Source organism: Drosophila sechellia, chromosome 3R (genome assembly GCF_004382195.2).
Source record: "Drosophila sechellia strain sech25 chromosome 3R, ASM438219v1, whole genome shotgun sequence".
NCBI lineage: Eukaryota > Metazoa > Arthropoda > Insecta > Diptera > Drosophilidae > Drosophila > Drosophila sechellia.
The window spans coordinates 26,514,343-26,586,431 of record NC_045952.1 but is presented as its reverse complement, the minus strand read 5'-3'; the positions used below and the strand labels follow the sequence as shown (position 1 = coordinate 26,586,431).

Sequence of the window (72,089 nt, the reverse complement as noted above, 5' to 3'; positions counted from 1 at the left end):
GACGCAGGGCCAAAATCCATTTCGGAATGCAAACACTGTTCAAAGTGTGCGCCAAAACACGAATACCAAGGCAAATTGCAATTAACACTGCTTCTTCTCCCCCATTTTTTTTCGCACTGACCCAACTCCAAAAGTGTCCACTCATCGTCAAAGGACTTTGAGTCCTCGCGCTCGAGCGCCCATCAACGCTGAAAGCGATAAGGCAATTAGAAAATACATCGCATCGTCCGCTGACGCAGCGCCGGTGCACCGAAAAAAACAGAACTACCCCCTCTGCCGATCTAACCCCTTGATGCCAGCCCCTATCCCGCTGATGCCATCAGATCAGACAGCGCTGTTGGTGTCAATTATTTCGAATTTCCTTTTTTCGCAATGCGCCGCAGACCTTTTGAAACGCCGAGGCGGCCGCTTAATGGGCCACTTTCATTGACTGGAGATAGCTGGCTGCCACGCCCCACAGACAAACCGTCCCAGCGCCCACGCACCAAACACTCAAAAAAAGGTAATTTCTTTGCCCTTAACAATTCCTGTAAAATTAAAAATTCTAAGAAATGTCTACAACGACAGCATTAAAAAGGCTTATTCATAAATTACTTATTTGGTCATTTTGACCAAAAATTATTTCGCTTTTTGGCTATAAAGCTTGATTAAAGCTTCTCAACTCGCACCTTAATTTAAAATCTTTTTTCATTTCATTAAAGAAAATTTAATTAATACAGAATTTTTGCTAAGTGTAAAAAAATTCATTTAAGCAAGTTATGGGCAAATACTGATATAAAAATTTAATTTTTGCCTATAAAATAATCAGTATTTTGGCTATAGCTAGCGAAAAAATTATGCAAATGTAAAAAGTGATACCTTTTTATGCTGCTTTCTTTATTTCTTATCAATTGGCATCACTGGAATTCCATTGAAGAAAATTTAATTTTTGGTCAATTTTGGAAAATTTAATGATGGTACCCCTTACAAAAAGTGGAAAAATTCAAAAAATAAAAATTTTTTTAAAACTTCGTAAAAGTGATATGGATTGTTAGCTTAGGTTTTTAGCTGTACAGAACTGTCTATTTCTTAGTTTTCACATCTAATTTGACCAAGTTACAGGTAAAACAGGTCTGCAAGAGAAATGTATGAACAAATTGATTTTAGATCTCCCAAATAATTATTTTAGGTGGCATAAGTAAGCTCTATTATCCCAGAATACTGTGAACAGCAATTACAAGTGTGATGTGTGTCCAGAATCGAAAAAGTACGAAACGGACTGGCATGAACTGCAGCTGCTGCCCAAAATCAACTGCTGCTGTACAAGTCCTTCGAAATCTACGAAATATACGAACATTTTCCAAACAAATTAATATTTTCTACGATCGTGAAATAAAAGATTGTTATCCGATGGTTCTGAGACTAACTTTGAGGCTTCCTTAGACAAAAATTATTTAGCCATAATGCGACTGATAACGATATGACAGCATGTTTTTTTTCTGTGCATCGCTCTGGTCATGGCCATGTTGGCCATTAAACTTTGCTCCTTCCTGCTGCTGCGGCTGCCGCTTTCTTCTTTCAAATGTTTATTTTATTTTTTATGCCATTTGTAGTTTGCCGTTTGTCTTTCCCGGCTGGAAGTTGGTGTTTTGTTTTTGAGATGAATATGCAAATATTTTTCGGTGAAAGAAAAACAAAGGGGATGGCCATTTTGTGGCCAGGATGTGATGCCGCAGGATGCGCATCATTTCCGCTTAAAATGCAGCACAATTTGCCGTAAAAAGGTTTTTTCCATGACACTCGCCGAGCGGGCAAAAATAAGAAAACGGAAAACCCCTCACATAATGACACGGAGTGGATAGAATGGAGTTGCAGTTGGCAAGCCAGAAAGCCAGGAAGCTGGGAAGCTGCTTTTCGTAATGCCCTGCACTTGCTGCTGCATTGACCATTTAAAATGCAGTGCATCATTAAGCGAAAAATCAATAGGATTGCAAAATATTTCAATTCCAATTGACGTCTTCAAGTACTCGGCCCCACTCACGACCTGCGACTGTAGCGCTTTTATGACCCCTACGGAATTGAAGTGCTGACCAAGCGGCACCTTCTGCCCAGCTGCCCAACTTTTTGGGAGCTTCTGTTGTTCTTGTTGCTATTGCTGTTGGCGGGCGAATTAAATGGACGCTTTGAATTTTTTACGATGCGCACTAAAAATCCAATTTAATGAACATTTAAGAGACACACTCGCTTTCTCGCAAGACATCGTCCTGGTTCTTCTGCAGCGGCGGCACGTAAGCTGGCATTGCGATTACGTATACGTAATGTGAGCAGCCAGCCAGCCAGCCAGCCAGCGAGCGAGCCAGCAGAAAAAAGGGCTGCCACAAGCATATCCTTTTTAATGTAATTGCTTTTTTAAGAAGTGCGGCGGCTCCTGCTGCTGCTGCTCCTGATGATGATGCTGCCATCTAAGACATTCGCAGATACCCACAATCCTGCCACACACAAGGTCGTGTAAATCACACCCACATGGCAGGGGAAGACAGAAAACAAATTAGGGGATTCCATCTGGAGAATCGACTGCAAAGTACCTGTCAAGGATCTTATTAAAGACTTTTAAGAGGTCCCCGTGACTTGGCCACAATAATGTAGGGCAACCATGTTCGTGCATTATCTAATTTATAATATTCAAAAATGTATCCGTTCATTTATTTAAACCATAGTTTTCCTCAGTAGAACTTAAGCTGCTAAGTGAATTACCACATCTTGCTCATATCTTGAATAAAACTTCAAACTCAAACAAATGCTTATTTTCGAGCAAATAGCAAATACCCGAATCGACGCAAGAGAGGTACAAAATCCCATCACATGCAGCGGAGAAAAACGGAAAAGTTTTGATAATGATAATGGAAATGAATTGCCGACGGGGTCACGGGGTGGAAATAGCGATGCAATTGCCAGCAGTTAGCAGCTGTTGCCAGTGGAAATTCTTGGGAGCTCTTGGTAGCCCGAGAGGCCATCAAATGCCAACGCTCGAGAATTTGGGGCAGTGCTCTTGATGTGGCGCCCAATAATTATGAGCGGCAATCGGGCTCAATTATCAGCGCTTGCCACTAGCAATTAGTTGACAGTGTGTGTGTGGCAGCTTGAGTTGCACTTGCACCAGCTGCACGTGTGCGTCATTTGGAATTTAAAAATAGTTGTGCACTTTAAGTGTGGTCAAATTATGTAGGCCTGTGCAAACTGCTAGCCGCAAATGGTATTTACCCACTGGCAGGTGACAAGGGTCGAGTGAGGGGTGGCAGCTTTCAACCTTCGAAAGTCAAAGGTCTCGACATAGGCCAGTCAATTAGCAGTTTCCTGGCTGATATTTGCTGTCACTGGCGTAACTAGAAGTCAGCTTTCCAAATGAGATAAAATAAAACCCGAAATTGCAATTTTCTCCGAGAATTGCAGTGCCGAATGTGTGTGCATGTGCATCCCCAAATGTGAGGGCTTCACGTATTTACATGCAAATATGCAAAGCCTGCACTTGGAACAATACAAGCATTCAATCGAATTTCAGTTGCCACAAACTTAAGGTATTTCACATTAGGATCATGTTTCGTGTGATTATAAATTAAACATACCCAATGAATCCAAGAACATGGATATGTTACATTAAACTTATTTTGCAGCTTCCACTAGAAATTGTTTCAGTGTAAGGACATCTGGCAAGTGTGTACCATTTACGGTTGTCAATGTGCTTGCTTAGCTGAAATTAATGCTTAAGCCGGTGCCCAGCTGACCCAGTAAGGATTCGGCAGAGTGAAAAGGTCGATCCCTTTGTGGTCCTGTGTTTTCGGACCCCGAGCTGATAACATCCCGTAATGACAGAGCTACAACGAACGAGTATCGAAATGGAATTTCATTGGATACTTTTGCTAATATTGATTGACAACCCAATCAGTTCCGGAGGCGTCTCTTTAATGGAAAACCTCTTGCGTTCTCTATGCCCAGATAGGCAACTTTTTTAAAGTGAAATTACAATTCCACTCCACTTAACCATTAGGCATTACAACAGACTCGCACACCACTTTATGATTTGCACAAAAGCCACACACACGCGAACGCAAATCGATGGCGATGAATATCCTGCTCCTCCTCTGTCTTTCACTTTTGCCACCCTTTTACCACCCTGCAACAATGGCGAAATTAGCATGAGTTACTTTGTATATCCTTTGCGCAAATTTTGACACGTGCAGCCACCAATCCCGGCGTTGCCATTGATACAAGACCCCACAGGACTCACTCCCCCATCGTCGCTAAGCCACCCATTTCATTCCATTACCAAACCCGTTTGTATGTACACTGCTGCACTGAGACAATTCTGTGCTAAAAAGCGGAAAATGGTGAAAGTAATTGTCTTCTTATTTTGTAATATTTCAATTCCTTAAAATTTTCTTTTCTTAAAAGCTTGTTTTTTTAAATAGTTCAATTCTTGATGAACATTATGTCGAGAAATATTTGAGTGTACTGAGTGAAAAGGCGGCGAAGGAGCCTGAGCCCGAATCTCAGAGTCCACCGCATATCCTTGCGGTTCTGCCGCCATTTCCACTTTTCACCTCGCATCCACCCTCCTTATCCTTTCTCTCTCTGTACTTTCCATGTTTGTATGTAATTTAAAACTTCGTAATGTACACTTTTACCCAAGGCATTTTACTTACAATACACATGTAAACATCGCACTCGCACGCACACACACACACAAACCTATTTGGTGGCAGGTGGATAGGCTCTGCTACTTGCTCCACCCACTCACACCCTAGCCCACTGTATGCAAAGTGTCAGCTAACCGTTAAGCTTTGCTCACCGAAAAATGAGAGACAGCCTCGGCCAAAAGTAAACTGTACAGATTTCACCTCTTTATCAGGCAGTACTTGTCCGCCAGCTCACTGAGAGAAATGATTTGAGAAAGTATATGGAATTAAATATAAAAGGTTAGTGAATTTTATTGGTAACCTAACTTAACACATTAAATGATGGCATAAATTCTCGTTGGTGTTTTTATATATATAATATACATAATATATTTGTAAAATGTTTTTAGTTAATATATTTCTTATATTTTTCTCTGTACATAGGCTGGCAGCTTCTTCGCCACTTGCATGCTGGAAAAGTGTCAGTTTCATCGACTGCGCCTTCGTGGCGCTTAGTCAAACACTGGCAACGACATCGACACCGAGCAACACGACCCAAGGCAGACTCACACCATGACACAGATACTCACGCGGATGCACACGGACACACACAGAGACACACGTCCACTCCCACGCCCACGCCAACACGCCACTCACACTGCTGCAAACACTGGCCCCCAACTGAAAGCTAAGTGACGGCAAATATTCAAATATGTTTTTGATGTGATTTGTTGCCTTTCCCACTCAATTTGCAGCGACACTTTTAGGCTGCTTTGTCCTCTCGCTTTCCAGTTGTTGTTCCCATTGTTGTTGTCAGCGGCAACACTCCAAGCGCCCCACGGCCGCACCACCGCACCACTCAGCTCCAAGCTGCTCCATGCCGCAGCACACCGCACCACCATTAGTGGCTGCAGCCACCACAGTGCGAGCAGCACTTTGAAATCGAAGACATTTCGCTAGGCCTGCGGCCATGCACTGGAAACAAATATTGAAACGCACTTTCCTAAGAACTTTTTTAAAGAATTTAATGTGCCAAAAAATAAAGGTTATGAGAAACATACACACATCATATGCTTAGATTTCTGATAGAATATCCAGAATAGATAACTTGTATATATGAACTATCAATTTTGCTCAGTGCTGGCGCTGGTTTTGCCAATCGTAAATTGCCAACAGGATATTTCGCGGCTTGCCCGTTTTTTATTATTATACGTACTCCTATTTTTATTCGTCTTTCATCGATGGGTCTGGATCTGGTTACAGCTGCCTGCCGCCTGCTCCCCTTTTCCATTTGCGTTGCCCCTGTTTCTGTTGCTGTTTATTTGCCACCCCCCACCACCCTGATCAAACACTTTTCCCCTTTGCCAACCCCCGCTTGGCTGTCATTGGCTTGGCAGCCTTTTTATTTTGTGGTTTTCCCCCGATTTTTCCAGGGTTTTGTTTTTCTGTTCTGTTTCGGTTTCAAAGTGTTTGTTTTCCTCAACTTTTTCGCAGAACAAGCTTTTGCCTGCTGGCTTTTAATTTGCACGCCACAATTGCCATGGCCACCCAGAAATGCAGCGGCCGCAATTAATTACAGCGCTGATATCATGGCACTGCCTTCGCCACTGCCGCAGCTGCGATAAAACTTTAGCAAATGTAATTTTAACAAAACCGCATCGCCGCCTGCTCAAGACAAGACAAGGAGCGAAAGGATCACAAGGAGCACAGGAAAGGCTGCGACGGACGGCCAACGGATCCGGCAAAACCGCCGACCTCAGTGGAACATCTTGGCTAAATCAACGCTAGATAGTTTTAATTATAGCAATCGGGCTCATGCAATTTCCGGGCAAATGCAATTCGATGTGCGAGTCGATTCAAATGGGAATGGGATTGCGATTGGGATTGGGATTGGCCATGCGGTTTTAGTGGCGGCTCAAGCGATAAATGATTGGACGCGAGGACGCGTAGGAGGGACTGATGGGTGGATGGATGGATGCATGGCAGAATGGCTCACTATGGATGTGTTATCCTCAGGCTCGCTCTTCACGGACATCCAATGAATAGCTATTCGGCGGGATAAGCTGCTGCCCAAATCAAATCGGCTTAAAATGGCCAAGCTTATCGAGGGCATGCAATCTTGGTGGCCTATATGAGGAACATTCACTGCATTCACTTTCACTTGCTTGAATAACAAACAGAAAATACGTTGAATATTCATCTAATGGAAATGGTTGACCAGCCCCTTCAATTAATACATTTGACAGTCATTTGGCACCTGAAGAGCCGAATTTCCGGTGTGTGCGGTCAAATCACGCAAATGATTTGGCTTAAAGCACTACCAGCACTGGCTAATGCACCTTTACAATACTTTACGAGCGACTAAGGGATCTCGCAGGATATCTTGTTGTTCGGCACTTGCAGTTTATGTATTTATTACTGGCATTTCGTAGCTCGGCCAGCAAATCCTGGACAGAAAGGGGCAAGGATCATGTTTCCAGTAGGAAATGAAAGGGGATGAGGGAGGGGAAAGAGCAGGGAAATCCGTAATAATCGTAATACAGAAAGCACTTTCAGCTTTTAACTTATTATTAGCTTTATTTTACAGTTGTCAGCCGGAGCAACGCCCCTGGCATTTGCAAGGACTTGTTGTGTGTCCTAGTTAACCCCCATCTAATACCTGGCGTGGAAAGTGTGTTTTGTTCGGGGTCACGCCCACTTTTTACTGCATTTAATTCTCCAGTGAAGTATTTAATTTTATGACACGAGGTCCTTTGAGCAGGTCGCAGACGGGGACACAGAGTGTGCGGCCCTTGGAGGACAACAAATATGAAATGACTGTCATTTCTTGCATTTAGGGGCACTTTGGGGAGTACTTGGCAGCGTGTAACACCCAATACTTACACCCACACGCACACCTGGTCCACACACCCACACAACCGTACATCCATCGTTGTTGCCTGTTAGCTGCTTTGCTGTTGCCCTGTTTTGCTGGGGCATCATTAGCGTTAATGCCGTGTAGCGTTATGTTATGTTTTGCCATATTCGGAGGGAGACGGAAGATTGGAACAGATCCTTGCCACCCACTCGGAGCGGGGTTATCGCATAATTATGCAGCATATTAATGTGCTCTTCCCCGAAGTCACCCCTTTTTATTATCATTCATATGCAAAGTTTCCCAACAATGTGGTGGCAACCGCCTTGTCCTCCACCTCCAACTCCTTTCCTTTCCAGTCCCTCATTAGCCGAACTCTCGCTCTGAGGTCGGGGATTGTTCCCATTTCCTTGCCATAATTCGTTTCGGGCTCGTAAATTTATTTCAATAATTGCCGGCTGCTCGCGAGTTTCATTTCATGGAGGTGCAAATAATGTTACTCACAGCCAGACACTCGCTTTCCCTTTTGCCATTTAGCTGCGAACAAAAATGTGTGAAAATATTAAAATAATAGTTGTAATTTATAACCAAATTGCCGGGAACATTACAATTTTCAGCTACTGCTACTGCTGGTGCCATTAAAAATGTTTGCTAATTAAGTTTTCGCGTTTTCAGCAGTCGGGGCACTAATGTGAACACGCTCTTAAATAGTTTAACTTCTATATACATTCGTATATATCCCAGATATTCAGAGTTGGCAGTTTCTTGAGTCTGCAGAAAAAATGGTACACCCCTCTAATTTGCACTTAATTAAAACTTGAAAGAGCAGCAAAAGAAATATCCACTCTTCGAGGGCACAAATAGAATTTCATTGCACTTGGCCGCCATCCAATATCCTGGCAAGAATGCCACGCCCCCTGGCTCGTCATAAAAAAATATATGCGAAGGTCCTGCCAACTGCAGCAAAAGGCAGGACAATCTGATCGGATCGCATGGTGCAAAAAAGGCAGGAAACGTAAATGAAACTAGAATCAATTTGGTGGCTGATGATAGCCATCACTTGGATGGAGATTAAGGAGACGTTCCCGACAGCGTCCAAAAACAATGAAATTTCAAAGCCCAAATACTTGCCAAGAAATATAGGTGGAAAAAACAAAAAAAAAAAAAAACTGAGCACTCATTTCGAAGTCCACCGAAATCTATCTTTATTTGGCGGCGTGAAAATGAATGCCGGCAAAAAGCAAAACAACAAACCTGCCATATTTACCCCCCATCTGTCAAGATAATGCATAAAATTATGTAAATATTCCGAAATTATCATTTAATTTCTAAAATTGTTTATGTTTATGCACGGTAATAAGCAACCTACAAAAACCGGCAGCTCTTTGGTCCACCCCAAAAATACCAACCCACCCACGCACTTTTGGCGCACTTCAACTTAATTAAAAATTACTTTACAGACGCCAAATACTTTTAATTATTTTGGGTTCAGCGGTCGAATGGAAAGCGAGCCAAAACCGCCCAGCTACCCAACTACCCAGCCCGCTCCGGGGAAATGTTTTTCCATCCATTTTCCCGCACCATCCACCTTACTCGCTTTTATGGCACCGCCATTGTTGATTTTGCATAAAGTACCCGGAGCTGATGCGATGATGCCCCATGCAGCCCAATTAAAAGCGTTCGGAAAACGTTTCGAAATAAAAATAATAATACGAGGGCTGCATTTCGGGCATCCTGTATCCTGTATCCTTTCGGCCCGCCGGCAAAACGGAACGGAACGGAGCGGAGCGGAGCGGAATTTATGCAAACCGCGGGTGACGCGGCCCAAAAAAACCACCCGGAACGCAATTGATGGCTGGCTTCATTGATTTTCCATTTGATTTTACTCATTCGTTTTTATGATTTGCCTGCGAATCGAAATGTTCTCGTGCCCAACTGGAATCGCGTTCGGTAATGGTTGATTGTGCGATAGGATCCCTGCCCTTTGCACTCATTGTACTCCGAAAACCCTCCCAAAAAACACACTCAGTGTTTTTTGCGCTTTGGGTCACAGTGAGCCACGTGATTCGCATTATTTGCAATTTTGGGTTTTTACGCGGCCCTCATAAAGAGCGTTTACGCGGATAGAATGGGTTGCTGCCTGCCTGCCATTCGATATTGTTTTTATTTAAACCACAGAATCGAAGGGTGGGCCTCTAATATCCTTCGGTTTTTTTAGAACTCAAAAATCAAGTCTTATTGCAATTTCAGTATGCGATCTTTGGCTTTGTCATTTATGTAATCAGAAAAGTATGAAATGCCACAGGAGCGTTGATAAAGTCTGCGCAAAGCCATCTTGCCATTTAATTACACTCAGGGAAAACCTTTGCAGAACTATCTAATGTCATAATGTCTAAATATAATGTATTTATTCATTAATAACATTGGAAAATTGTCGTCCTGTAAAAGTGAAATCTTAAATGTTGTGCAAAAAGGCTAAGGTTGTCAGTCTCAATTCAAAAATGATAATTTCGCTCAATTTTTTTTGTGTAAAAATGCAAAAAATGTTGTCTTGTTGTTAAGACCTTTTACCCTATTTCAAGGTTTTGGACGCTTCTAAGGCTCCTGGAAAAGGCAACATATGAAGTAATTTTGTTCATTTCATAAATGAGATAGCGCACACACACGCCACATCCTCGAGCTGTTTTATCCGCTAAACTCCTGATTTATCTGCTATCCACTTGATGCGCGCTCCTCTTGTAATTGCGTTGGACGACCAGGACGAGTCCAAGGACTTTGTTCTATTTCTTTGCCAGTGCTTGACCATTTTCCTTGATTGCAATTGAATTGCATGCAATTTCCGCTGGTGCTCTCAGATTTAATACAATTGATAAATACGTTGTCCCAGTGTTGAGAGTTGAGGGCTTCTTTGTGACTTGGCAGCTGTCTAACAATGAGTGCTGCTGCTGGCTCGGCTTAACCCCTTGATGCCAAATGTCCAATGCCCAATGCTCGATGTCCGGTGTCTAGCGTCCAGTGTCCACTGGCCGTCGTCCCAAATGGAAAACACTTCACACCTAGCTGCCAAAATAAGAGTGAGAGAGGAAAAGCCTTTTCACCGAGCGTCAGGGACTGAAAGCCTGGCACTCAACCGGCTGGCTGGCCAAAAATGTTGTGCGCTTTTAATTAAAAGTAATGTCATACAATTCCATTACACTCGGCCCGAAATGTGTGCGCTACACATTTACATATCCCGGCTAGCAAGGAGCCTTCGTCCGGTGGCTTTCGTCTCTCTTTCACACTTTGGGCCACCTTTTCCGAGTGTCCTGCTGCTCCATCTTTCAGCCAGGACTCTGTCTCGGCTTTGTCATTTGTATTTGTTTTATTTCCATGCCGGCAGCGCACTTCGAATGTGGCCCACTGGCAAAGTGACAACAAAAGTAAATTAATGTGCGTACATCTTTGCCCCGAACCCCACCACATCCTATATCCTTTTACTCCCCTGTACAAATGTGTGTGTGCGGTTTTTGCCTCTGCCTCTACAGGTAATTTATTGCATTCAAACATAATGGAAAATATTTTTGCTACCCTTCCATTAGACGGGGACTCGACGATGACGAGGACAAGACATTAGCATTAAGTTTATATCCACACATCAACTGTCCTGATGATAGAGCCTGATCACCTGCCCACCTGCCATATATTGGGTGTATTAGTGATGACCCCCCAAATATAGACAAATTGCTTGGCCCATACGTTCTCATTTCGTTGGATGCGTTCCGTTGTTAGCCATCTGAAGGGGAGGGACTTCGACCTGCTATCGATATCTTACTTAAAAACGAATTGACATTAATTGAAGGCATGCCAACGGCAAACAAAACTAAATAAATAACAACGACTGGCCAAGGAATGTGCGGCCAGGCATGTGGAATGCTGCATGTCCTGGCTGGAGTTCCTGCTTCGCTGCTCGTCCAGGCTCTGGAAAAATATATATAAATATATTATTATTTAAAAGGTATACAATTTATTAGAAAATATAGAGGAATTATTGTATTTTAGCTACAAACTTACTTTACCATTTACAAGTGCTTGTTTAAAGACGTTCAAACATCGAACTATCACCTCTTTCACTTAGTTCTGATAAGCAAGCTACCTTTTCTTGCAGTGTACATGCACTGTGAGAGCGGGGACCTTGTTGGCTTCGAGTCGATATTGTGGCGTCGGCCGACCAAGTTTTCAACATGGCAAATTCAATTGTCGTTTGATGCGGCGACAGCCCAGTCGCAGCAAACCGAAGTCAGCCACATCAAGGGGCACCAGGGGCATAGTGGCCGGGCCTTGAGGAGGGGACTGCCAGCGGAGCAGCATATTTGCGACATGCCTCGGCATTCACCTGATGAATTTATCACAGCTGGGAATGAGTACTCTGTCGGGGCGCAGGAGCACGAGGAGAAGGAGGAGGAGCGGTGGCAGCCAACACAACCACAACAGTTGTCGTTGTCTGCTAAATTGGTTTTCTTTTTGTCAATTGGGGATTTCGATGGTTGCAAGAGGCCAAAGCGACGACATTGCCGGAGAATCTAGAATCCGGGAATGGAAAAAAGCTGCCAGGATAAGTAGTAAGTAAAATAAAGTAGGAGGAGATACGACGGCGCTCGGAAAGATTCCGCCACGACAGAGGCCCGCTGAGACAAACTGCCGGCAAGAAGTTAAGCGCACAAACATCAATGGGGTCAGCTAATGCTCCATCCCCATCTCAATCGAGTATTGATAAAGTCGAGGAAGGCCAGAGCTCGTTTTCCCCCGGTTTATCCCCGGTCTTCCCCGGTCTTCCCCGGTCTTCCCCGGTCTTCCCCCTTGTGGCACTCTTGAGGCCCCCGCGGGCAATGAGTAAACAATGACATAATGACAAGTGGCGGAGAGTTTAAGTGATAAATAATTAATTGATTTTTGTTGCAACAAAAGCAAAGATGGTCAGGATGGCTGGACGTTCTCGAGTCCCGAGGAAAGAAAAGAAGTTCCAGACCAGGCAACGAGATAAGTTAAAAGGTAGATTAAGATAAATGGCGACTCGTTCTTCGGCTGTCGCAGCTGCCACGCCCACTGCCGCCAACCGCCCCATTCTATCCCCCAGTTCCTGTGTAGTTGTTATTTTTTAAACAGGAATTTGCCGGCATTCCTCTTGTTTGTTCCTTCGCTTGTTTCGCATAATAAAACAACAGTGGGTTGGCCAAGAAGCGGGAGTAATCGGGCCATCCAGCCTCCTGGGGGCGTTTGGCCAGTTGTGTCCTTTTTATTGGCCCATCAGCGGCACTCGGCCCGGAAGTTGTGCTGTCTATTTCCGCCAGCGTTTGATTTCGGAATTGTTATTTTTATGAGCCGGCCCACTGTAACTCTACCTTTTCATGGGAAACTCGAACGGATTTAAGTGCTGTGCTGGTGGCAATAGCTTAACCATCGAAAACTCTAGTGGGTTGCCAAAAACTCCATATGTATATCCCGAAATCGATTTTAACTGCGCTCCTCGAATTGCTTTCAATTTACAGTTATCCTAATGTTATTTATATGTGGAATTGTCCATTAACCTACTTGTGCACTTTCCGTGTATGAAATATTACAAAGAGAGTAAGCTGCCTTACATTCGTGGAAAAGGAAAAGCCTCGTAAGTTAATTGATATTTAATGTTCAATTAATTTAAAGATTGAAAGGGCCTTTCCTTCCATCGAAAATATTATGATAGGCCGCCCTTTTATCTGTCAACTCTTTCGATTCATGTTTGCTTGGCCCCGAGTATATTTATATTTTCATACCAGTCGATATATTGATTGTGGCGTAATCAGCGGATCTGGCCGGGTATTGCCCAGTTACGCACTCAACGAGGTCCTTTCATATGCCACATTCTCAATGGCCACACTGCGTATGCATAATGCCGGCCCTAATGCCACTAAAAAGTCGCTGATTGTTATCACAATGTCACCGGGACCCAAAACAAAAAGCCAAATCGAATATACAAAAAGCAAGCACAAATATGCAACGTCAGCGGTGTCGCTGTTGGCTTTTCATTAATTTTCGGCACGCAGGGTCGCTGGTGGGCAGGTGGGCAGGTGTTCTGACCGGAAGGGGGCGGGAGGCGTGAGTACATACTGGTAGAGCGGCTGGAAAGGCCTCCCAAGCCAATGGTCGTCTCATGTAATCCTGGCCAAAACCCACGCGTCTCATGTGCGTGTGTGTGTGTGTTTGCCAAAGTCGGCTGGAGTGTGCTCCCAAGTGAATAATTTGTTATCAGCGCATAATCAACGAGACAGCCGCAATACATACTCACACCCCCAACGATGGGCGGGTGGCGGTTGGTGAAGGTCGGGGGGCAGTGGGTCACCGAAGGAAAGGTGAGGTCCTGACCATTTTACTTAACGCTGCCACACATTCAGGCCACTATGCAAGCACAGTTGTGGTAAGATAACTAGGATTTTTCACTCAATGTTAATATTATACTCATATACGATAGTGCATATCTATAATTTTAAGCCATTAAGATCTCATGCCTATCTCAAACATAAAATATAAAAATTGATTTAATTCTTAAATAGATTGTTTGTTGTACCCTTAATTGTGCACGAATGTTTGTGGGTAAAAAAGGTTGCCGCCATCAAAATAATTACGATACATGGCTGGACATGCATGTTGTTGCCGCACTGAGTGCGTTTGTGTGTAGCAATGCGTGTGCAAAACAACAAAAAGTCATTTAGTTAAAAACCTGACTTTTTATTTGCGCCGCGGGTTGTCCGCCTCGGAGCCCCTTAACCTCTGCCGGTGCCCCCTTAGCCCACTGCCGCCCATTCTGTGTCCCGTGGAGCCAGCCAGGCGTTGAACACTTCATCAACTCATCAGAGCGCGCCCTTTTTGCATGTCCTTAACCGTTTAACGGCACCCGGCTCACCCACACCAACGCATCATTTATTGCTGCGGTTGCTCCTCGTACGTATTTTTGTTGGTTTGTCTTGGCCCGACTCTCAGGCTTACACTTATCCACACACAGACGCACACGCACACATCAAACGTAAAACACACAAAATTACTCTTATGAAAATTAATAAGTTAACTTTTTCTACGCCCGTCTCATCCCCGGTACATTTTTTATTGCGCTCATGTGTAAAAGTACGAAAGTGTATATGTACCTATAATATTCCGGGGAATATTTATATTTTCACTTCTTTCATATTTTGTTGCTTTCGCTGCCTGTTTTGCTTCATTTGAACGCATTTGGCTCGCGTAATGAAAGTAATTGAAATTAAAAGTAAAGAAACGTGTTGCACGTAATACATGTAAATATCTGCGCGAGTTTGAGTGCCCGTGTGTGCCGCTGTGCGCATGTATGTGTGTGCACTTTGCTGGCTGTTCCAAATTAATCCCTAAAGTAATTAGAAAAAAAATTCCAAATGAGTTCGAGTAGCACGAATGTCTGAGCGAGTTGGGATCGCAGAAAGGTTCGTGCCGAGTGCATATTTTGCAGGCAAATTCCGAACTTTGGCACCACGACAACCGCGAGATAATGTGGCAAATGGAGGAGTGGCCCACAAAAGTGTGATTCCTAAAATGTGTGCCAGCCCCAACGACTGAAATATCAAAGCAAGAAGTTAATACTCCTTGAAGCTGTCAAGGAAAAAACGTCAATTAAATGTAATTAAATACATTTCCTTTGATTGAGGGCAAAGGTTTGAAAAAAGGATGATTCGCTGTGATCCGAAAGGGTTAATAAATCGTTATCCAGGTTTTCAGTTCAAAAATGAAAAGGTGATGTTTTAAGAGCACCCAAAACTTTCTTTTCTTCAAATTAAATTAAGCAATTAAAATATATGCTTTTTGGGATTAGTTTCAAGGTGCTAATAAATCAAACGACTTTGAGTTAGATACAAACTAATTTGAGTTCTGGTGTGCAATAAATTCGTTATATATTGTTTGCAGTTATTTCTTTTTATCATTTTCGATAGTAAAGCTCTTGCGGAGTGAAACTGCGGTGTGGCCGCATGTTTCCGGCTTGTTTGTCCTGGCTGCAGGATGTTGGTTGCTGGCTGAACTGCCAGCGAAAGTTGAATTACGCCAGTCGCGAAATTTCTGTTTTGGCCAGTCTCCGAAATGTCAACGCTTCTGGGCGAGCGCGAAAACTTTTCAGTCCTTCAAAAAAATATAGGAGGGATATGTGTGTCCACACAAAGTTGCTGTTGAGACTGCCAGCGGAAACGGAAACGTTTTGGCAGCGTGTGAAAAGCAGCCCAAAACCAAGTAACGACTGCTGGCTGGTTGGCTGGCCGCTTGTACAAACGGATAGCTGCATGCCAGGCTCATTATGATTCAATTTCCGCGCTGCAGGCGCGTCTTTAATTTACCACCCGCACACAAGGACGCACAGGCTCAGACTCAGGCCACCCCTTGTGACAAATAACCGAAGATTTTCATGGCATTTGGCAGTGTTTATCTGCTGCATTAGCACACGCACAATGCCAGTGGTCGAAATGGTCGAGATGGCCAAATGCTGGCCCATAGATTCCGCAATTGCAACACTGTCGAAATTCCGCTGCCATTCGGCGATGGCTCGCATATTCGCGTATCGACATTGCCCTCTTGGCCATCGTGGGTTAAGGTGGATGGGGGTCCTGCCTGTCTGTTGGTCTGTCGGTCGCCGGCTTCCGCACAACATTTATCAAATTCGGGGATGCCTGCTGCAACGTTACGCGCCAGTTCAAAGTCCAACATTAAGTTCCAGGTATTTGCAACTTTTCGACAAAGGATTTTTGGCTGCAATCGCGGCCATAAATTACGGCTATCCCCATTCCTCCGGCTTGCTGTGTTCTGTGTGTTACGCTGTGTCTACTTAGCGCATAATTAGCTGCATGAAGTTTGACAGAGGGGCTAGGACGAAGTCGAGGTGGCCAAATTAGTGTTCGAGAGAAAAATGTCTGCGATGATAAATGTGGAAATAATGTTCCTGCTGCTGCTGCTGCTTCTAGGGAATTAGCATTTCAGAGGACGCATCATTTCTTAAAGCTCACAGGCACCCGAGTAACCATTAAGTTATCCCACACCTCGAAACTTTCCACATCAGAGCCAAGGAAACGAATAAATAAATCAGAAATCGTTGAGTAAATAAATAAAAAATCATTTAAGCAAATACAAATCAGAGAGAGGGCGCAATCGGTGAAAGGAAAACGGAATGAAAAAAGGAAAATGTTGCGACCTTTTATTGTTGTCATCTGAGTACGTATCTGTGTGTGTATTTGGGGGTGTCTGTGTGCTTTCATCGCTCGCTTGTTTGCACTTGAAGGCATTAAAAAGTTTTTCTTGTGAATAAACGTGAATGAAGTCGTGTGAAATCAATTGTAAACAGGGTATCAATACCAATCCAAACACTCTTACTCGGGCCACATGTGTTTTGCTGGCAAGCATTGATGGGATAAAGAGGCGATAATCATAATCAGCTTGCCGCACATGCACACACACAGGAATTTGTATGTGCTTGTTCAACTGAAAGGTGTACACCTGCCATTGGGTATTTGCAGAAATTTCCCAGGGGTTGTGGGCTGCATGGAATGCAATTGCAGAAGGGAATCCGGCAAACGAATAAATAAAATGCATGCAACCATAATTTAAAAGACAAAGGCCATGGCCTTTGGTTGGGGGGTCAGAAAAGATTCACTGCGACATACTAATATTGTAATCATAAATTTTCATAAACAATTTTGCTTGCCTGCAGTCGTCCGACTCTTGCTTCCTCCGCTGACTCTACGGGTTCCGGCTCGTGTTTCCCGGCGACCACGACATTTATAATAATTAATTGTGCGCAAATATATGCCCGCAAATGGTCAGCGGAGGCAGGCCAAAGTCAGTTTCAGTTCCACTTCCATTTCCGTCTAATGAAAGGTCCCTGCTCGGGCGCCACTAGCGCAGCCAGTGCAAACTGTGAGTTATTTGTGTCGCCCCGAAACGCACACAAACACACAATCGCATACGGAGCAATAGAATTTACAGCCCTCGTTTTGGGGTCGCAGCCCCGACGACCCGCGGTCAGCAAAGGTGCGACACATAAACTCGAACGGATGGGCAAGCCGAATAAAAAAGTAGCATACTGTTGTGCGTTCGAGGATACGAGGAGTGGGACCAGAGCGGACTTTATGCTCGGCGTGCGATTGGGCTATCTGGTGGGGGCCATCTTCATTCGGGTCCGTCGCACCAAGCAAAAGCCAACAAATTGCAACATTTATTCTGCAAGATGAATGGTCGCTTGACAATTTATATGTGTGGCCATAATTTTGACCTGCCTGCCTGCCAGGGACTGAAAGTGGAACTGGGACCACAGCCCCCAACATCAGAATACCGGATATGGAGGGCATGGCTTCTCAATCTCCTTACGGCCGTCCGCTCATAATGGCCAAAAATTAAAAACAGTAACCACCAGAAGACGAAGCGACCGCTAGGGAAATGGCAATGTGTGAAATAAATTGCTAAATAAAATAAACGAGCAAACACACGGCGACAAATGAGCAAACCGCAAAACGGGCGGAAGTAAAATGGAAAATAGACAATGCCCAAGGAGCGACGCCCGAAAATAAATGCAATTAAAAGCGATAAAAATAAAGGAAAGCGACTTTAATGGCACAGGGCATTTAGTGGAACGCCGCTAAGATAAGTCATAAAAAATGCTTTGGCGGGAATTTAAAAATGTAGAACGCTTTAAGTCTTTACGGCAATGTGCTGAAAATTACAGGAATGACTTTTCTTTTGCATATATACTTTTGAATACTTATAGACTCATTTCTGTAATGAATGATATTGTAGACTTAGTCATAATATGGACATAAAGTGGTTTATTTGAGTCAAACGTTTGTATGAAAATGCATATCTAACTGCATTCCTCTACATCTGAAAAAAGCTTTATCAATAATATTTATCAGACTTATTGCGAAATTTCCTATGGGTCTCTGCGTGGCAAAGTCGCACTTCCGCTGGCTCGCTTTTCCTTGCGGCTTTTTGGCCTTATTTATGCGTTTCCCGCTCCGTTTCATTATGCGCTGTTTTTCCAGCGCCACTTGGACAGTTAATTTTGAATTGTCACCGAGCACGTTAGCCTCGAACCGCCTGGAATCGCAGCGGGTGGCTGAGCGGGCTGAGGGGGCTGAGGTGGAAAAGTAGCTCGAGGAGTTCATTGTTATCGCCGTGTTATGCACATTCCACGACAATTAACACGCGAGCCACTTGAGCAAACAGCGGCAATGGCGATGGCGATGGCGACGACCAAGTGGCTGCATAAGCGATAAAACGTTCGATACACAATGTCCTGCCGCCGCCGGTCAAGCGAGTCCTTGCTACTTACTCACACCAAAATCCGGAGGGATTTTGCGCCTGTCTGCCTCCGGTTTGATTTATGTGGTTTTGTTTTTTTCCTTCTCGTTTCTGTTATTTTTTTGTTCGTACGTTTAGGTTTTTATTTTGTTATTCGTGCTTTTGTTGGCCAAGCCAACCCTGTAAACCTGAACACCTGTTGTTGTCCTTAGGAGCTACTTTGCGACATCGTCCTGCGTGGCCCGGAATTTAATTGCCCTTTGTTGTCGCTTTCGTCGTTGTCGTTTGTACGGCTCATTTATTTACATTTTGTTAACATAAACAATGCGTAAAAGTTCGATGGCTTTGGCCGGCATAGTGGGCGTGGTCCTGGGCGGTCGGGATAATTTTGATTGCCTGCGCTTTTTGGCCGCTCCGAATGTGCGTGCGTGTTGGCCTGTTAATAAGCTGGCCAACTATATCGTATATACTCCTGGCCGGGTAGCAGGTCAGTCGGCAGCTCGCCTCGGAAATTGGCCATTGTGGTGGCTAATGCGTGTGCCTAAATGTGTAGATAATTTATGCGTGGCATGTAAATATTGACATGGCCCAGAGCCAGCTGCCCACGCCCCCGCACCTGCCGCCAGCGCCCACTCGCTCAGCGAAAGTCAATTAAAATTAATTTTCATTGAATGCCAAGCGAGGCGGAGGTGCGACGCACTGAGGCGTAAGTCCTGCAGCCCGTGGACTGCAAGACAAAAGAGCCGAAAAAGGAGATGCAAAAAGGAAAATTCGGAAAAATTTCTGGGTGAAAACATCTAGAAAATTGCGCAATTTCCTGCGCGTGCAGATACGAGAAACACGAATTTATGCACAATACTCTCGCACTCACTCACTCACTCACTTTTCCGCCTCGCTCTGGCTCTCGCACATTCATTAAAAGTCGAGTCCTGGCCAGCAGGACATTGGGGAATCGCAACCAAATTAGTTGCACAGCCAGTTATTATTACTGCAGTGCTGAGCCGCTTAGACCGACTAAGCCAAAAACGGAAAGGAAACGAAACGAATCCGAATCTGATTCTGAGTTGAACATGGCCAGAGTTCGCTTTTTGGCCCTGGCCAATTTAAAGTTATTTGTAAATGCAACTAATTTGCCGTAGACAAAAGGGACTTCTTCAGGCCTTAATTATCAGCTTGGTTCTGCTTCTGCTTCGGCTCCCGGCTTGTACCCGTTGTTGTTGTGTCAACCCTTTGTTGTTGGCTTTTCCCCCCGCTCGGTCCGCACCGGAAAAATGTACTTAATTAACATGCAACTGGATCATGGAGACTCAGTTTTGAGTTTCGTTTGAAAGGCGAGCGCCCAGCTGCCTCGCAGCCACTTTTGTTCCCGGTTCAGTTGGATCTGACAAGTATCGATGGAATTTTCATCTCGACTGGGGCTCCAGTTGCCTTTTGTGCAAGTGATATCATTATGCTAACTAATAAGCTTTTGCCGTTTGCTCGCCAATGCGCTTGTAATTAAAACTGCGCGCAGCTGAATGAGCGCGACATTTCTGAAAGCCACTAGCACAGAAGTTATTTTACACGCTAGCCTTAAACGGTAAGCGGTCGTTTAAGATATCCGCAGGTGTAGATGTCAGAGATTTCACACACTTACGGTCGGTGTGAGCCCCGGTCTATGATCTGACATGATTGGCAAGAATGTTGCCATAGTAGCTGGGGATGGTTAGGACATGGCGCAAGCGTCACTGTGACGCCGGCAGCGGTAACCACAACAAGCGGAGCAGGCGGCGTCCTCGTTCCGTTTTCGTCCTCGCTGTCGTCGTCAATAAGTCAAAAGTTGGAATTTCATTATGCCAGGCCCGAAAGTAGGCAACGCATTTTGGCACACAAACGGCGAACGGGGAGGGTAACTGAAACTAAAACCCACTGCCGCGCCATTGGCTGATGTCCTGATGTCCTTACCCTCCACGGCCTACGCCCCGGATCCTTGCTGCCCGGCCCCTTTCCCCCTGGCCGGTGCCGTGGCATTCCTCATGCCATCGCCGCCCCTTGTGAGAGACAACATGCGCTGCAAATTTGTCATTTTGCCAAACGTCTAGCGATGTGAGTTAGTAACCGACGACATCGACGAGGACGAGTTTTAGCAGCCGACTCAGGCCGGAAAAACGAAAAAAAAGCAGAGAACCGAAACCAGCTACTAGAACGGGAAGCAAATAAAAATTGAATAGCGAACGGAACAGCCTGACATTGGCGGGGCATGGTGGGCACAGGGGTTGGGTTTTGGGTAGCAAGTTCCGGGAGGCTTTCATGTTGCTAGCGCAAGTAGAAAATTAAATTCTTGTTTCGCACGTCATTTAAATTCGACATTGTCAGTGTATGGCGATACAGTGATCACTCGCAATGTATCCGTAGGAAACAGAATGTCCCGCTTGATCTCTATTGCGTGGGAGTCCATAGAAAATGCGAAGATATTGCATGTCCTTGCAGGTGGTCACCCTGATGTATCCTTGTTGTTTTGATAGGTTTTATTCCTATTATTCATATATCTTTTGAGTTCACTGTACTTGTGTATCTATGTTGGCCTGTGTATCGCGGCCGCGGATAAGACATCGACAGCTGCGGTGGTGGCAATGCGTTTAATTTCATTTGCGGCTCTCGCTGCTTGGCAACCGCAGTTCCAGCTCCAAGCCAGCAGCCTCCATAAAAAGCCGTCGAGGCAGCCGCCAATCGTGTCCGCTTGATTTGACTCGACTGAGGCGAAGTTGGCCCGTTCCATTTGCAGTTGTTATTGAGACGGCGACAAGGCTGAGCTTCTTCGTGCCATCAGAGTAAATGCAATCAGGCATAAGCCGGGCACAAACAAGTTCTGAGTGCGAGTGTGCCCTATGTGCTGTGCAGGGGGTATAATGATCATGATCTACAGTTGCCACCTAATGCCGAGGGAAATGACGTTAAGGGTTTAAGTGGGGACGACACGCCAACCTTGAGGACACCGCCCGTGGCGAAGAAAAGTATGCGACACTTTTAGCGGCAATCGAATGATGCCACGTTTTTCGCAGTCATCGTCGTTGGCCAAAGACAACAATTATCCGGCGGAAAAATGGGTGGCGGGTCTTTCAGGGGGAGTGTGAGTGGAGCGCTTGGTCACTAGCAATGAAGTCGCAAAGTCGTAAAAATTATTTTGTGACAAATCGTCCGCGTACGTGAGCCTCATTTAAATGCGTGAGTCCCAAAATGTTATTAACAATTCAACGGGCCATCTCATCCCCCGCATAGAAAAGAAATGACTTTGGGCGGGGTTCAAAGGCCAAGCCCAATTCGAAACCGCTGAAAAGTGCGCATCAACTATTTCAACTATTTTGCCACGCACAAGTCCTCGAAGCGAACCGCTCTTCAAAGTTTTCCACGGCGCAAAAGTACCGTGCGTATGTTGATAACTTAAATATAAAGATACAAATCATTTAGATACTTTCTACCTTACTACAGCTATGCAGGGTACCTATTTGAAAGTACGAACATCTTTCCTTGGTAGCTTGGATTTGATGAAGAAAGCCCTTCAAATAGACGACAAAACAGTGATTGATTTGGCATAGTTTTTCCCACAGTGCAGCGTCCCCAACCCTCGCACATGGGGAATGCTAACAACAACGTGACATGGCTGAAGAAAAGGGCAAGTGGTATGAACTGGATTGGGTTCAGTCACTCGGCGAGTGATGTAATATGTAATATGCGACTAGCGGGAGGACTTGCTCACGCTCGCTAAGCTGTCGCCTGCATGTGTCGCCGTGCATGTGTTATGAGGAGCCACTGTATTCGCTCGCAGTATGGGGGAACGTTTTAAAATAGTAAAACGCCGCTCCACGCTGCCGCTGCCTGCCATAAGCGGCAAATTGCGTGCCATGGAAAATTGTGCGTGAAATGTAAAGTACACCCATAGACTCGGACAGTTCGCCCCCTATCCTACCATACATCCCAGCCATATAGTTATCCTGGCATTGCATTGCGTGCGTGTCCTGCTCGGATCGAGAGTCCCCCCATTCTGTGCCTAAGTCATAACTGTTTGGGGTGCGTCGTCCTGAACGTTACCCTCCATTTCCTATGTGCCCCACCATCCAGGGCTGCCATGTATCAGTGCACTTTGGCTCCGAGTTGCAGGCCGTCCTTTTAAGTAAATTAAGCATAAAAACGCAAAGTGGACGCCATTATGTCGCAGTGCGTCGGCATCGTTGTTGTTTTTCCCGCCCCATTTTCGTGGCAGTGTGAAAACGAGCTCGAGAATGAAAGCTCCGTCGACTCGGCTGACATTTCAACGTTTTTCGCTTTTGCCACTTTCTAATTTATTTATGGAATACGCACACATACACACGCCCAGTAGCTCCCCTATACATATATGCATCGGAATTTCCTCGCTTTTCCTTCCTTTAATTGCAGTTGAAGTGCGTGTAACAGTGCACTCGGCGCTTATGGATATTGTTGCTATTAGATTCGCTAAGGGGACTCATATTTCTCTTGATTCACGCAAAAGAATAAACAATCAGTTAGTCCGCATAGCGGACTATAATTCTTATGGCCCCTAATGGGGGATTATAAAAATATCTAGAATTGAAAATCCGACTCTACATTTAATGCATTATATTATATCATATTAATTTAGCATTTAAAAAATCATTACAGATTGCAGAGCGATTTGACTTGCTCTTGATCGGCCTCAAAGAGAGCCATAAACTATTTAAACAAGTAATTTGCATACCAATAGGCAAGCAATAAAACCCACAAGTTTCCCCGAGTTTAATGGACTTTGAATAAAATTCAACTAATTTCGCTGGCATATTCTCGTGCGGTAATCATCCATGGCTGCTACGTAAATAGACATGATTTCATAAACTAGTTGAATTTAATGGTTTTGTCATTTCACAGTCTCCAGAAATTGATTACTGCCTTCACCCAATAAAAGTTGACTGATCCTTGGCCGAGGGCTGTGTCGGTCGTAAAATTGTCCATAAACTTTTTTCCACTTGTTTGGCAATTGTCTCGATGCTCGTTTAATTTTTCAACACGACTCGTTTTCCATATCGTGGCAAATGACTATTAGCCGATGTAACGAGTGCCAGTGCCCCATTGTCCTGGCAAACAGTGCGTAACGGAAGTTTGTCGTCCTTCCAAAAGGACGAGGCCAACGGCAATGAGGAGGAGCAGCAGCAGCAAGTTGACGACGCATTGATTAGCGCGTGCCATTTGCCTATCATAAATGTCATAAATTGATTGTCGTAAAGAAATGTCAACGAGGAAGTTTATTTGTTTTACGAGGCCAGGCTACGAAACGTTTTACAGTCGGTAAAACTGATATAGAATTTCTCTTGGGCGCCGTTTTGCGTAATGAGTAAGTGACGTCGGCCCATAAAAAGGGTTCCTTGTGCCGCGTTAAAGACTGGCACGCCCACGTCGCGTATACGCAATTTAATAGCCGCACATATTGGTAACGAAAATGGGATTGATTGACGCTCGACAAAGGTGGCTTTCGGCGTTTTCAAATTGTCACGCTAATTGTGGAACATGTGGGCGTGGCCGAGGGCCTTTGCACTGATTGTTTTTTGGGGGCGGACGAGCGTGTTTCGTGCAGACAATTCGACATTGTCATGTTAAATTCATGACACTTTGTGACTGGCCTCGTAATTGATTAACTTTGATTTGAAATTGTTTTCGACTGGCCAAAGTTCACTTGCATGCCAAATCCGAATCCGCATAGTTATCCGCATGTAAATACATGGTAAACAATTCAACAATCTGTTTACCAGAGAAAAAAAATAACCCAAATTAAATCCTTGGCCACAACAACACAACACAGCTCCTGGGGTCAAAACGAAAATTTGCGCTTGCATTTCAAAATACGTAATTTCGCACATGGCCAGACAATTTTAGTTTTTGCTTCTGTATTTTTTGCCCTGGCTCTGGCTGCTCTACGGGCTAAATAAAACATTAATGCATAAATATTTCATGTTGCCTCCTTTCGCATGACGAAATGTCTTGGGGCTGAGCAATGCGAATGCTTTTTGGCAGAGCACAAAACTTCTTAGCCAAATGCGTTTTATTAATCAGTGTGTGCGCATGTGGATGTGCCTGTGCCACTCGACTGCACTCACACACACACACACACACACATTCATACGGCTCCCTCGATTGTGCTTACATATTCATAAATGCATAAATTGAAGGTAGATTCTCAAGGAAAACATTTCGCATCACTCTACATCAAAACTCTTCCCCGCCTTTCTCTTTTTTTCTTTCTCCAAGTGTGCGTGTGTGTATTTTTCTTACGGCCATCTGCGATAGCTTTGCTTTCTCTTTCTCTGTTGTTTGCTTTTAATTTTCGAATTTTGAAATAATGCCCGTAGTTATTTGCTTAAGTGTGCGTATAAAAATCAAGTATACGCACAGATAACATACCATTCTAGCACATTTCTCTTCTCTTCAGTGTGTGCCACTGCGTTTCGAGCAGAACAAAGTTCGAGAGTGGAAATATCTCGGTTGCTGCAGTTGCACATGCAAAATTTCCAGCCTCCATGGCAATTGCATAGGTGTGGATTGACGAGTCTACACGAATATGGGTTGATTTCAACTGGCAGACATCAGCTGGATCTCTTATGCAGCAGCCCCTGGATGCGACTGGCTTACAATGATATCACAGACTGTCTGCCTCGTTTTAAACGAGCACAAACAACACGCTCTGTTGTTGCCATTTAATTAATTAACAAAGCATTCAGAATTTATCGAAAGAAGTTTCGGCAAAATGCAGCTTGCAAAATGCAGCAATTAAACGAAGAAAGTTTGGCAAATAAAGCCCACAAAAACGACCAATTAGGTCCTGCCATTCGAGCCAAAGTCAATCTCCGGACGCCCAAAACCTGAATCATCCTCCTATGACAAGTCGAATCTTTGCCCCCAAAGAATGCGCAACTAACTAATCTAATTAGGCGAACAACAAACATCGCAGGATATACCATATACACATATGAAATGCCTGCCTCTCGTAAAATGAATTTTATGACAGTGCATAAAAATGTTGAATGGAATTAATGAGCAAAAATTAGACATTAGATGGTTGAAGAGCAGATACAGATACTACCACTCAAGTATTCAATGACCGCAATTGACATTTATGTGGCGAAGCCGCCTGCGACCGGGATAATCGACATAAAATGCAATTAATTGAATTTATCGCTGCAGTTAGGGGCCCTAAATGTATCCCATTCCCAAAAAAAAGACACAAATGTAATCTTAGCATAGAGGGGATTGTAATTCGTGGAAAAATATATAATAATTTGAAGGAAAAAGTAGGTACATAGAAAATTGTATATTAATATGCAGATTTTGTAGGAAAGTACATGGTTTGATTAAAAGTTGGCAGGCCAGCAACTTGGTCAACGGTTGACAGTTATTTTCACAGTTCAACGACAAATTTATGAGCTTTAAATTACACATGTCCCTTCGTCATAAATCATATCGCACGGACAGATATGAATTTGGGCGGATAAAGAAGCTGGGGAATATTCACAGCCACTTTTGGTATTGGCTGCACTGCAAGTGTTTCGGATGCAACGGCAAACACTGCGAGTCCGAATCCAAGTCCCTGGCCCTTTCTTGTTCCGAATCCCGAACCTATACCAATCCCTATCCCTATCCCTGTCGGCACTCGTATTCCTTTTCCTGTTGCAATCCCAAATCGAGTCGCCGGTCTTTGTGCATTGCCACTGACCATTCATCCGGCTCGTTCACTTGCACGTCGTCGTATTCATTCCTTTTGCCACGGTTGCACATTGTCACCGGAAGTGGCACACGACCGCACAGCACACACACAGTGCCACACTCAGTTCCAATACTAAGACCATTCCTATTCCTATTTCCATTCCCAGTGCCAGTGTCATTTAGCCGTTGACATGGCAGCCAACCAACTTCCTTCGACTTTGGCCAGCTGCCGCTTGGCTTTTGTGCACCGCAAAAAAATGTATCTCAATAAACCATATATTTATTATTTCGATAAGCATATACAAATCTTTCAGTTTATCGATTTATCAATAGCCTGAAAGAGTTGCGTTTAATGTAGTCAGAGGTATGTTTTCTCACTGTATAGCCGCTTCCCTACTGCCTTGCTCCACTTTTCCCATTGCCATTGCAAATTCTATGCAGTTTCTTATTCTGTTTATATGGCAGGCAGCATTGGCATGCAACGCATGCGTGTGGCACATGCCACACATGTCGTGTCCAGCTCCAGGAGCTCCTCCTGCGACGCCTGCTGCTGCTCCTGCTACTGCTGCAGTCCAGCCGCTCCTGTTCCTTTCCAGCTGCATGTTGTTGAGTTTCATGAAGTGTTTGCGGCTTTGTCGGACAACAGCGACATCCCACCACGACATCAACGTAAACTGATGGAGGACGGTCACCGGGAGCCGTCTGCCGTTGAGGGCGATTAAACTTTTTCGAGAAACCGAAAAGGTCTGATGATCATCACCATTAGAGATATACGTAGAGGCCAGGGTCGTGCTGGTTTTTATGCCACGCATTACGACCATAATCCCAACGGGGAGGCGGAGAACACGGCCACCGAGGGCCATCAAATTGCTGCAAGGTCCCTCATAAAATGCATAACTAAAGCGCAGTCTTATACTTCGCATTCATAGGTGCACAATGGTGTTGCATGCCTCCGTCTCCGCCCGCAGGAGCCCCTTCTCCATCTCGTGGCCTTTATTAGATGTCACGTGTTTGTTGTTGTATCTGTAGTTTTGTGGCTTTGCGGTTGGGTGATAAATTTCATTGTCTTCGCTAGTGCTGCTGCTGCTGCTGATGCTTCTGCTATATGATCCCCGTTTTTTTCGCCATTCATCTGCGTCCTTCAAGCCATATCAGCAGGAGCTATCCGAGTGAGCGACTTGAGGCCCTCGCCACGGCATCACCAGGTCAGGATTTGGCATTGTGCACAGAGGAAAACTTCTTTATAAGTGCATAAGCTGCATAAAACTTTTCATATGATTAAACCCTAAAACTAAAATAAACTGCGCATGGTTTTTAACACTTAAATGTGCCTTTTATTTCATTTTTCTATTATTCTAAACTTGCCACTAGTATTTTGCTCTGTACAGTTTCAGTCATGTGTGCCATCGGTTGATCTAACAAATGACACAAAACTGCCAAACCAAATCACTATGAATGTCGCCTGAGTTTCGTCGTTCGGACCAAAGTTGTTCCCCCTCAAACTCTATGCCCCAGTGGTACCTCAACCCCTCCTATCCTATCCAGCATCTCTGCCCCCTTCTGGCCCGCTTGGGGCTAACGAATTTTGACAGGTGCCATTATTAGTTCAGCACTCTGGCATTTTTTGCGGTGGCTCCGCTCTGGTTTTTGTGTTTTTTCTTACCCGTTTTCGGTCGGCTTTGTTTTTGCCCCGTGCGTTCTAGAGTTTTATGGCCATAAGAGTTTTACTCCTCAGATGGATGACAGCAATAAAAGTACCCACAGACACAGGGACCTTGATGCGGCCGGGTCGTTTTATCACACGAACACACATTGCTCATACGCAACGGTGGCCACAGGCTTCCGCTTTCCGTTGGCCTCACTGGGTGCACTAATTAAACTTGCGCTCGCCTCTTATTATGACTGCATTGCATGGCATCGGTTAATGTGAGTTACACGACACGGCACTTGCCGCACACCTTCCATCCGACGACCTACCGCCGCCCCATCGCCCCACCGCCCACCATTCACCTTTCACCCCTCGGGGATGGGCACCTGTTTTTATGTGGCGGTCGCATTGTCTCCCAGGTGAAACTGCTCTGCGGCGAGGGCGTTAAGCATTTATGTGCGCGCGTCTAATTAAAATAAGTTCGCATGGCAATGGCACTTCAAAGTCTAAATTGTCCTTATGGCTTACTTCGCTCCAGCTGCGCAGGACCCAAGGCGCTGCGGACCATTCACCGTGCGCTGGTCACCGCCGCCAGATATATGTAATTATAATATTTTTTATTAGCTCATCTGATATGGCGGCGAATGGGGAAATAACATAAATTGCACCACCGTTCCCTCTGCGTGTGTCCTTCAGGTTGAAGGGCTTTGATTTGACCAGGGTCTATAAAAAGAGCAGCTCTGAAAAGTAGACGAATGTAAGCAGATTGTCCGATGCTCTTATGCAATTTATTTATAAGCAAATAACGAAATTTTAAAATATTAATAATAAGCTTTTTAATCTAGTTTTTAATTCGTTTTTTATTTAAATAAACTCTCATCTTATTTGAAACAAACAGTCTATGGTAAATTGCTGTTAATCATTTTATTATTAGGGTATGAAAAAGTTTCTGGTCGAAGTTCAGCTGGTTGTTTGCTTATTTTTTGCAGGTCGCATTGTTTGTTATAAATTTTAATATACTAAGTATATATGTATACATGTTGCAGGTAGCACGGCAGCAGTAGCAGCCACAATGAGACAACGCCCCCTTTCCACTTCGGCCAGACAGGGAGGGGCGGCAACAACAAGGCTCTGCCGCTTTTTATCCTTGTGGCTGTCCGAAAAGTCCTCGTTTCGGCGTTCCCCCTGAGTTGATAATATAAATGGAAAAACGAAAGGTCGACATTTATTATGAGGCTTTATCAGCAGAGGACATTTGTTCTGTTTTGTGTTATGAGCCGAGGATATTCGGCTACTTGTACCGATGCAGGACATTGGTGGGCAGGACCTGCTTCCTCTGCGAAAACTGTTTGCTTCATCGTGATTGTCCGACGGACGCAAAGGAGGGCACGTGTTTTCCTTGGGGTGGCATCTGTATCAGTTAGCAGTCATAGTCGTCCGGTAATATGCCAAAAAAAGAAGAACTTTTTGGCCATAAATTACAGGGTGCTGCGTATGTTAATGATTTCGTGTATTGAAAACTTTTGCCCACTCTTCACCGCTCAACCGTTTTGCGGGTGACCCAATTAAAGGCTGGCGTAGTTTGGGGGGCAGGATGTGTCACGACATCTGAGCAGAGAGACAAAACACAAATGCATATCTGCTGTCAAGTGGCATTGTCGCCTGCCAGCTGCATTGTTGCTCCGTTCCCGTTCGTCCTGTTGAGTGTCTAATCTGCTGGCACGAGGATATAGGGATATATTCTATGGAGATGTAGATGGAGCCACTCAGCTGGCATTGGACTCTGCATGCGGCCACAGCCCCGATGCCGTGCGGAATCGTGCTGAGCTAAAAATCCTCAGTGCCCTGCTATTTGCGCATTTCCGGTTTCCGTCGCACAGCTGCACGTCCTGTTGAGCCCCTCCTCCAACCTTCGCCCAGCCCCTCGCCCTGGCATCCGGCTGCAGCTGCTGCTGATACATTCTTTATATTCTGCAAATATCCAGTTATGCAGAAAATGCTTCTTGCTGCCGTGTCGTCTTAGTGGAGGCGACAGGCTTTCAGCCATGGGAATTATTAACTAAACATGCCGTCGAGAGGCGTGGAAGGCTAAGCTGTGGCATTTCGAAAACGAGCTTGCAGCCTTATTAATATGAGATAGCTCTATACTTGTATAGATTTTTATGCTATTCTACCGATATCCTTCTTATATACCGTTTTATTTCTAGCCCTTATTCCTGTTTATTGAAGGTGCCTACGTTCTCATCTCTCCACGGTTAGCCACAATTTGCCTGCCTTTAAACAATATTATTTTCGTATTTAAGTCGGCCAAATAAGCAAAGCCCTTCTAAAATACAGCTGCTATTTTTCGTACGATTCTAAATATATCCATGGAAAAACTTCGCCAGCCAAATGTACTTATCCCTATGTACACAGCATTTCCTAGTCAAACAATCTATTTTTTCCCTCGCCCCCATCTACATACATATATCCAGAGCCAAGTTAAAATAAGCAATGGCTTGGATTTCACTTTTTATGCTTCTGTATTTTTTTAGGCAAAGGAAACTCGGGCCAACATCTGCACGCCTGCGAACGGAATCAGACGAGGGTTGCGGATGACACAGTGAAATCAAAGTCAAATGTAAGTAAATAAAACATATTGTTTCTCTTATAGGAAGACATTTTGCAAAATTACGCCGATTTGCAATGCAAATCAAACATAGCGCCATTACTTTGTGAGAGCTCACACACACAAGCAAGTCTTTCGAAAGTGAAAGTAACGCATATGTTGCTTAAAAATGCAGCCATCTCTGCGTCCTTGCGTGTATGTGTGTGTGTGACGGTGCTCGAAATCTTTGTGATAATAGACACACTCACACGCACGCAATAAATATAAATGGGGGCTCGTATGCGTGAGTGTGAGTCTGCTGGTTTTAACCTGCGGCAAAAATGTGAAACAAGAGCCAGCAGTCGCGACGGTAAAAAAAGGACGAGCAAACAACAAAAAGAATTGGCACAAAAATATGTTTTAAACATTTTTCTCCGCTTTGCATTTTCCGTCATCCTTTTCCGCAGCTTTCCACTTTCCCTTCAGCATTTTGTCGTTGTTCTGTTTTTGTAAATTTTTGATTTGTTATTGTTGCACGTGTTGTCCTTTGCCTTTGTTATGCCAATCCATCCTTGGCGGCCCAACTGTGAAGCAGGTGCCACGCCTCCCTGTGTGTGTGCCCCATCCGGGGCATAAATGTTTTTAACGAACTCACCTGTGAGGCATACGCATAAGTAGCAGAACGTCTTCTTCATGTCACCTGTGTAAATGGAAAAGCAGCGCTCTTCAACGAGGAAAAAGCAGGGAAGATGAAAAACAACAGCAGATAGCGATGGCCAAAAGCCTCGGGGGAAATGAGCAACCAGCCAGGGAAACTGCCATATGCAGAGATCATAAGGCAGCAGAACAACATAATGCAAAATCATCTCGACTGAATTTTATGGTAGTACAAAGTGCCCTGGGAACCGATAATTCAACTGCTCAGCGGCGTACAAAATGTGGGCTTTACATAACACAAATATACTTAATTTTAAAATCTAATAAAATTAAATAGAAATTTAACTTAAGCTTCAATTAACAAAAATTAACAAATAAATGCTGAAATTCTGAGAAATAAGAACGCAGTCCAGATGTTTTATTTTTACAAAATTTTTTTGTTCGTTTTTATTTGTTTTCTTTCAATATATTTATGTATACATAATATAATTTTTGTTGTTTATTCGGTATATTTACTTATTTTCATCATTTCTATGTTGCAGTTGTTCTTTGTTTTCCATCCCGCCTGTTATTACACTCTTGTTTCTGTGTTATTTTGTGTTTTGTTTTTTTTCTTCTCATTTTTGCTGTCACCTAAGTATAATTTCTCTATGCATTTCGCCTCTTATGGCAATTCAGCGTCTAGCTCTAAAACCCTACCCCACTGGTCGGGGTCACCTCTGCTGCGATGAGGTGGTGACCTCCGCTCTTCGCTGACATTGTTGTAAAATATTTTGCTCGCATTTCGCTGCCGGGTTATTCGGGTTTCTTTGGCGCGTTGGTATACAAATACGCAACCAAATTGTCCGGGTTTTTATTTGTTTGTTTTGTTTTCAACTATAAATATTTTTCCTTTGAATTTCTTGTTATGCTTAATTTGATTAACTCTTTTAATATTCGTTACGTTGTTTCACTTGTGTGTTTTCTTATGCAAATGCCGTTCTTATGTGTGTATGTCTGTGTGACTGGTGATGCCGTATTTAAATTGTATATATATTTCTGTTTTAGTGTATATTTAATACTTAGCTTATGCATTAGGTTTCCAATTTTCGGCTTTGTTCTTGTTTTGTTTGGTTGTTTTGGTTGTTTGCTTATGTTTTCGGCCCTTATATTCCGCTACAATGTTTTCGATTTTTTCATCCTGTTTGCCCTACGCCTTTGTGTTTTCCTTGTCCTAAAACACACTCAAACATGCTTAAATTTCTACAAAATATTTGCAATACTGCAGTCGATATCTATACTTTGTTTACTTTAGTTATTTGCTATTTACTTATCATATTTTACTTCTGTATATATATATGTATATATATATATATATATTGTTCGTATAATATCGATATCTATGTTTGCGTTTGTATCTGTATCTGTAGCTGTATCCGTATCTGTATCTGTGAGTGTGTTCTGTCCTTGTGTCGAATGGCTTTCAAAACTTTTTCGGTTTTAGCTTTTGTTTTCCTTTTGATGTTTGTTTTGTTAGCAGCTTTTGGTTGTTTGCTCATCGTTTGATTTTCTCTACATTTGCATTTGATTTGTTTACAATCTTAGTGTAATTTTAATTGCATAACATGCCCTTCATTTCGTCTGCTTTATTGAACAAAAATATCCTGTTTGCCTGCTGAGTTTAGATGCGGATTTTGATTTGGTTCCAACTACTGCTCTCGTGGCTATTACGTTTACTATAATATATGTGCTTTGCATTCGGTTGTATCTGCAAATCATATTCTCCTGCCTTATCCTTGCTGGTGTGTAATTAAACTTACGGAAACACACACTCAGAACTGGGATAATAGTATGCACTGCCATTCACGTTGAAGGGTCTGCCTGCATGTAAATTTATATAATTGTTTGTAGCTTAGATAATACTTTTATTTGATTGATTTTCGGTTTCGCCTCGCTGCAATTGGATCTCGTTAAAATTTGTTCTCCCCCGTTTAGTTTAATTTATGCTATGTGCTTCCATATGCATCGCGTGTGGTAAATTTCGCTAACTGCTCCTGTTTCAGCACTCCAGTTAATTACACTTCGAATTGACTAATTGGTAATTGTAGTTTATGGTTAATAACTGCAATCGTTTCAGTGTGTAGTTGGCTTTGAACCCAAACCGAATTAGTAACTCAAAGCGAAGGACTCGGAATTGAATTATGCTTGAGTAATGGTGGAAACGGGCTATGATCGGAACAGAACCTGAGTCGATGAATAATAATAATAATAATCATCATGCGGCAATATAGTGCAGCTACACAGTATCCTTGTAGTGCTTTTCTTTTTCTTTTTGTTTCTGTTTTTGGATGGGCAAATCCTTTTGCCAGGATTAGTACCTCTCTGCTGTATATGTGACGTGGGCTGCCATGTGTATAAATACTTTGTATATGTTCATATATATATATATATAGACGTATATAAATGACTTAGCACAGTTTATAGTTACACAACATAAATACATACAGTTACAGCTGTTATTAATATATTTTAATGCTTTTGTTTTATGTTTGTATATCATTTAGTTCGTCGTCTTTGTCAGCTTGTTTTATGCTTATTACCATCCAAAGTTAATTCTTATTTAGTTTCCAACTCTTCACTATTTCTACGTGCCAACTACCCATTTTAACTCTTTACTGATATGTAGCGCAAACATTAACAAACAAACCGATAATATTTTTTTGTTGTATTTTTTATCTTAACTATAAACTTGTTCACTTATAAATGTTTTTAATTTCTTTGTTTTCCTAGCCAAATTTTTGTTTTCTGCAAAACTGTTATTAAGATTATTATATTTTTCGTTTGGTCAACAACATTTCAAATTTTTGTTCTCGCATTTTCGTTATACTTAACAAAATTCTAGAAAATAAAATAACAACAAAAAATGCATTTGTCAGCTTCACTTTGCTTGCATTATTAATCCGGCCCAATCCCGCCCACTTTAAAATCACATCTACATCTAAGTCGCATGCCATGCGCCTCGTAGTTTCTCTAAATTCTAGTGCTAAAAACATTTAAATATACAGTACGATTGCCCCGTAGGACTGTGTGTCCTGCTGATCCTCAGATCCTTGGCTAAAATCCCCGACCCATCTTATCGTACTGAGTGAGCGCATCCTATGAATACACATCTGTATTTGTGTATAGCCGTGTGTGGGTATTATCGATAGACATTTACTGGTGCTAGGGCCACACCCGCGTGTGTAACTAAATGCTCTGCTCCGTTTGTTGCAGAAATTCCACTAAAAAATGACATAACAAATTCCACGCTACAATTCGCTGGGGATTGGGGCGTGTCAAATGCAAATCAAGCCTCGTCCCTTCGTCCTGTCGTCCTTTGCAGCTTAATTGTCCGATACGTATGGCGATGCGATTGCGATTACGTTACGTATGCGTATTGCTATTTCTAGTACTTGGGATTTCTGCCTGTTGTTCTTGTTGTCATCGTTTTAATTGGTTTTCATTTTGAACATCGATTTGTGATTTATCATCCAACGCACACAACACAATAAACAATAAATATCATTTACCATACGTTGCTCGCATCTAGTTTTTCTTCTCTATATGTAAACACCGCGTGAGTGTATGCATGTTTCTGTGTGAGTGGGCGCTGTAGTGGTGTGAGTGTTCTCTATACGGCTTGTATATATATATATATATATATATATATATATATGTATATATATGTTATATAAGCATGTTTGTTTAATGCATATGCTGTATACTCTATGTACTTATCAACCAACTCTAAGTCTAATCTTTACCACTTTACATTAATATACTCTACACTTTTAGTTGTATTTACCATATGACTATTTTTATGTTTCACATTCATGTTATGCTATGTATTCTCGATCCCTATAGCTTCGTGTGAGTGTGTCGTGTTGTCTATAAGTTGATTAATGCTTGCTTCTGGGATATCATGTCCTATGTCCTGCGAAACTGTCTCTGTTTTTGGGCTGCAAGTGTGTTTATTGGCTTATATGATTAGGCGATAATATCTACTTTATTACGGCTATGCTCGATTAGCTAATATCAATTAATATCATTCGATGGCATACTTTGATTGTTTTCAATATATTTTACTTGCGTAGGGGAGTTCTGCTCTCTCTATCCTTCTATATTTTACTCATTCTCATAGGACATACATATTTTTAGCTACATGGATATTCTGTTTGGTTATCGGTTCGGTTTCCGTTTGGTTTGGTTTGATTCGATTTGACTTGGTTTGCTTTGGGTTTCCTTATCGCTTTCGTTTGGCCTAAACAACAGAGAACTAACACAACAAATTTGCAGCTAGCCACTCCTCATCTGGCAACTGAAATAAAACCATAAACGTAACATGTACAAACATGGATTAGTACTGGCGTGTTTTCAAGAGTAAGTTGTTTGGAGGGAGTTTGAAACATTTTTGCGGCTGCTTTGTACATGGCTCTCCTGAAGCGCTTGTTGAAAGTAAAGCGAAAAGTCATAATGAATTAGGATGTGAACTTTTAAGCAATTTATGGACTAGGCCGGGATGGGCTGGGCTGGACGTTCCTGTACTTTATATGATTATTTTATATTCAGATACTTCGAACTGCGAGTGCTGGTGAGACCGTGTGAGTGTGCGTGTGTAGGAACCTGTCTTTCGATTGCTGATCGATCACAAATCGGTGTGAGTGCGTGAACTGTCAGTTGCATTCTATATAGGAAATGATATTTAGCAGGACATGACGAGCTAGTTGGCCAATCAATTGCACTTGGCCCGATAGCTGGCAGTTATTTCTAAGCAGTATCATCTATCATAGTTTATAGGCACTAGTGCTAAGTGTTTGCGGGTGAGTGAAAGTGGCTCTCTCTCTAAATTCTTTTCTTTTGATTCCATTTTAATTTCACACACTAATCACTTATTAGTGGGCAAAAGCTGGATGAATAGGAAACGACTCTCACTCGCCCAGCGAAGATAGTGTAAAGGTGTGTGTCTGTGCTAAGCTAAAACCAAACTGCGCACAAAAGTAGGCAATGCAAAATGATGCGGGTCCTGCTGTGAGAGGGATGCTTCATCCGGAGGATGTGGGGTTAAGGACTGTTTGCGTACACGCACACACATACATATTTGCTTGAAGTGTCGGCCTGTCTGTGTGCGCGTAATTAATTTTAACGCATTTTTAATTATGTTTACTTTAATTTAATGCCGCGACTATGTTTGATTTAGGCTGCAACAAACCACTCGATTTATGTTTTTCTTCGACCAAATTGTATTCCTGGCCCCCAATTTCCCCCGCTGCCTTATTAAATTAATAATTGTTGTTATTTTTTTATGCGCGCCGTGCTCCAACGCAATTACATAAAGCATTAAAATATGTGGTTCGAGGTGTGTTTGTGTGTGTGGTGGTGTAAGCAACTAGGGTTAAAAATATGTTCGCTTTCTTTTCATTTTCTTTTTTTTTTTTGTTTGCATATACATATTAATTGTTTGCTTCCCGCGAAGCTTTTTCAACGGGCGTTGACAGATAATTATGCTCTAGTTTTATATATATATAAAGATATATATATTTATGTGGGTGTGGGATTTCGGATTTTGCATTCGCGCTTGCTTTTTGTTTCTGGGGTGCAGCTCTCTAAAATCGCCAAACTTCAAGATGCCATCAATTGTTTTGTAATTTGTGTGTTCTGCGCTTCGCATTTTATTTACAGCTCAGGTTGGTTTTGTTTCTGTTCAGAAAATTGCGGCTGTACTTAAAAATTTTGCTTGGATTTTCGGTTTTTGGCTTTTGGCGTTTACTGTGCCTGCAAGAGTAGAGGATAAACCTTAAAAAATAATATGGGTGTTAGTAAGAATTGGAAAAAAGTAGTAGACGGAATAAAAGTAATTGTAATGCAAAAACGTGGCTATTTTCTCAATACAACACACAAATTTCATATGCATAATTAATTGTTGAAAATTGTTCGAACTATTTGAGCTCACGAAATAAACAAATAAGCGTACCAGCTAATTGGCAAATATATATTACACTTAAAAAAGATAGCACAAATACCACAAATGGTTTATGGCAAGATTACTAAGCAATACATGCAAAAGAGTACCATGCATATTTCCAACAGCTCCAATATTTATTATCCAAATGTTTATTTTAATATTCAATATATTTTGTGTTCAATTGTTTTACACCCCCGTCTATTCGGTATAATGTTATTTAATCAAAAGCATGCATGCATATTGACAGATTACAATTGTCTTTGTCCACATTCGATATTCAAATGCAAAAGAATAACATTAGCAAGCAAAGGCATTCGAATGGCGATGGAATATTTTGATAGCAGCCAGAAATATGTACGCATTTCGAGTGCACACACAGCTGCCGAGCAAACAACCCATCGCACACCCTAACGAACCGAACGAATCCCATCGAATCGCATCGAATTCAATCGAATCATATCGAATCGAGTCGAATCGAATCGAAACGAATCGAGCGGACTACAATGGCATCCAAAACACATTCAGAACTTTCAACAAACGTAGTAGAGATGCACGAAAAATGTTTCAATGTGTCGGGCAACGAGTGTATCTGTCTATGTATCTGTATCTGTATCTGAGTGGGAGTCACCTACCTGGGGGCTCACTTGGAACTGCTGTATCGGATAGGCCACCACGCCGGCGGCCTGCGGAATGGCGGTGCCGGCCACGCCCGTTGCCAGCTGCTGGGCAGGTGAGATCTGCGCCTGGGTGACGCCTTGCCAGGTGGCCGGAATCTGCACTCCCATGCTGCAACGATAGTAGGGAGTTTGCAAACATAAGTACACGCAGAGAAAATATAGATAAATAGTATTCAGTAGATATTTTTCTTCCCTAATTACTTGTAGAGAATTTTAGAGATAGCTTGAACCCATTTAAATATTTCTCTAAAAATGAGGTATTAAAACGTATACTTTTTCTTATCCCACTTATATTTCTTCCAGTGTAGAGCTGCTGCATTTGCTGATCCGCTGGTTAAAGTCCCCGGAGCGTGGTGTGCGCCACAATTATCACGGGTAGCATAGTCGCCGGATGGCAAAGGGATTCGCAACCAAAGGGTCGGCGAGTTGGGGGTACGGCGGAAAACAAAATTTACGCGACTGCGATGCAAATAGCACGTTATGTTGACAGACCGACGGACGCGGAAATGTATTTCATACGCCCGCAGACCGAGGAGGGTGCAAATGAAAAACTTTCGCAATTAGCAAATGAATTCACCCATCCGTCATGTTGTCGTTGTTGGTGTCGTCTCCGTGGCGGTTCTTGTTGTTTTTGTTGTTGTACCCGATCCCTGGTGGCGGTTCAATCATTGCACAAAGTACACGGATGGAACGGGCAGCTTTTGGATTTGCATCCACGCACGGAAAGAAAATATGAGTACTTTCATATATAAATTCCGTGTTGAATTTTATATTTCGAACGTTAACGACACGATGCATTTTAATGGACTCTATGGTCTGGAATTTACTTAAATTCTAAAAACTTTTTGCTATATATGTGGCTATTCAGATTATTTGTTTCTTTCCGTGCAACTTTGTGGCTCTGTTCCAAACAGACAAATCAGCCAATAAAATTATTGCGCACAAATCCAATGACAATGGATGACCACCCTGACAACCCTGACCATCCACCATCGAGCCCCTAATCCCAAGCTCCACCTCCGCACCGCCACTTCCACTCACCCCATGTATCCCTGCTGATATCCGCCGTACTGGCCGAAGTGATAGCCCTGGATGCCCTGCAGGAACTGGTTCTGCACGGCGGCTGCACTGGCCGCCGCTGGGGTCACCGCTGCGGCGGTGGCCGAGGAGGCCGGGTAGGTGGGCGTGGGCGAGTACCAGCAGCCCGTGGCGGCCAGCTGCTGTCCGTAGGCGGCGGCGGCGGCAGCCGCGCCCACTCCGTACGGGAAACCGGCGGCAGCGGCGGCGGCACTGTTCAGCGCCTGGGTGGCGATGGTCTGCGCATTGTTGGGGTCACCACTCTCCTTGCCCCACGAGCACTTCACCGGCTGGGCGTTGATCTCGGTGTTGTGTACGCCCACGATGGCGTGGGTGGCCGCCTCCTTGGTGGAGAAGCTGTCGGATAAATGCCAGAAATTAATAATATATTTGAAAATGATGAAAATAAGTATGATAGAGATGGTTAATGATGGATAGTTGATAGTCAAGTTAATCGGGGAATTCTTTAAAATTAAATACATATTTAAGATGACTTGGCTTACCGCACGAAAGCGTATCCCTTGTCCTTGAAGACGCGAATCTCCTGTATCGCGCCGTAGGGGGCGAAGGTCTTCTGGAGGACCTCCTCGCTGAGGGCGGTGAGGGCGCTGTTGACGCCGCCCACGTAAACGGTGCAATTGGAGGGACTGCTCTGATTGTAGACCTCGTCGAAGGTCAACGGCTTGATGTTCTCTGCGGGTGATGAAATGGGGATGCAAGTGTTACTCGGCGTGTGTTGTTGTGATGGATCTGGATTTAATGTTGCCGCCTCAAACGACAATTTATGGAAGGCTGTTTTTCTGTTCGAGTCGGTTTTTTATTCGCCAGCTGCATGATTAATATGCAAATTAATTAACGGATTTACCCGCAACAACGGCAGCAACGCAACGAGAGAGCAGCCTCGGCAACGTTTTGGTAATTAAAATAACCGCATGCACTTAGTCAATATGCTTGTGTGTGTGCGGTTCCTATATGCATGTGCTCCACTGAGCGCGTGAGTGGGTGTGAGCAAGTGTAAATGTGTGAGTGTGGGCTGAAGGGGGGCGGTGCTGCAACACCATTTATCGTTGCTTTCTTGTTGTTGCCGGTGCATATTTAAAATTGTTGCGGTTGTTATTGCATTTTTTATTATACGTATTTTGTGGATATACATGTTTCGTATGCCGTTTTATTGTCGCCATGCTTTTTGCACTCACTGTACTCCCTGCACAATATACACTACATATATATGTATAGTAATGGTCTGAAACAACCCCACATTGTCGTTGCCCTGATTGTTGTCCCGTATACGCCATGAATGCACGTATTTGTATGCAAAGCTACACTAATTACTTCCTTTGAGGTTAAAACTAAATTTGCACTTTTAAAAATAATGCCTGCTTTGCGTGTTTATGTCTTTGTTTAGTTTTTCGCTGGGATTTCCACGCATTATATTGTGGGGGCTATATTCCTAATGACCAGAGAACTGCAGCCCGCCACTGGCACTCTACGTCCACCCGATAAACACTCGGTACTCTAGGCACCCCTGTGTTTTTTGACACCCTACTTACGGCAACACAAAATACTCGAGTGTTTTACCAACGTGGTGTTATTGTTACGAGTAAAAAAACCACCCGAGGCCTGCTGCGCAATAACCGTTTGGGTGAGTGAACGCACAGTCAACGATCGGCCGCACGTCATTTTTTGTACGCCTAAAATTTGTATGGGTGGAAGCGTGACGGGTATAAGAAATGAAGGGTAAAAGGGAATACCCAAGAAAATTTTCGTGCTCATGTCTTTGCTCTTTGATGGACTCAATGTGTGCCACCCGTTTTGAATTATTGCCTTGTAATTTTTCACACGTCGCTAGCTGAATACTCTATTTAAAAAATATTCTTACTTAAAGTCATTTTTGAAATGAATTTTGTGACATTATGTACATAGATTCGGCTATTAGCAATATTACTATTATTTTTACTATAATCTATATTTAAATTATTAATAATAATATTTATTATTATTATTATTAATTAATTAATTTTATTATTTATTATTAATAATTAAATTATATATATATATATATTATAGTATAGTATTTTTGGAAACACCCATGTGTTTAACGGTAATGTGACCGAGTGTGATCGGCACCCGCGACGCAGAGCACCGTATTGATTCGGGTGCGCGCACAACGGGGTGTCTTGTCTGCATGTTCAGATTTATACTGTGTGTTTGTAAGTACCCGCGATGTGCGTGGCGGGTAGCACCCGCACACAAAATTGTAGGGTGTGAGTCGAGTGGCAAAAAATGCCACCCTTGCAGTTCTCTGCTAATGACACTTCCACAGATCGAAGGGTTGGCCTATAGATATAGAACTCCGTTACGAGCAGCAAGCTGGCTGCAAGGACTTTCAGGATCCCGGCCTACTTAAGATGCTCTGTTAATGGCAGGCAACTGCTGGCCAACTCCCCCCATTTTGACCACTCAAAATGCCATTGCAGGATGTCTGGATTTCTGTGTGTGTGTGTGCGACTGCTTGTTGTTTTGCCTCCGACTGCGCAGCGAACATGCCGAAGAAAACACAAAAATATGGCTCAATGACATGCAACAGGATTGCTGCACACACACGCCACCAAACAACAACAATCACGGCTCCTAACCGAGGGTGCAGCCGAAAAACACGGAAAACTAACAAGCTCGCAAATACTTTCGAAAGCTTTTGCCACAAACGTATGCGCTTTCGCCACGCACACACACGCAAATCAGAGCGGGAGCACTGAAAAAAATTAGCTCAAATAACTAGGTAATTCAATATTTTCATTTATATATTGACGTGTTCTTTACGTAAAATCTCGCATTGCTTTTGGCTTGTGACATGCAATTTTTCTCAGTGCCCTCGTATAAGAAACATTGCATACTTTAGAGCGCCATGTTTCACTAATTTGCACTTTGCTTTGTGTTTGTGTGCGCCTGCATTTCGGCCCTTCTTATTTCAACTTTTTGTTTTCTCTAATTTCTTTTTTACGCTTTTAAATAGGTGTAATTAAATTTTGAAAACTTCAACCAACGAGCCTCACACATTCACACACGCCCTACGTGACCGGAGCCTTGGCGCTGAGTTAACTTGGTCAAGTTTCATGTCAGCAGCAAATTAAAGCGCTTTCAGCCCGGCATGGCCATAATTATCGCACATTTTTGTCTACGACAAACCATGTGCATTCCCATTTCCCATTTTCAATCCGTGGGCGTCGTGGGCCAGACACAAATAATTGGAGTCTGGTCAGCCCAATGGCCATTATGGGACCAAATGGCCAGAATGCGAATGCCAACGGCCAGCGGGCAGGTGCTCCCATTTTCGCAGGCGATTTGAAATTTGAATGAGCAATTATAGGCATGTAAAACTAAATCATGAAATAATCACCGAATCATTAACATAAATAATTCACATTTTTACACGCGGCAAAAACAACACGAGCCTGGAGGACGTGGCAAACACTTGAGCAAATTCAAAAGTAATTAATATGCATGAAAATGCTCGGTTTTTTTTCCAGGGCTCTGCCAAGGGGCGTCTGGCATGGGCGTGGCAGTATGCTAATTGGGACGCACATTTGTTTCCACCGAAAAAATACCTAATCGATATTTGCAACAATTCATATTAAATATATTACGAACTCTACCGTTTTCTTAGCCTTAACTCCACCCATGGATATCTATATTTAGGTCCCCATCCCGAACGCATTGAAGCATTTAAACTTTTACTTAATTGTGCGCAACTCTGCATAAAATGTTGATTTATTGCGTCAACTGGCGACTGCCTGTAACGAGTTCAGGTATCTCAAACTTTTGCGAATATTTTCCTGCGAGTTGGCCAATAAACTACCGGCCACACAGCCGGGTCAAAAGTCAAATAGTTTCGGCAAAGAAATTTGTCATACGGCAGCTCTGTCGTCTTTTGTCGTCGGCATATTGTTTCTGGTTAATTAAGTTATTACCATAATGAGCTTGCAGGTATTTCGGTCCTTATTTATGGGCTTGCAGCGGACTAGAGACTCGGTTCTTTGACAAAGGTAAAAACTTTGCGGCAACTTTCCCTTTCTTCTCGGGGCAGGGCCATAAAAAAGGTTCGCGGCAAAGGCGTTTGTTATAAACCCGGTGAAGAAAAGGGTCGAGGGGGGAGGTGCTGGTAAACTCTTAGCCAGGACGAAATTGCAAAGCGTCGCCAAAATTGTCACAACTGTAAAATGCGCAATTGCGCCGGCTCGTAAATCTTTAGCAACAATGGGGCAGACACATGAGTGGCCCACTAAACGCGGACGGACGTGAAATGTGCAGCCTGCTTAAAACATAAAAATGCCGGGCCAACTGGATGGGATTGCCAAAAGAATCGGGCAAAGTGGCTGCGTAAAACATGAAGTAATGCGAATGCCAAATGCGAAATGAGTTGAGTGCTACAAATAGTAAAGTTTCGCCAGCAGTCGCTAGGCGGACCATAAAACCTATACACCCATACACCCAGATGCCCCCATATACCATTTTTCAACCCTTGCATATGTGAGCGGGACATAAAAAGCCTTTAGCGATTGTGTATCGTATGCTACTCACTTTTCTAGTGCCGACTCAGCCCATCGAGGCGATCAAAAAATCAAAATTATTTCGCTTTCAAATTGCTAATAATAACTTGTATTACAGGATGCCCCCAACTACCGCTCGGTAATTTGGCTTTACTCCACTTCACCCCATAGAGCGGCAAATAGAGTGGAGCAGACAAAACCGTGACAGAGTCAAATAAACAATGAGACCAATAAAAATACGCTTAAGCTTTCATAGGCGTTTTTTATGACAACAATATAAATGCAAAGGGAAAATATTATATTCGGAAAAGTCCCGTCCGTTCCGTCTTCCTTCACATTTTCCGAACCCTTCAACAGTTTTCGGGTCTTTGCACGATAAATTCCACCTTGACTCCAACTATTTTCCCCAAATATTCGTTGTGTAACCCTGTTTGCCTTGTGCGCCTGTGGTGGGTGGTGTGTGTGTGTGTGTGTGTGTGTGTGTGAGTCCTTTATGATAATAGTTTCGTGTTGGCAAAATTTATTTATCTGATTCCCTCCGACTCTACTCTACTCACGGCCTATGTATGTCTAACAAATAAAAATTATGTTAAAACATGCAAATATGCGTTAAGTTTTGATTTATGAGAGCCGAACGGCGGGGGAAGCCCCGCGCATGTTTGTCCGCTGTTAATAATGATTACGCCCCGGCCTAAGGATATAGTTACGGTTAAGGTCCTGGGAAGTCTGTGCGGTTGACAACAATCCGTGGCCATAAATTGGTGGGCGTGTCGCTGGGCCCAAATGAAAATTGATTTGCCGGGGCTTAATTGAATGGGGTTTTTTTTCTTCCTTGCTTAGTAGCTTCAGTACTTATTTCTGGGTCGACTAATTGAAAAAGTTAAAACCAAATTGGGTACAGGCCATTACGGAAATTAAACGCGTGCGGTTCAGAAGGGACAAAAATATTAAGAAAACATAATCTGGCAGAAAATTTGTGCGACGCTTATAAATAGCGAGCGGTTTTCCTGAATGCCGTCGCCTTCCCCCGATTTTCCCAGCCATTTCCCAGCATCACATTTGGCCCTGGCATTGTGCCTGTGTCGCTCTACCTTTGGCATTCATTGCCATAATTTCCTGTAATAAGAGCGACGCGAGTCTCGGTTCGAGTTTGAGTTTCAGTTCGAGTACGGGTCCGGGTCCCAAGTCCGTAGTCGGTAGTCGAAAGTCCGGAGTGTACGCACACCGGAAACTTTGTTGGCCTGCCGACTGGAGTGACACTCATGATTTCCTTACCTTTATTCGCCGGCGGTTTCCGTGTGGCCCAATTCGTGCGAATTGAGCGGGAGCCAAGCCACTGGCCATTCATGGCCGTAATGGCGCTTTCGGCTTCCTGCGGGGCGATAATGAAGACAGAGACACGGTCAGAAGCAGAATCGGGGTAAGAAGGACACGGTGAAAAATATCACTTGAATAAAGTCATCTCAAATAAATAAGGTTTTAAGGGGTAATAAAAATTAAATGGTAAACTAAGAAGGATATGTAAAATAGTAAATAAATTATCTTTAAATTAGTTAGTCATGATTTTATAAATGAAAATCTTTTTGAGATATCTTCAGCATTATTCAAAATAGTATTTTTTGTAATATTTAATTTTTTGATATTTTTGTCAGCGTGCATTGGCAAATTCAAAGAAAGAGCCTGCGCACGACTGCATATAGTAAATATGCACTTAAATATGCTAATGCCACTGGCGGCTCTTACCGATTTCTTGATGAAAGACACAAAGCCATAGCCCTTCGACTTCAAGGTTTGTGGATCGCGCACCACGCGACAGTCGCTGCAAGAAAATGAGAGAAAATAACACGAAATGTAAACATTAAAGTCCCGAACAGAGTTCACTAAGTCTTAAATATATATATTTCTGCACCCTCTTCTGCTTTTCAGCCGAACGGAAGTCCTGGCAAACTTTAAAATTTATGCAAATTCCTAATAAAGACATCTCTCGAGGACTCCGCCTGCGTCTTCGTCTGGCCGACGTGTTCAAATATTTCCGTTCGAGTACAAAATACAAATATATTCAGTCTGTGTTTGCCGGCGTGGGCGTGGAAGTGGGCGTGTCCCCTTGTAATTCGGAAATTAGAAATCTGACCTCATGCTGCAAACTTTTTATTTATCTTGCAGTTTGCGAAGGGAAGCTTTCGGATTTGAGCTGCCAAGAAGCCAGTACGGTCATCTTCTCATCGCTGGGCTTTAAGATAACGATAAAGTTTTTGATGAATTTCTGCCTTCCGAACAGTGATTTTCCCCCATCCTGATTCATCATTCCTTTCTACCAAATCGAACTGCCTCATTACAGTTGCTGGCTAAAAGGACCTGCTCGTTTTGGTCACTTACACTAGTGACCCGGCACTTGTGCCAATTGGCCAACTTCCGACTCGGGGGCCCAAATTGATTTCCCCCAGCGGCTGTACGACTTCTCATTTCGACAATTGGGGCCTCGACACCGCACTAAAGCGGGCTGCCAGGAAACTTTGGCAATTACCCCCGGTCCGGCAGTTTACTTTTCATTTATGAAGCATAAACCACAGCGGCGGCGAAGTTGGCGACGCTGGCCGGCAACTTTTTTTTATGATTATTATAAGTAAAACGCCGAGCTAGCGAGAACCCGTCGGGCTTTTCGGCCAGGCTTTGACTTTGTTTTGGGCTTTGGCTTCTGGGGCTTGCTGCCAGGTCTTATTAAATATTCACACGCGCCGCGCATTTAACAAAACGAAACAAAATGCGCTGGGACCTCCGACGAAAAAAAAAAATATAATGCCAAAACCAGGCAACACCAAGCCGGGCAACAATGCCCCAAAAAAAAAACAGAAAAACAAAGCCAAAAAAAAGGGCAAACAACGCCAGGCACGCATAAAAGTTTTGACAGCCGGAGAGGGGACATCTTGATCCTTGGGAGCCGCACGACCGAATCCCGGCGACTTTGTGCGTTAAGCGTTTTGACATGTTGGCTAGCAGATCGACTCGGCTCCCAAGGAAAAGCCATAAGAAATAAAGTTTTTTAAGCCGGTCCCATACCAACCCCGGCTCTCTACCTCACCACCCAACCTGCAACATCCTTCGGAGATAATCAGCTGGCGATGTGGAATGGGTTTTCGGGGAGTATCGGCGATAATGATGTCAGCGATAGCTATCACAAAGGTGCCAAACGATTGTTCAATGGGACTGAAATGCGTAGCCATCGATACGGTTGTCAACAGGCAGTGATTGGGAGTGGTATCGCTTTTCTATTCCTGGCTGAGGTTAACTTGTAAACGTGTTTTATTTGTTCTATTTAAAGGTGCCGAAGAGTAGGGAATAAGCGTGCTTACTGGGAATTCTGAATTGGAATCAGATGATTACATACTTTTAAACATTTCCCTAAATTTCATATTTAAGTGATGCAAACAAAACACTGTCAACCGCTTTTGATGAAAGACATGACCAGCTCATTAGCGAATCAGAGAACCCTTTAACCCAATCAGGCCAGAGTCATTAGAATGATTTTCAAATTATTAAAATTTAAATTGGCCATCGGCCGGAAGATGAGCAGAGAAGATTTGCTGATAGACTGGCTGACTGAATCCTCCGTTTCGCGGTTCAAACAAGCGGCAAATCCGAAAATCAAATACTTTGGCGTAATTTTTGATAAGCCGCCGCAGGGCCTCTTTTTGTGGGTGTAAGAGGAAGGAGGTGGAGGCAGTGGAGGAGCAGCTCCTCCCAGGAGACGGACTAACATTTTGACTCGAAACTTTGCGATTAAACAGAAGTTAATTAAGCCAAGTTTTTGATGCTGTCGTTGCCACGGAAGAGGAGGTGGCTCGCGGGTGGTAAGTGGTTGTGGGTGGCTAGTGACTTTGCCTTTTCATGCCGAAAAATAGCAACTTAAATATTTGAATGCCCCGACTTTTTGCCTCACCCTCCCTCGCCACTGGCTCCTCGAGGCGACACTTACAGACAGCGAAAAGAGTTCGGCCAAAGTGGCATTTGCATAAATTCATTTTTTGCCGTTCAGTTATGAATTTTTTATGGAGTAGCGAGTTGCGAGTTGCGAGCCTCCTCCACACGCGCCTGCCAATAATCAGAGAATGTGTGACAGGAGAATTGTCGCAAAAAAAAGGGGGAAAAGGCGAAATAAAAGCTGCAGAATTGGGGAAAATGGGAAAAAGGCAATTCCGAGTTAACTGGCAAATGGAAAATTTGCATTTTAATACTTACGAGATTTCGCCGAATGGTGTGAATGCTTCGCGCAATTGCTGAGTTTCAATTTCTGAGCTCAAGTCGCCGACAAAGATGTGGAATTGTTCTGTAAAAAAAGAGCGGGAGAGTGTCAAGTTGAGTATCGGTTTTTCGCAGATTTTCACAGATTTTCACTGGGACTTTTGGGGAAAGGGTTGATGCCGCTGGCGCATCGTGAATCGCACAAAATATGCGCCAGATAAAAACGCAAATCAAAAGAGAAACCCAAGTCATGCGCTTTTATTTCGCAATTTATTGCCAACGCTGACGTTGTGCTTTAATGCATATTCATAAAAAAGTGCGCAAAAACTCTAAGAAGCAGAACTTTCTCATATATAATTTTATGCTGCATAAGCAGAGATAAGTTAATTGAAATCACAAAGGAGCCGCGCAGATTGATGGGTTCAAATGGCTGGGCGAAGGCGATGACAAAAGTTCCCGGGTCCCCAACCACCAACACTGTATTAGTTTATCAGATACGTCGCTTAAAACTTTGCCCACTGTGTATCTCTTCTTCTGTTGCCACGCCCACTCGCCCCCTGAAGAACGTCCCCATTAATACTAATTAACCCATTCATCTAAGTAAACTTTCCACGCTCGAATCTTCTGGCCCCATCATCAGGCCAAACATCGTGTACACATGCACAAACTCAAAGCCATTCGCTGTCATGCAGGCTGCACAAACACAAGTGCAGTGGGTGGTGCGACCGCCCACCCAACAACCACCCATCTGCCAGCCAACCCACCTATCTCTGCACCGCAAAACACTATAAGAGCTTGAGGATCTAACAGACAAGAAACTTTGAGCATTGTACAACTTTCTGCAATCTTAACTCTCGGACAAGATTATACTTTTTCAAGCAGACTGCATGTATTAATTCAAATAGTATATATCTCAATGAAATTAAATTCTTCTTAACCGCTAATATATATATATTTGGAATTTCTATTGCTATCAAATGCACGAGCAGATATTTCCGAGTGTACGCTTATACAATAAGATGCTCACATGCAAAGCAAACACACCCACACTAGCACGAATCGCAATCATTTATTATTATTTTTGTGTGCTTTGTCTCTTTGGCACAGAAAAAAGTCGCGAATGCGAAGGAAAGTAGGCGAATGGCAAATCCAAGTGGGCTGCCATCTGGGTGGCTTAGTTAGTCCTTGTGGTTCTGCTGGTGCGCGTTGTCGTTGCCATTGCCGTTGTCCTTCGTGCGCTCTTGTGTCAGCTCAGTTCGCTTGAGCCCAGCTCCGCGCTCAGCAGCGAGACTCACAGCCAAGTCTTGGCGAAAGCAAAGGCAGCGCACGTGGGGTGGTAATGGGTTAAGGGCCAATGCAACGCATATTTTTTTTTCGGGGGTCAACCCAACAACGCCCCTTCTCATTCGCAGAAACAAACACAATCACACAGTGAATTCTTACCCTAAATAATTAGCACTATTCAGCTGGGGCCCACTGACGACTGCGACGACGACAACATTCGAGGCTGACAACGCCGCTGGGCGTGGCCCAGACCCACCCATCACCCACTGCCCACCACCCAACGGCCTTGTCTGCTGCACGTGCAGAAATTAACATTTCCGGTAATTTTGCGAAAATGAAAAGCAAAGCGAAAAATTAACGGCAACGTCGTCGTCGCGGCCGCAGCGAAGGCAAAATGCGAAATGCGGAAAGCTTTTGTGTTAAATAAATATTAAAAGGAATTTCCCAGAGCCAGCGGAACTGATGGTGAAACGTTAAGTCGCGGGATCCTGGGCGGGCTGAATAAGTAGATTCGTTCTGACTGCGGCCTGTTGGCCTTTTAAAAACACAAACCAAACGAGTAAATCTCTGCGTGTTCACGTGTACAAATATACCAAGGGAGGGAAACACTGCGAGAAATCAGCAAAACGCTGTTTAATTTTATAAAATATAAGAAGGAATAAGCTGAATTAATAGAGGCATGCGTTCATTGAAAAGGTATTGTTCATCCTGAAACAAATTAAATTAATACCTTTAATAAAAGGTTTTTCCCGCAGTGCCTGCGTTTGTGTGTACGTGGCCACTTTTTATTTAATTGGAAATTGCGTATACGCCACCGTTAATGAGCCCATTGTAATCGCAGTGGCGGAGCCGAGCGCGGCTTAGTACATTGAGGCGGCTTGACTCGGATCGAGTAGTTGGAGTTATTGTAAATCAATCGTGGGGGCTCGTTCCGGCGGCTGTCACATTATTGCTTTCGCCCCTTTGCGCACTTGGCTGGCTCAAAGGTGAAATGCTTTCGCCTGGTTGGCCAAAAAGGCGAAAAACAGCGGCACGCAACTTGCCAAGTGTACGTAGCGTAACTCTCGCCCGAATGTGTGCGAGACAGACAAACGAGGCAGCCACTAATTGCAGTCAAAGGCCGCTTTAAATTTGCACTGAGCCGCGGGCTCGATTGGCAGTTCTTGCCCCCGCTGCCACGCCCCCTCCCCACCAGCTGTCAGCCGCCTTCGGTGTCAGCATGTCAAGCACGATGGCAGCTTTTCATTTCTTTCGCCCGCTTCCGCCGCCTCAGCTCGGCTCGGCTCGTTTGCTGATTAAAACGGTGCGTATGTAATGAGTTAATTAAGTTTTTGCCATCGTTACAGTCGCCCACTGTCGTTGTCGTTGCCGTTGTCGTTGTCTTTCACACACGTGCCCATAAATTAATCATAAATCCTTGCTAGCTGCACGGCAGTTACAAGTGTTTTGTATATTTGCCGAGGACGCACCTGTCCCTTTCCGTTCACCTGGCCTCCTGGCTTCCTGCCTTGCTTCACCTATCAACCTCCCTGACTTTCTGGGCGAGAGCGTTAACATCGTCGTGAGCCAGGTGCCACGCCCAGCTGGCGGGGATTGTGAGTCGCCTTTGGACTAAGTGTGTCAGCAGTGCCTCCTGCCACACCTCCTTTTACCATTTGATTAAAGACGGAAGCTACTCAGGGCGTACACCAGCGTCCATGTGTGTGAGGCATTGGAACACTGATAAAAATCATATACAAATTCGTTTAATATACTTCCCCAGAAAGCCAATTATTAGGCGGATGTATAGCATGTATTTATTTCTCCCAGTGCACAACTATCCACTCTTACTTGTCTTGCTGGCTTCGGCTGTTTTGTTGGCTTTAGTTGTTGTAAATTTTATGTTATCCGCTTTCATTGTTTGTATGCCTTTATTTATGTTACCCACTGCCTGCTGCCTTGCTTTACTGATTTGCCGTTGTTATTTATGCGTTTGTGCTAAACCTTATTTCCTGTTTGTCTTACATAAGCTGCAGCGCTTAATTACACGCAACCCCTCGAGGACACGATTCCGGGCAGGATGTGGATGGCTGGTTGATCAGCCCCCAGGGAACGAGTTTCTGCCCACGGCCTTGCCAAGATGTATGTGTCCCAGTCGCATCGATCCGTGGGCCCTAATGTTTTATTGACCGGCCCGACAATCTCATTTTGCAATTCACTTTGTAAGCGACCACACGGCGTATGCGTAATGGCAATTATGAACTGGCCCAAACTAAGTGGGCAGTGCATTAAAGCTAAAAGCGTTTAGCCGGCGGTCAAAAAACCACCAGCTGACCGACTGCGCACTGATACCGTCCCGCTGTGACAGTGAAAGCCCAAACAAGCAAAACAATTTGACGCCAACAACCGCAAAACGTGCTGGCCGCCCCAGCATCCATACACATTCAGATACATATGAACCCAACCCGGATACCCGGATACCCGCCCACCCGGATACCCTGAGCCCGCCCACAACTTAACCCAAAAATTGATGAATATGTAAGCAAATACGGGGCCCAACACGCAGCGGGTTCCCACTGCCATGTATACATATATAAAAAAAGGATCAAAGTCCTGAGGCGCGTTAATTTTCCCAGACGTCAGCAGGAAAAGTTAGGGCTGCCCTTCCCCTTCCCCATCTTCGTCCTCGTCCTGTGAATATGAACCATGGTAGGTCCACAAATTATATTGAAATGTTAATAATCCAGTTGCTTAGACGTGCTGTGCCATCCCAGGATGTCCGAAAAGGACAACTCAACTGTGAAAGGATATTTACATGGAGATTTGTATGCCGCTGACTTATGACTTTGATCAAGGCCGTCCCCTAAAACCCAATCAATGGGATCCCGGCCGCATTTATGTGCTCTCGACAGTCACTTATGCCCACAATTTGGCACTGCGGTTATCTTGGGACTGGCTAAGTCCTGATAAGTATACACATACACGGCCATTTGTATGGGTGGCTCGGCAAATCTTTAAATTAAATTTGCTTTGGGGGGCAAATCAGGGCGCATTATAAAGTATAATGTGCTTTTAATTTCATTCATTTGCATGAAATGCGAGCAAAGAAAGCAGCCAGTGGACCCTGGCCTGCTGCTAAGTGGAACTAAAAAATCTAATTAGCGTCGGCCACTGCACGAGTCGACTTAAAGCAAACTTTGTGCTTTAATTTCATCTTGATTACGTCCTCGCACTGCAGCTGCAACGCCTGTTTGTGCAGCAAACTCGCAACTGAAAGCTACCAACTCGAAAGCCAATCAACTTGACTCGCTAATGAAACGCCAGTCACTTTAAGGATTCCAAACTCCCAGCCCGCTGTCTCTTTGATGCCATTAGACGCCGTTGCCGCCTCGCCAATGATAATGCTGATTTTTAATGCTGATTACCACAAGCTGCCAGGCCGCAATCCTTTGCCACCTTTTTGTGCCCATTCTCCCCACGAATCTTTGATAACCGAGCTCTCCGAGTCAGCATCATTTCCGCAAGTGTGCGTGGCATTTAAGTTGCCACTTAAATGAGCCCCAGTCGTTTGTATTGTGTAAGTGCACTGAGAAAATAAAAGTATAACATGTACATAACAAATATGAAAACCATTCCGCTATGAATAATATTTTCAGATACCTCTTGAGTTGTTTGAAAAGAATTCATTAAATTTGGCTTTAAATATTTCTCTCTGTGTAATTCAGGTGGCACCATCCTTGGCTTGGAAAAAAGGAGAGTGGGTGGTGCAGCCTCATCAAGTTGTCGCGTCGCGCAGATCAAATGAAAATTTCATTGTGTTGTGACTCGCTTTTCCTGTCTTTGTGTCTATGTTTTCGCGGGTGCTGAGAAAATTTGCGCGGAAATTCGCCACCTTTTCATGTTTTCGTGACTGGCTTTGGAAACTTTTGGGAGCAGTGCACTACAGTCGTATTGTTGTTTGTGTTGCCACCGGCGGCGGCGTCTTCTGCGCTCGTCTAACGTGTAAAACAATGACTCATTAAGACTCATCTAAATTCTAATGAGATTCAGTAACTATTAAAAACAAAACATGACAGAAGCGAAGGCAAACGCAAATGCGGCAAAAGGGTTGCTGCCCCCGGGGCCACAAAAACCCCAATCCCTCCCAACCACCGGCTTCATCAGCAAGCCCGGCAATTCCCGACTCTTATCAGGAACTCAACTCAAGTCCTTTTTAGTGCTGACTCTGCGAGTGCTCGACTTTAAGTGCCGACCGAAACTTAAATCATTTGTATGCGACTCAAGCGCCCGGCCTTTAAGCAAATGTCAATAATTTGATTTAATTGTGGCAGGGTCCCACATTCCGTTTGCAGATCGCGTGCAAAATTCGCATTTAAATGCCAGTAGCCTACTGCCTACTACGGGTATTTTTCCGATTTTCCAACTTCATGGGGTTGACAATCGTGTGGGGCGACAATGCAGCAGCAGCGCTCGGAAAACCGGAGACGACAACGAATTTGCGTAGCCAGGAATCGAAAAAAGGCAGGACGGGCCAAGAAATGCAGCAAGGTTGAGTCTAAAGTCCGTAGTCCTGACTGCCGAGTGCCAAGAACATGTTGCCTTATAACTTGGAAATCTCACACACAGAGCCACTGCGAAATGGAAATTGCGTGTGTTCCGGCCTAGAAACAACAAAAGCAGCTCTGGCCGAAACAAAACAAACTTGGCTTAAAGAAACCAGGCAGTACACTCCAAGCAAATTGGGCAGCTTGCTGAACAGCTGAAGGTTACCATCATATCTTATTAAGAAGTATTGTAACAAAATGTTTAAAAATGATTTGCTTATTACGAGATTTGATTTAAAGTGATATAATTTCCAAAATCATCTATGTTTGATATTGAAATGGCTTTAAGTATTAAGTTTCAAAAATAATTTCACTCTTTTTATAAATATTCGAAATAATTTTTGTCCGTGCTGTTTGGTAGCCCATGTGTTTGCATTTGGGTCCGGGTTAGTTATATCCCACGCACACAAACGCACTGCATGGTTGTAGACAACATCCCCGCCAGCCACCCCCGGTGAACATTTAACGCTGCTGTAAGCGTTTGTCAAAAGGGGTGGAACGGGTTGGGCTTGGGTTGGACTGGGATCCGGCGCAGGGGGATGGAAACAAACCAAACCAGCACCCGGAAAATGTATCTGTCGTCGTTGGTAGCACATGTTAGAGGTAAACGCGTCGCGGGCGAGGGGACAGCGGGAGCAGCCCCCGTGTGCCAATCTGCATATTTGTCGGGCGCCACGAAATGTAAAGCAAGTAAAAACCTGGGTCAAATTGCGGTTACCGTTTTTATTTTCCGCCGTTACCGGTCTTTCGTCTCTCTTCCGCTTTCATTACACTTGGCCAGTTCCAATTTTTGTTTGTGCTGTGGGCGGTTGTATACGCTAGGTGTTGATATATCCACACTTACGGGACATTTCGCTTTATTTCGTAGTGTCACTCGTTAGGCACCCGAATCGCTGTCGTGGTTATAGTATCGTAATAGTGGCAGTGATACTCCTTTTTCCCCAGCTCCAACATGACTTGTACATATGGGTTAGGCTGGGATAGGATGGGATGGTAGCGTGCCCTACGAATCGGGTCCGCTGGGCGTTGGAGTGTTAATTGTAAAGTGTATGTGGTTCTGTCCATATGGAAAAACCGGGCAAGTGACTTCATTTAGACTCGCACGTTTGCAGTTAATTTATCTGGCCGAAAAGACACCGGAAAGGTGTTGAAGTGGGTGCCAAATGAGATTATTTCAAGGGGTGGCCATATAAATAAATTAATGTATAATAACCATGAACTTCAGTTTCATTACATTAAAATTATTAAAAAGGTAAAAGAGATGTATGCACTATGTAGTATTACTTTAAATTCTGGCTAAAATCCCAGCGATGTATATGCATTTTCCTTGTTAAAAAAAAAACAATAAATGCATCACAGACGGTTTGCACAAGACGACGAACTGGAAATTCAAAAATCGTCGCTGAATGAAATGTTGAAATTGCACAACCCGCGTCTAGCATTTGGCTAACACATACATGGAAAAGCGGCCGGCAAGCTGACCGACACCCCTTCCCCTTTCCAAACTCCTCCTCCCACTCACACACTCTTACCAACCTTGTTACCTTTTTTTTAGAACGCTGCGCAGCTGCTGCACTTTATTTCAGTCACTTGCTTTCCATTTTTTTTCCAAAACTCCCGCTTTTTTTTTGTTGGCCACGAGTGGCTTGTTTTTGCCATGTTCCCCCCTTTTTTCACTGTGCAAATATAGCTGTGTGTGTGCTTGGGCGGTTTCTGTGAAGCTTGCTTTTGTGTGCAAGTGCGGTCATTTAATTTCGATTTGTGTTTTAGATTGTTTTGCGTTGCATTTGTTGATTTTTGCCATTTAAATAGAAATTTTTATTTTCTACACGTTCCCATGGCCGTGGCCCCCAGTTTTGGATTTGGATGGCCGGCTGCAGCCGTCGCCAGTTGGCCAGTTTTTTGTGCCTGTGTTGTTTTGGCCCGACGTATTCCATCTTTTTCTTTTTTTTTTTTTTTGAGCTCTTTCTTTTTTTTATTAACGCATGTCCATGGGGCATTGCCAACGCGGACCAGCGCCGAGCAAATTGGATTTCTTTTTTCGGACATTTGAAACTGACGAACGCCGACCGGGGACCACGGATGTGCGGCATCAGCAGGGACCTAGCTCAAAATATATGCAGCTACCATGCTGTCGCAGCCTCCTAACCGTCCAAGCGCCCAACCACCCAGCCAGGCAGCACCACCCATCCTGCACCACCGTTTCTATTAGCTACGCGCATTCATAAGAGCGGAAATTTAATCTATGCCACAGTCGCGTTCATTTGCCCACTTCTTTTTTCGATCTCGCTCTGTTTCGCTTTTGTCAATTTAAAGCTGCCGGCAAATGCTATCAACTCGCAATGTTCGTTAAATATTTAAATTGGCGCAGAACTAATGAAATAAAACCAATGCGCGAGCGATGTCAGAGCGATTCCCAAGTGGCTTCAGTTGGTTAAATTTGTGCCGGCTGCTTGGTTCGTTGGTTGACTGGGTTCGGTTTCGTTTGGTTTGGTTTAGAAATCTTTAATGTCCCTGGGGAGTCAGTGGGTTAAGGGGTGGAATTTAAACATATCCCAGTTGGGAGTGGGTCATGTTAGATGGCTAATAGGGGGGATTACTCAGCCGCAGCGGTGAGGATTTTAGAATGAACAAGTTAGACAGAATATGAATCGAACGAATTATAAATAAATAATGTGTATTTAATGTAAAAATTGATTTTTCGATAATTTAAGTACTAGGAAAATGTATACAACGAAAGCATTTTATTATTGTTCTCTAGCCTTGCTATCTTGCAATGGTTAATGGCCAAATTAGCGCAGACTTCTTGCAGTGTAGGCTGGGGGTGTTCAAGGCTCGTCATTCAACTCACGTAGCATCTTGCTTTAAATGCTTAAATAGAAGCAATGCCAGCCGAAAATCAACAATAACAAACGAGCCACAATCCGGCAGGCACATCGCACTCTCGCACACGCAGGCCAAAAATTGGCATAAATAAGTAAAAGCGGCAACAGCGCCAAAGTCAACTTAGACGTCGCCATATTGCGCATACGACGCGTGTGCCCGTGTACCCGTGTGTGTGCGTGTGTGTGTGGGTGAGTTTGAGGGCAGTCCTCTCCCTGCCCACGTGTGTGTGAGTCCTGTTTGTGTATTTACTCAACTGCTGTACCCAAAGCGCACTTGAGTGTGTATCATCATCAACATCAGCTGCTCTTCAACCACCCAAGCCAAACCAAGCCAAACCGACGACCAGAAGCAGAGGCAAAAACCCGGACCAAGTTGAAGTTGTCGACTCCGGCGGCAGCACTAAAGATACAATGCTGCAGATACAGCCAGAAGAGTCGTGACCCACAGGACACTCCCCCCTGCATTCTGTGGCCACTACACTGACAGTATCTTTGGATGCTTAACAACATTACAAGCTGACTTATGAAAAAGGGGGTGCGTTCGGGCGAGTCCCCTGCAATTTGACTTGACTTTTACGTATCGTCAAGTACTTTTCTGGTTTTGCCCACTCGGGGGACATTTGTCAGTCGAGAGACGAATTTAATTTCTGCCATTTTCCGAGCGATGTCTGCGCTCAGATATGCATTGCAATGAAAGTCATACTCGACATGTATGTATGACGAGACGAGATATCCAGATACCGGATTCCGGATTCCAGTGGGTCGTGGTCGGTAGGTCGGTCTAGTCCGGTTGTCTGGCCAAACGGCAAAACTCGTTTTTAATATTCAGCCTGCAGTGGGCGCACACAGCGTATGCGTAATATTATTACAACTGCAGCAGAAGCTTCAAATGAAACTATTTTCTGGCCCTCTTATGTGGGGGTGTGGCTTACACAGAATTCATTTCGCATTTAAATTGCTGTTCAGAGAGCAATTAGCCGAAATTATTGCTGCTACGTGTGCATCGTCACTTGGCAAGCCCAAATTAGTGGTGCCCAGGCCACCATGGCGAATGCTTAATGCGAGGCTAAAGGGAAAAATTGGGGGAAAAACAGAAAACTGCTGATTTGCGGTTTGCCAATACCCAAACGATGCGTGTTCCGCAACCACAACGAAATTCCCAATAATTTACCAAAGAAAAAAGTCAGTAAGATGGCAGAATTATGCCAAAACAAATCAAGCAAATGAAAATATCACAGCCACAAAATCAGGGCAAGACACACGCAGCGCTGCACAGTGGGTGGGATTCGACTCGTGGGTGGCGGGTGTTGGTGGTGCCACAAATGCTGTGCTTAATAGGCATCAGCTGGGTATTAAGTTGTTGTTTTTTGTCATCGTCTTCGCCGCTTCTTGGCAGCATGACAACCTTTTTTTATGCCATTCCATCAGGACGAGGGGCTGGCTGAAAGGAGGAAATAAGTCCCGAAGTCCTGAATCTCAGTCGTTTTGACAGGCGTTTGCCCTTGCCTGTGAATTCAACAAACAATTTGCGGAATGCCATTAGGTGACGCCTATTGCTGAAATTATCTCTGGCTTTCTTACTTTTTCTTTTGTGGAGCGAAATTTCAATCACCTCATCTTTTGTTATCTCCAGACCTGGGCAAATAGGCAATAACAAGTTGACGGGGGTGGCGCACAAAGGAAGCCCACAGAAAGTATTGCCTACTTTTGTGGGCGCACAATGTTAATGGGTTTTATTGTTAGCAAAAAAGAGGTAACAGAAAGGAATAAAATCCACAATCTCTCCCTTTAAATTCATCATATACCCATAAGCCGTTGATTTTCAAATCATTTAGGCTGTTCCTTATTCAACACCCACGCCGAAATTGCATTAAAACTTTGACCTCACAAGGGAAAAAAAACGCAGAAGGCAAAGCCGAAAGAAAAAATTAAAAATTAATAGCAACTGTCGAGTGCCAATGGAAACCACAATGCAGCGCACAACTAGGAACACACAAAAAATAAAAAGAACAACAAGAGCTGCGCAACAAAAACCAACCGACTAACAAAGTGTAAAAAACTATTGAGTGCTGGCGTCCCAACACTTCACTTTTGCCCTACCCCACCCCCGATTGCTGCAACTAACAAAAATTTCTAATTTAAAAGTTTTACGCCCAACCGCCGACGACGAGCAACGAGCGGGCCAAAAACAAAAAGTGGGCGGAAAATGAAGGCAGCCGAAGCTGGAAAATAGAAAATAGCAACAAAGACATAGACGCAGACATAGACGGCAAATAAAAACGCAACAAACACAGACACACACACACGCGCGCAGATAATGCAATTCCCGCCCAGGAAGAAAGTGGCTAGCTGCAATTTTGTTGCTGCCAACTTCGTCCTGCTTTCGTCCTGGCTTTGTCCTCGTCATCGTCATCGCTTCGTCCTCGTAGGCGTTGTGTTGTTCTTGCCCACATCGTTAGCAATGCTCATCGGCAACATTTCGTCAGCTTCCGCTGGTGGGCGGTTGGGTGGTCGGGCCGCTTCTCGGCGGTTCCTGGTGGCTCCTGGTGGGGCGGTGGGTCAGCGGAACAGCCAGTGAGTTTGCGGCGGTTGGAGGAGCGCGTCATGCGCGTTGGCCATCCTGCGTGGGCTGCAATCGCAATCGCAGGGGCAAAAGCAAAGGCAAAGGCACTCGCTCCTCCTCCATCTTGCCAGCCACTATTTTTATATGCTGGCCCAGTCTTTGTGGCACTCGCCCCGGGGGTTTTTAGCCGGATTCGGTGGTGCCACGGTGCCAGTGGTGGTAGTGGTGGTGGTAATGGTGGTGGTTTGAGACGAGCGTTTGTCATTGTGCATTACTTTTAGCATGCATCGCGGCGCGTTCTCTGATGCAACAATGTTGCCCGCCCGCTGTTGTAATCTGTTTGTTGCTGCCCGGTTCGTTGGCTTACACTTGGAAAAACAGAATCAAGAGTCTGCATTTGGCAACAAAAGTCCCCCAATAATCATGAAAATAAAACAATAGAACACTCTGTAATTTAAGGAGCTGTAACCTGTATTAATGCTTATGATAACTTTCTGCATGTAATTTACTAACGTTGCTGCACATTACTTTCAGTGATCGCTCAAGGTTTTTCTCTTGAAGAAATTTTACGATGATTTTCATTTTCATATTCGAATCGTGTGCTCGTGCGGGTTGGGAATAGCTTGCAAATCGAATTATATCTGCTGCCACAATGTAGACAACGGACAAGGCCGCATTACAATGCCTGCAGTCTCGTCCTGCATCTCGTCCTTTTTAGCCCTTTGGCCTTTGCCGCCCTTTGACCGGCACTTTGTTGTGTGGCTTGCGGTTCCTTTAAGCTGGTGCTCCGAAATTACCTTACTCTCGAAATTGGCTGCCGAAAAAGCCATACTTTTATGGCCCTGTGTCTGAGGCTTCATATTTCATTTTTATATGTGCTTTTTAATACGTATTTTGTCGTGCATAAGGTTGACATTTTGACACACTAATAAACATAATTTGCCCATAAAATACACTTTATTGCGCGCGCCCTGTATCAGCCATCAGTTTCGATTCAAGGATTCATGGTGTTTGTGCAGCTCCAGTGAGCTAATGCCGATGAGCGACAGTTAATGACAGGATCTGCTGGAGAGATAGCGTTAGACGAGACAGGTATAAAACCCAAATTAGGCGCTCCTGGGTTCACTGACCAACCTTTCGACCACGTCATTTGCCATTTGCCGCGTCTCGACTTGCATAATTAATTGCCAGTTGACTAGGGAAGTTCTTTCCTCTCTTCCACTGCTCAAAATCACATTTACCCATTTTGCACACAAACATTTTTAAATATTTATTAGCAACAGCTTACAAGCGCCATCCCATTTTCCAGCGTTAAGTAATTTCGTTATTTGCCAAACATGCGAGACCGGTTCGGGCCACAAATCCCGACGAGCCACGCCTTTTGATGCCATTATCTCATTCAGCAGCCTTGTCATCTCGTAAAGGATGCCTATTATAAATTAATTTCTGCCAGCCGTGGCTTTTCCTTGCCATCCTTATCGCCTTTATCACTCGCAGTGGGCCCGCACCTAAATACCGAGCATGTTGCTCCTGTTCCGGGCCATGTGTTGCTTATGTCGCCGATGTGTGTGTGTGCGCGCCCGACTATATGACTATATAATTTTTTGATTTAACGCAGAAGCTGCTCCTGCTGCTGCTGCTGGTGTGGCAATTTTTCAAAAAAAAAGAAAAACGAATGAAAAAACACCCTCATGCTTTCATTTTTGTTGCCCTGCTGTAAAAGTTGAAAGTTGTGCTGGTGCTTTTCCGCATTTCCCGCTCCTCATGTGTGACATTGATGCCTCCGCGCGCTGTGTGAGCTGTTTTATTGTTATCATTAAAGCATGCCACCTCCCTTCTTGTTCGACATGTTGTCTTTGTCTTGGCCCTCGGCCTCCAATACCACCGATGATGCGGGCTGGCTCCTCCAGGCGGCCTCAACAAGTTTGACATGGCACTGGGGATGAGCTCCGGATCCGAGATCCCATTATGATTAAAAATTGCTCTGCCAGGGCTTATCTTTTGCGGCTGGCTGCGATCATTAATGAAGCAGAAAGTGATTGCCCAGGGCCATGATTAATTGGTGGCTAAAATACAGAACGGCAGCGAGGGGCGAAGGAGTGAAATCAAAAGAAAGCTCCATGCTTTTCGGGTGCTAACTGCATTCCATTCATCAACGCTTGCCAACCGCAACGAGCAGCTGCTGTTTGGTGCTGGGGGGAAAGGGAGAAAAGCGGCAGCAGATGCATTGGAAATTCAAATAAAATTTACCACAGTTTCTCGTAACTTTGTCAACGATGCGCAACATGACGCTGATGTCTGCCAGACATCTTGAGTGCGGGGAAAAGCGGGCTGAAAAGTCCGGGGAGGAAAGTGGAAAAAGACCAAGACCTGCCAGCGAATTGCAATTTGCAATTTTATGGCAGCGCTGTTGGAAAATGTGGCAGTACGACACTGGGAAAACTGTCCTTTTATGTCAATTATGCAAATGCCATTAAACAGACTAAAAGAATTCCCTTAGCATCAAATATGTCAAATTTATATTTAAAGCCATAGTCTGAATATATTCATCACTTTTTTACTCCATACCTATAAATATTTGGACAGCAATAAATATAAAATTAAACATTTTAATAATTAACTTAATGTTGAAATGGTAGCACTTTTCTTCCAGTGCAACAGAAGCCGCCGCAGTACAAAACAAACCAATTTAAATTTTCAGCGAAGTCGGTGGATCGGCGGTTGGTGTTAGTTTGGATGCAAAAACCCAGTTAACGGGAATGAAGATGGGGAAAAGCGTGGAAAATCAGGAAAAGCGGGACAGACGGAGCTGGCGAAAAGCGCAACAAAGCGTAGCTGACAAAATCAAACCGACAGGGCCAGCAAAACAAAACGCTGCAAAAGAACGAGCTGAAATATTCGCAATGACAATTGAAAGTCGGCATTGAAAGTGGGTGGGTGTGCAAGGTGGTGCAGGGTCATGGGTGGCCTGGTGGCGTGTGGTTTGGCGGTTGTGCGGCACAGGGTGGTTGCTGTGGACTGGCCAAACACTCAATCAATAAATTATGCTGCCACGAAATATACAAATCAGCGAACGGGGAAGTGTCGTGGATGCCACAAAGTCAGGGGAGCATGGAGGAGCAGTGGGTGGTGCTGTGTTGGCGCTGGGGTGGTGCTGCTTGTTTGGCTGGTCACGCGGCAGCTGCAGAACAAAAGGCTATGCCACGACCCAGGAGCAGAGCAGCGAGTGACCCAAGCGGCGCACAGACGGATGTGGCTTTGTGGCTTTTGTGCGGTCGCTGCCTCTGTCTCTGCCTCAGTTGACGTCAGGCACCGCAGCTGCTGTTAGTCATTCGAGGAGAATCCTGTTGACGATGGTCATGGCCGGAGGATGACCAAGATAGCACCATCGCATGGCCAACACAAGCAGCAGCCGAAGGCAAACAGGGGTGTATTGGTTGGGGCTGTTTCAAAAGGGGGCACAAAAGTGCTGGTAAAGTTGGGACGAGAAATAAATTAAAATTGACTAAATTACGGTAGCCAGAAATAAGTTAAATATTCCCATTGCCAACATGCCCATTGAACTTTCAACTCCATCTGCAGCACCCCCAAGCTCATCACAGATCCCCAAGGGAAGCCCCTTTAAGCCAAAACTGTATGGTAACCATGCCTACCCGGCTGACATTGTCAAATGCGTTGACTGCTGGCTGCATTGTGCCCGGTACCACGGACATGGCATGTTTCTGTTGCTGCGTCCAGTTCCTGTGGCTGCGACAGCCTCCAAACAGGCGCCAAAGACAAAGACAAAGGCGCCCAGCCACCCGGTTGGCAACATGGCTGCCCAGCTGACCCCCGGCTGACCTCAGACCCAACCCAAGCGGACTTTAAAGCCGCTGCCAGACGGAACGGCTCAACGCCATCGATTTTTCCAAACAGGAAGAGGACCAGACATTTTGCATGTGAGTCTGGCGGACATTTAAAATGCTGTGTATAAAACATTGATCATGATTGACGATTGCGAAATTACGAGCACTGGGATGCGCGTGTGGATTCTGTGCCCGCAGGATAACAAGCACAATGCTGCCACCATATGAGCTTGTATTTGTGCATGTGCGTGTTATGATGGCCCGCCAAACATTTTTATCTGAGACCGCAGCGCACAAAAGTGTGCAACGCCGCTCCTGGGGAAAGTATTCACGTTTTATGTGCTTTTTGGCAGACTCGACTGAGAGCCAGCGGTCACTGGGATATTGTGCGGAAACAAAGAAGCATGGGGTCCTTAAAAAGTTTTGGATATCGGAATTTATGATGGTTTAAAGGTCTGCTATCCCCTTTTGACTTAAACTAAAGAACATTAAAGCTTTTAATCATTCCCAGCTCGGTTTTCCCGCATAAAAGAGACGACAAAGATGTTACACGATATTCGACTTACTGCCTTGGCTCGACTTCAAAGGCTACTTGATCGATATTTGTAATCGTCCTTTAATTTGCACCCATCACGCACACAACGCACCTGACCAGACCACAGGACCTCGCCTGCCCCATCCCTCCACCGCCTTCACCGCCTTCACCGCCACCACCTGGCCTTGTCCAGTCAAGCGGTCCATTGTCCCCGCTGTGACTGTCATGAAGTCCAACAAAGCGGAAGCTGTAGGAATTTACCAACGTTTAAACTTTAATGCCTGCTACAACAGTTTTTATTCCTTCCTCCTTTTCTCTTTTAGTCCTTGTTGCATGTGAGTGTTGGTGTGTGTGGGCTTGAGATTTTTTTCCAGCCGGGATGTCTCTTTTTCTACGCCCCGTTCTCCGCTTCATCCCGCTGCCCGCTCCAATTGAACCTAATCCGGCTGCTAAAGTATTAGCTACGTAGTTGTATGCTCATCCCGGCTGTCCAAACTGCCTTATGCTGCTTTTGTTGTTTGCTGGCATTTAGCAAAAAAACAAAAGCAAAGGAGCCAAGAAAGGACGAGGAAAGCGAGGCGGAAAATCAGGCGGAATGCCAGGGAGCTCTGGACAGGAGTGACGTTTGTTAAAAAGTTTTCCCTCTGTCCAGCCGGTTGCCAGTGGAAGTGGAACTGCAGCGTCCACTTAATAACAAGGCATCAGCCGCTGGACGTCACTTGGCATACTAATCCATTTCCCACTTGCAACGCCCACTGAATTAAGAGAGCAGCCCGTAAAGAAATGTCCCATTCTCCACAATGTATATGGGATGCCATATGTTGTATTCTATATCCTGTCACACGGAGAAAAGTGCAAAGCCACCTACTAATTGGTTAACTTATATGGATCATCATATCATATTATGAAAAGCTTTAATGTAAACTTCTGACACAACCTGTCTTACCAATTTTTAAAGACAAACCTTTTTATTTATTGAAGTGAAATTTTTGCGAGTGCATCCTTTGGGTATTGGGTATTCTTTGCTGCATTCCAGCACCTTCCTGGCAGCCAGACAAAGTCGCTGCCAAAGTGGACAGCGAATGGACAGCAGGGCAAAGACATTAATGACAGCCAACATCAATGAGTGTCGGGTGGCGGTGAAAAATTAATACAAAACGACGTTGACAACCGGGGAAAACAAAGGGGTATCCCTGGGGACTCCATTTCCTTCTGCAAACTGGCAGGTGATGGTCGGCTGACTTGGCTTGGCGTCAAACATGGCGTATGATTGATTTTCCAGTCGTAAACTATGGCTGAGCTGTGAACCAAAGTCGGGGGCGCCAGATAAAGCGGCAAATAAGCTTCAATAATAATAAAAGTTATAAATCTTTCGGCATGGTCTGCGGAGGACAAGGCGAAGTCCTTCCAAAAGGACGACGACGACATGCTGCAACGCGGCGATAATAACAATTTATTGCACACACACACACATATAACAGCCACACATACACGTGCAAGAAAATGCCGCGAGACACGATTGCAACAACAAATGGCGAGGACAAAGCGCAAAAAGCGAGCATAAAAGCCACACAATAATAAAAATGAACAATGACAGGTTAATAGCAAATAAATGAAAGCCCATAAGGAGAAAGCAGAGCAGCTCGCAGAAGCTGGGTGGAAGGCACGGAGCCAGACAAAGGACGAGATGGCGATGGCAATGCCAATGCCTCCGGTCCAGACGACAAACTATCCCCTTGGCCTAGGCACAATTGATATATAGTTTTCAATTTTAAAAACCATTGAGCAGCTGCAACGGCGAGGCGTTGTGGCAGAAAAAAATGCCCAAGATATACGTAGCACGCAGCTGGCATATTTAAAGCATAATAACTGCAAGCAAGGACACGCCGGGACATGGCGGAATGATAATGGCGGCAAACGTACTTAACGGCCACAATAATGACGATAATGGGCGATGAGTTAGCGAGCAGTGAGCACTGAGCAGGTTGACAAAATGCACTCGGCATGCAATGCACTGCCTGCCAATAATAATCGTAATCATCATCATCATTATCATTAGGGAGCAGCAGTAGCAGCAGGAGCAGCCAAAGGACATTCGACTTTTGCACACGAATCGGTCTTTGTGTCTGCCTATGGAAGCGGAAAATGCATTAACTCAGCGGCAGACGCCGAACTGAATTTATTCTCCACTCTAAGGGTGCTTTCCCGCCCACCAATTGTTATTCCGAATTGCGTCTCTGAATTCATCAGCCTAATTACGGGGCTCTTAATGGCTTCTCCAACGGAATTTATAGTGTTTTCCAATATATTCAAGGTCTGCCCAGCAAAAAGGAGCCCAGCTTAAGCTGTAATTATAAAAAATGTATGTTGGCTGTCGGTAAACATTTAATATGCTTATTTATTCAATTACATTCGGGCGCAGCGTGCAAAAACTATCGCAGCAGCCAGGAACATGAATATGCAAATCGATGGAGAGCTAGGAAAAAATTGGTAGATAAAATAATATAAATAATTTGAATTATGGCAGCGGCAACAGCTAAATGGGCTTCAAATTCAGGCATAATCTGCCCAGCTCGGCGCGCTCAATTTTATTTCACTTTATTTTATAATTTAAATATGCCATATTTAATATACGATAGGTGTCGCAAGCCGCCTGCAAGCGGATTAAATTTCGACCCGCCACATTTTATTAAATTTTCGCTCGGCCAACGCGAAAAGCGCCATGGCGACAAAGTGAAAAATCGATCACCTGTTTAAAGTTGGCCCACCCAAGCCAAAGGAAAAAAATCAAAAAAGAAAACTGGGAGCACAACAATGGCCAGGCTACTTGGCAGCTGTGCCAACGCATCAGTCAACGTCCTTACCGTCCTTAACAAAGGACGACATTTGCCGGTTGCGACACTCAGACAAAAAGAGTAGCCACTTTATAAGCCAAATTCAACGCTGCCTTTGTCTGTTTGCTTACAACTTTCGAGTTGCACATTCTTGTGTCGTCGTTCGCTTTTGCTAATTTGTTTCTGCATCCAACAACGGATTCAATTGAAAATTTCGGCAGACACTCGGCAAATTTTTTTTTTTTTTTTTTTTTTTTTTAATTTTTTTATTATTTATTGAATCTTCCCTTTGTGTTAAGAGACTAACAATAAGTGTTCAAATCTTAATCTAACTTAATTAACTTTCACTTAGTGATAGTTTTTTTTTTTTTTTTTTTTTTTTTTTTCATTAATGCCCTAATAAGTTTATTGCTGGGCTGGGAGGTCGTTGCGGTGCAGCCGGCTTTGACTGCATACTCGGATTAGTTTTCTTGCGAGGGGATTTGTATGGGTGGTCAGCTTTTCGTTATACTTCGTTTTTTTCTCAGCTATTACTTCGATTACTAATTTGATTTTTAGGTCTCTGTGTATGTTTTCGTTTCGAAGGTACCACGGCGCTCCAGTGATAATTCTCAGAATTCTTGTCTGTGCTCGCTGAATAATGTCTATGTTACTTCTGGATGCGTTGCCCCACAGCTCGGAGCCATAAGTCCAGATAGGTTTTAAGACGGAGTTGTATAGAAGAGCTTTGAACTCCAGACTAAGTGGAGAGCGAGCATTTATGAGCCAGTGGAGGTTCCTTGCTTTAAGTTTAAGATGTTTCGATTTGGCTTCTATATGTTTGCGCCAAGTGAGCCGCCTGTCCAGATGAACTCCCAGATATGTTACCTCGTCGGCTTGTGGAATGCATATGTTATTCAAGACCAGTGGTGGGCATGTTTGTTTGTTTAAGGTAAAGGTAACCTGCTTGCATTTTTGAACATTTATTGAAATTCTCCAGTCGGCAAGCCATCGTTCTACAGATGTTAAGTGTCGGGATAGGAGTGCCGTGGCTTTTATTGGGCATTTCGAGCGACTGAGTATCGCGGTATCATCAGCGAACGTGGAGGTTGTTAGATTGTAGTCTATGGGGAAATCCGCCGTATACAGGGTGTATAAGATTGGACCCAGTACACTGCCTTGCGGCACTCCAGCTTCGATTGCGCAATCGCGTGAAGTGCTTGTATCGCATCTTATTGCAAACACTCTGTTATATAGGTATGACTTCAGTAGCTTATGTGTGTTTTGGGGCAACAGCTTGATTATTTTAAACAAAAGTCCAAATTTAAAAACAAATTTGCCGCAAAGCAACGCCAGCAAACTTGCAAAAGAAACTTTTCTTTCTACAGTTCCCACTACAGCTGCACAGCTCCACAGTTCGCCAGTTCGATTTTCAATTCCCTGTCTCGGAAAAGCTGGTCAAGTGTGGACGTGCGTTTAAATGTTACGTATACGCCGCGTTGTCCGCCGCACTTCACTGGCTCGTCTTGTCTTGCACTTTTTCCTCTGACTGTGAGGCTACAAAATAAAAAAGCGAAGAAACAAGAGCAGCAGACAGACAAGTGCCACGCCCCATCCTGGTATTTACATTGCCACCCACGCCGTCTGTTTGCTTTTGCCACGAGTGTGTTTGCCTTTCGTTTAGTCAGAATGCCAACTATGACAAAATCGATGAATCAGGGAGTCCAAATCAAAATCGAATCGAGTCGAGTCGATTGACTGAGCCAATGCCACTGTGGAAATTGTCAATAATTTCAAATTGATTTCTATTTGATTTAGCTGGGCAACAAAGGCAGACCAACACCTTTGCTTCTATAATTGTGATAGTGATACCGATAGGTGGATGTGTGTGGGCTGCTTTTCTTTATATTTAGAGGCTAAGTGAAAACGTAAACTTTGACAAACACGCGGCCCTCGTTCTGGGGCCAAATAACATTAGACAGCTATTAGAGGCTTGGCCGACTTTTACGACGAAGACCATAAAAAGCATTACTTGAACAGCTCAAGCTGCTCGTAAAACTCGTGAAATTTGTATGGACCTGCGACTCAAATTGGGACTGGGACTGGGCATGGAGTACGGCCATAGGCGTAGGCAGGCAATAAAAGCCAATCGATAAGTGCCCAAAGTGTTGGTGGTCCTCGTAAACAAATGGGACGAGCAAACACCTCAATGGGTAACGTTCATCCATCAGGGAATCGTCAAGCGAGCTGCCCAGTTTTGGGGTACGAATTTATTAGCTGGCCCATCAACATATCGATTATGACAATTACGCACAGGAAGCACTAATATTAATGCTGCCATTAGTCTTAGAACATAATGATGCAGAAAGGGTGGAGATTCCATTCGAAATATTAGCTGATTCTTTGGCTTACCCTGCTTGGGCGATATGCAGAGCACCTGCTGCTGCTGCGGCGACTGCTGCTGCGAGTGGATCTGGTACTGCTGCTGCTGCTGCTGCACCACCACCGCCTGCTGCTGGGCGGCACAGACTGCTGCGGCCACCGCCTGCTGCTGCTGATGGTGGGCTGCTGCGGCTGCAGCGGCGGCTGCTGCGGCGACCTGCTGCTGCGACTGCTGCTGCTGATGCGGCGACTGCGACTGGGGATGCTGCTGTTGCTGCTGCTGCTGGGTGGTGACAATGGTCATCTGCTGCGACTGCTGCTTGCCGTTGGGTGCCTGCTGCTGCGATTGCTGCACCTGCTGCTGCTGCTGCGGGGGGGCGGGTGCCTGTTGCTGCTGCTGCTGCTGGAGGTGCGACTGGTGGATGGCCAGCAGCTTTGTCTCGTAGGGCTTTCCGTGGGCGGCGCTGAGCGTCATCTGGGCGGTGGCAGGCATCATCAGCGTGGGCATGGCCAACATTTTCCGGCTGGCTCAGTGGTGCTGGTACTTTTGCGGTGCGAAATTTGCACGTTCTGCGGTTAAACGCAGCTCGCTTTAATGCTTAATGAAGTGCCTGGCGCCTTGCAGTTGATGATATAAATAAATTGTGTTATAATTTGGCTACGTTCGGGTTTTTATTTGAATGGCCGCCTTTTTGTGTGAAACCGCAGCGTTGTTGTGATGCTGCTGCTTGTTGTTTGGTCAAACGATTTGATGCATTAAATAATTTCTACAATTTTGCTAATTTGGGAAATGCTGCCTTTTTTGTGGTTTTCCTTGACGTTTGTTCCGCTTCGTGTTGTTTGTGGTTGGTTTTAGTTTTTTAGTTTTTATAAAAAATTTCCTCTTTGCTTGACCTTCACTTATCACAGACCAATGAATTTTGTTTTCGAAAAGTTCATTTGGTTTTTGAATTATGTTTCCAGGCAGAATCCCCAGCACTCAAGGCAAGCGGATTCCCTTGGTTATATTTTTCTATGGAAATATTAAAGCACACAATTCTTTAGCTTGACGAAATATTTGCAAACGAAAAATGAAATTATTCCTCAAGCTGTAAATCATAAGTACAAACGAACAAACAAGGATAATTAACTTCGCCTGGCTGCTGGTGTGATCAAAATCCTTCGAAGCATAAGAAAAGTAAATAAAACTGACGACTTTCACTGTTTTTATTGGCAGCGCGCACAACCATTATCATATATCAAGACTAAGCCATTCACACATCATTTGAAAAATTAAATTTAATATTTTACGATTTGTGTGCTCGGCATACGCATACAAAGCGAAACATGAGCCAACAAAAAATAAAAAGTTATGCGCGTAACGCAATGTCTAAGTGCCAAAAGCAGAAACATACAGCTCAGTCAGCTCCCAGGCGAAAAAAAAATTATAACAATAATAATAAAAGCAGCGGAATACAAGTGCCAAAAAACACGCACAAGGAACCGAGCTGGGCTTTTACGACAGGACCCCGAAAGATGGCATTCCCAGCAGCCCAAACAAAGCGAGTCCTGAGTCCTGACACCCTGTACGCCCCAAGTGTTGGCAAGTGTCAGGATCAGACGCTTCCGGTTTTTATATCTCGCGCACGAGGAGGACAGTCAGGCGGAGGGACGGACGGACAGACAAATGCTATGTATAAATATAAATATAAACTTATATTTTTATGTTTATTTGGGGGCCCAGGACACACGGAAGCACTCGCGGCCGCAAGGATAAAACGAAGAAAAACCAGGACGAGTGCAAGGGCCACACCAAAAATACAAAATACATACGACACCCAGCATTCCCTTCATTTTTATTCAGGCGGGCGAGTGTATTTCTGTGTGTGTGCGACTGTGTATGAGAGTATGAATCACACACAGCTGCAGTGTCCTTTTTATATAGGAACCCAGTCGGCAGGCAGGCAGCATTTATTGGCTGCTCGTTGTCGGTTTATGTGGCCCACAAGCCGAAGTGCCAGACGCCTGTAGTTGTACATAATGTGGATATGGCCAAAAACACAACAGGCACAACAAAATACATGCACGCAAAAAGCGTTCTGGCTGGCTATGTAAATATGGCCAAAATCGATGCTCGCCTGGGTGACAACGGAGCCAAGGAACTCAAAACGGGTTAGTCGTTTTCAAAAATGCACAACTCAAATAGATTTTCTAGAAAAATCGTTTCCAAAGTTTAAGGGACTTTTAAAAGCTGTACAAAAAAAAATCCTGTCTCTAAATCACACTTATTAAATTCCGATTCACACATATTTTTTAAGTTCGAAACACTTGGAACGTTTATGCAACAAAAGTCTTTTGAAAAACCAGAAACACGAAATCATATATATTTTTGAAACACTAAAACAGCCAGCACAATAAAACTAAAAAACTTGTTACTAAATAATTAATTTATAAGTATTTTCGTTCATTTCCAAGCTTTAATATTTATTTTTGCAAATTTATATTTTATTAAATTCTTAGTTAGTTTTTCGTTTGTTCGGCTTTCGTTTGTATCACTTCGTCGATTGCTGGATTTTCCTTTTTCTCGCTTTTTCTTACTTTTCGGTTTTTATTTTGAATTCTCTTTAGCGAGCAGTTAGCTTTCGGTTTGCTTTTGGTTGGTTGGTTGGTTTGTTTGTGAAATTATAATAACAACTTAACAACAATGTAACGAATATCCTTTCTTAACGAGGACACAATTCAAACTGAAAGCGAAGCGCCTTCGTCCGCCTCACAAATAGTCAACACATCGTACCGCTCCGGTCGTTTACCGTTATTCTGCCGGCGTCGCTGCCGCTCCGAAAATCTTCCATCCTTGCCGAATGCTTGCCATTCGTGCTGGCCAAAAGGAAAAGTCCCGAGCGACGGCCGAAGTCCTGTTGGGAAAATCGTTCTCCCAGGCATGCGCGCATGTGGAAATTCGAAAAGGTTGCTGTACTGACTAAAGATTTTCCGCAATTTTCCGTGTGCTAACTCTTAGGAAAATTTCCCTACTTTTCCAGGCTATTATGGCACACTTGTGTGTTATACGAAACCACTCTGTTAATCTGCCTTATCATATTTCTTAATAAGGTATAGTTCTAACAGCGTTTTCGAGTGCCGATTACATTAGCGCCTTTTTACTCATTACGCAAAAGCCGCACAGTCGTGAGTGGAGTGTTCTTAAACGCTTTACACTAGGCAAACAAACAAAAGACCAGACACACACAGGCCCACATGCCATTG

General features: G+C 44.1%; 1 protein-coding gene across 3 annotated transcripts; it reads right to left on the bottom strand.

The window, feature by feature from the left end:
* Window positions 1-31,955: 31,955 nt before the first annotated feature.
* LOC6618746 (polyadenylate-binding protein RBP45) lies at window positions 31,956-71,568 on the bottom strand. Of its 3 annotated transcripts, none has more exons than XM_032721009.1 (9): window positions 71,424-71,568; window positions 68,877-69,858; window positions 47,954-48,041; window positions 45,461-45,536; window positions 44,993-45,089; window positions 39,674-39,863; window positions 39,135-39,527; window positions 38,049-38,202; window positions 31,956-35,772 (listed from the first exon to the last, which is right to left on the bottom strand). In XM_032721009.1, exons 2-9 carry the CDS (start codon window positions 69,361-69,363, stop codon window positions 35,731-35,733), a joined length of 1,527 nt encoding a protein of 508 aa, XP_032576900.1. In that variant the 5' UTR covers window positions 69,364-69,858; window positions 71,424-71,568; the 3' UTR covers window positions 31,956-35,730. The 3 variants fall into 3 exon arrangements, with proteins under 3 accessions (XP_032576900.1, XP_002043004.1, XP_032576901.1); XM_002042968.2 differs by having other exon boundaries at window positions 31,962-37,247; XM_032721010.1 differs by having other exon boundaries at window positions 31,962-37,226.
* Window positions 71,569-72,089: the final 521 nt, after the last annotated feature.

What these genes read in the sequence shown, in the direction of transcription:
- LOC6618746 (XM_032721009.1), bottom strand. Translation starts at nt 69,363, where the DNA reads ATGTTGGCCATGCCCACGCTGATGATGCCTGCCACCGCCCAGATGACG. An exon ending in ACACCATTCGGCGAAATCTC is followed by an intron (nt 45,537 to 47,953) that starts GTAAGTATTAAA and finishes ATTTTCTTGCAG; the next exon opens with CGACTGTCGCGTGGTGCGCG. An exon ending in GAAACCGCCGGCGAATAAAG is followed by an intron (nt 39,864 to 44,992) that starts GTAAGGAAATCA and finishes CATCACCCGCAG; the next exon opens with AGAACATCAAGCCGTTGACC.